This window comes from Centrocercus urophasianus, unplaced genomic scaffold (assembly GCF_019232065.1).
Source record: "Centrocercus urophasianus isolate 14NV4802_14NV808 unplaced genomic scaffold, USGS_Curo_1.0 seq_14, whole genome shotgun sequence".
NCBI lineage: Eukaryota > Metazoa > Chordata > Aves > Galliformes > Phasianidae > Centrocercus > Centrocercus urophasianus.
In genome coordinates, this window is record NW_024884586.1 from 28,888,182 (window position 1) to 28,960,270 (window position 72,089).

Sequence of the window (72,089 nt, forward strand, 5' to 3'; positions counted from 1 at the left end):
AAATGTAGTTATCAAACTTAATATATAAATTAGTTTTACAGATGGTCCATGCACAGATGACTCACTGTGATTATAACATGCCCAGGTACAGATTAACTGGCTTTTAAAGGAAAATATTTGTCCATGGCCCAAGTTGAGGTTACTTGACTGCAGCACATACATATGATAACATTTAAAAAAGAAAAGAAGAACCAAAATTGGAAAAAAGCACTACTGTGTGTGCTTCCTTGTTTCTAAATAGCCAAAGAGCACAGATGTGAAGAAAAGTTTGCATTTCTCATGAGCACTCTAAGTTTCTCCAGGTGAGATATACACATATGGTCATAGCTCCTAAGGCTGACTCAGACCATGAGGGTATTCTTTAATGGTGCAGAGATGTGTACATCCTAGAAGATGTCTACAGGCCTTACTAGACAGCAAAAGAGAGGGTTGTTTCTTGCAAAATAATTAAACAGAAATTGCAAGGGATCTGAAATCAGAGCACTGTATTGGATGCAACCAACAAGTTCAGTTCAAGCTCTGATAAAATCCCAGACAAATTTTGTGCAGTTTTAGAATCCTTCACCATAAACCCACACTTGTCCAACTAGAAATCAGGTCTAGAAGACAACATCTTTAAAAATTATAAGTGAAACTCAGACCCAGATGGCTGCAGTTTTTGGAGTGTTGTGGCTCTTCATTTGTTTCTGTGGGTTTTGTTTTTCAAAATGAGAGGTCTCTCTGTTGTTAATGACTCAAGCAGAAGTCTCTCCAAGCAACTTACTTGAAATTAATACAAAGTGTACTGCCCTGAATCCTCAGGCAGCTTCCCCATCAGGCCTACCTACTCCAACGTTTCCAGCTCTGTTTGGTATTAACATGTCTTCAGGAGTAACCATTCTGTAAAAGAAAACTGCCCCTTCCCCTCTCAAACACAAATGTACTGAAAGGGGGAGTACTTGGCCCTGATGAGTGGAAAAAAAAGAAATCTTTTATTTCCCAACAAAAGATATCTGGCTGTTTTGTAAAAGACGGGGTCTCCTGAAGCCTTTCATGACCCTTTCAAACACAGCATGATAATGGAGAGTATTCATTCTCATGAGTCCAGTGGACTAGAGTGTTTATCTCATCCGTATTCAAATTAGGTAAAAAAAATCTAAAATACAACTGAAAGAATTCAGGCAAGAAGAGTGACAGCTTCTCAGTGCTGTAGATGGGCTGCTTTCAATGGCCCTTAGATAATTTGGATCAATCGAGAATTTAATTCGCTGCCTGAATCTTTTTTTCTGTGTTTTTTTTCCTTGCCCTTCAAGAGAATATGAAAAGCCAGGCTAGCAACGTAACAAAATTGTTTAAACTGGTTTATTCATTCAGATTTATACACATATGACCTGCTTCTCCTCTCAATACTGGAGGAGAGTGGCAGAAATTCCACAGCAGTCAGAGTAGCTGTGTCTCTTCGAAGTGGTGAAGGTGAAGGAAAATGAGATGACTAAGAATCCTCATTAGTTAATAGTGCTACATTTTGATGCCTTCCCACTTGAGGAGAACACATAAGTGAAAGAACAAGAATCAGAGCATAATGGTCATAATGGGATTGTTCACTGACTCCTCTTCCTTCAGGTGAAACAGGGCTCTCGTGCTCACAGCTGTAAAGACAGTTCTTACCAACAGAGCAGATATAAAGGGCTCCTCATCCAAGGTGCCTTAGTATATGCTCAAGAAAAATTCAGGCCAGACAGATAGCACAGGCCTTTAGTGCCTTGAAAATCCCAGGTCAGAGAGATTAATGGTGATCAAAACTCCGCCAACACCATATTGCAAATAAACATGGCTCTACAGAAGAGAATGCCTCATTGGTAGGTAGAAATCTAGATTTGGGCTGTAATATTATATTCTTATTGCTAATGATTTGTTTCACTTTCCTTTTGCTTTAGAGGACAATGAGAACTCAAAGTCAGACGAGAAAGGAAACCAGTCAGAAAACAGCGAAGACCCTGAATCTGACAGGAAAAAGTCAGGAAATCAGTCAGATAATGAAATGAACTGTAATGATGATGGGAACAGCTCCAGCAACCAGGACAGCAGGGACAGTGATGACAGCTTTGAGAATTCGGACTTCGAGAATCAAAAAGCTCCTGAGGACAGTTTTGGCACTCTTGGTTCTATGCAGATCAAGGTGGAGCGTTTTGTTGAGAGTGAGTCAGACTTGCGGTTGCAGAACTGTGAATCACTGACCTCGGACAGTGCCAAGGACTCAGACAGTGCAGGGGAAGTAAATGCCCAGTCTTCTAGCAAACATCAAAAGAGGAAGAAGAGAAGAAAAAAGCAAAAGGGAGGCAGCATGACCAGGAGAAGGCTGTCAAGCACCTCAAGCCCAAACGGACTTGACTCAGCTTTGGTAGACCAGCCCCAGCTGCTCTCGTCGCCAAACAGTGCCTCAGTGCTCAAAATTAAAACAGAAATCTCAGAACCTATCAATTTTGATAATGATAGCAGTATTTGGAATTACCCCCCCAACAGGGAAATCTCAAGGAATGAATCACCCTACAGTATGACCAAGCCCCCCAGCTCCGAGCACTTCCCTTCCCCCCAAGCCAGCAGTAGTTTACATGTCTCCATTCCAGACTCTGTTCTCACCCCACCAGGGACTGAAAATACTGCCAGCCGCAAAACTCAGTTCAGCACCTCATCCAACTCAGCCTTGGCTCCTGTGTCCTCTGACCCTTTGTCACCCCCGCTTTCAGCATCTCCAAGGGATAAACACCCAGGTGGTCCCACAACTTCCAACTCTTTGTTGTACACTGGGGATCTGGAAGCCCTTCAGAGGTTGCAAGCAGGCAATGTGGTGCTTCCTTTGGTTCACAGGGTAACAGGAACCCTTGCCGCAACAAGCACTGCTGCTCAGAGGGTCTACACCACTGGCACTATTCGGTATGCTCCAGCTGAAGTTACTTTAGCCATGCAGGGCAACCTCCTCCCCAACACCCACGCTGTTAACTTTGTTGATGTTAACAGCCCCAGCTTTGGGCTGGATCCTAAAACACCGATGGAAATGCTCTACCACCACGTTCACCGACTCAATATGTCGGGACCATTTGGAAGTGCTGTGAGTGGGGCCAGTCTGACCCAAATGCCTGCAGGGAATGTGTTCACGACTGCCGAAGGACTTTTTTCCACTCTTCCATTTCCTGTGTACAGCAATGGCATTCATACTACACAGACTCTGGAACGGAAAGAGGATTGAAATATGACCACATACTGTGTTCAGTGTTAAGCTCTGAGGCATAGACTATGTTTTAATTTAGACCTTTAATTCTAGCACTTTGAATTCGAGCAGGTCAGTTTATTCTCTCAATATGACAGTCCCCATTTCATTCCCCTTCTCTTTAACTTGACTTATTCTTTAATGTAAAGATATTTTTTTATTTTTGCCTTCAGAGAGTTGAAGTACCAGTTGCCTGCCATTTTGTCTTCTTCTAAGATGTGTGTTTTTTCCTTTGCATCTTTATTAAGATGCCTTTAATGTGTATGCCTCTGCCATAGAATACTCAGTGTTGTGGTAAAGAGATTTTAAAGTGACAACCATTGGTTTTACTTCAAAATGATCTTGATATGATCAAGATTAAAAGAGACAAGCATAAACAATGTGCCCTGTTTGACTAAGTCAAATGAAAAGGGGTTTTTGTTCCTAATTCCTTTAAAATAGGGGATAGTATTTTAGAATTTTATGCAGAGTTTAATTCTCTTTTTATGATTAAGATTTTCTTACTTGCACATAAAATAATTTGGGTTCTTAAAAAGTTAATTTCTGGCCTGTGACTAGAATGTTGAAAAGTTGGACTAAATGTTAATTACTGAAACTTTAACTTAATTTCTAAAACCATGGTGCTATCATTTATTAATCTGTAATATCTTCATACAATTTGCAGCTTGTGGGCTGGGTTTTTTGAAAAGAATGTGTTCTGTACTGGTCAATAGTCGGGTGCTGCAGTCTCCTTGGTTAGTTAAGACAAAAGCCCTCATTAACATTTGCTGCAGGATTTAAATTTTTTACCTCCAAACTAACAAGCATAGCCTCACATTAAATTTAAATGGGTCAGGAAGCCTTTTTCAAAAAGCGCTTAAAAATAAAAAACTCAATTTAATTGATGCAAGGAGCAGTTTCTTAGGTGCATATTGTTTTGCTTTGGGGTTTTTTTTTTTGTTTGTTTGTTTTTCTCAGTGTAACTGAGGCTAATTCTACATCAAATAACACTTCAGAGTAAAAAAAAAAAAAGAAAAAAAGAAAAAAACCACAAAAAAAAAAAAAACCAGAAGAACTATTTAACATGTTTTGTTTTTCATTTAATATTATAGAGGGAAGGTTGTAAATTTCTTTTTGTTCTTTGATTTGGGTATTTTTTGTTGCTTTTTCCTTATTTCTAGTGTTGAAACCAATATGTTATAAAACTAAAGAATGGGTTAATAAGCTTGAAATAGATAACTACAACTGAAAACTGCACATTAAGTAAAAGAGAAGAAATCTCCTATTTTGTCTTCATTGCCAGAAATCACAGTGTAGTGTCAAACACTGCAAATGACTGTCAAATATAAATTCTTCTTCCACTCCATCTTTGGCAGCTGTTTGTTAAGGCATCTAATAACAGATGTGAGAACTGTAATGTGTACAATGTGTAAGTGTCCTTGGCTGTCAGTCCCATTGCAGTTTCAATGTGTGTTACTATATGCAGTATATACTAAGCTAATGTAGTTGTTTTGTCCTTTGTCTTCTCTGTGCTTTATCTCTAGTCTGGAGTGGTAAAGTCCCATTCCTGCAGTCCTAGTGAACCAGTGATTCTTGGGGGTTAGTGGTTTTTGTGTGGTGGCCTTCCTCTGTAATGTCACCTTATGCTGCTTCCACTGTCTGTATACCTTTTAATTTCTGCAGTTGCTTTGCTGTTGTGTATTCTCCAAACTCTCTCTCCCCCACCCCTCCCCTCCTCTCCACGATTCCCGTCTCTTTCTCTTCCTCTCTCGTTCTCTCTTCTTCACTCTCAGAGAAAAGACTCTTAACTAGCTCAAGGTTAATGGAGCCATTTTTCCCACAGAGGAATTCTGGGTGTGACTTACTCTTCCAGTGTACCACACAATGCACTACAGAGTAATGCTCAGATTTATTAAGCAAATTGATGCCATATAGCCTCAGTTGTTAGTTAACATTCCCAGAGTCCCTTGTGCTCTAACCGTAAGCAGAGGGTGCATTTCTTTGGTTTTCTCCCAGGTAGGCTGAGGGAGCAATACATACAGCAATCACCAGTGAGATAGGAAATCCTTTCAGAGATCAACCAATGTCATTTAAAAAGGAAACAGCTTAGAACTCTCCTATATATTTGCTTATGTGTGCAATGCTAATATATTAACTCAGCTGTCCTTTGAATTTTTGATCACTCACTGTGTTGAGTCAATTCCTCCAATAGCTTTGAATTTGAGATGTCGGTTCAAGCTGCTGTGGAACAATAATGAAAGGGAATTGGATGTCACAAATTTAATTAATGAGCTTTTAAAGGTTAAATTTGAAGGATTTAAGTAGGACTAAAAAAGGCAAGAAAGCTGATTGGGAAATTCAGAGTTTAATTTTGGATGCTCTACTTTAGCTATTGAACAATCAAAGGAGTGCACCTATCAGCTACAAAGAACAGCTAGACAGCTGTTGGTTTTTTGTTTTGTTCTGTTTTGTTTTTTATAAATGTTTCTGTGTTGTGTCAAAATGATTTCTGGTGATTTAAACTAACAGATAATCACAGCTGCTGTCTAAATCCATAGTGTTTAAAATTACAAAATGAAAAAAAACTTCATTACCTGTGAAGACTGTGTCTGTGTTTTTAACTATTTCTTGTACAAATATATGAAATCTTTTATGAGGAGACTGGTGCCAAGTAGCTGAATAACGGGGAAAGGGATTCTGTTCGTATAAATCTTAGCAGTGTTACCAACTCTACAATATAAAAAAAATTAAAACCTTAAAAAGTGACAGCTATGGTACATTTATTTTGTGTTAAGCTAACCGAATCTAACTTCTCGAGTGCCTGGCTTATTTGAAACATTTTTTTCATTGATCATTGATAATGCTGCAAATCAGAAATGTACATACTTCATTTACAACAGGGTTCTTTTTATACTTTTGTAGATTCTCATACATGTCATACATGGTTGTCTTTATGTAACTTAATTTTTTTTCATCCCGCAGGTGCCATTTTCATAATAAACTTCTCTTGGATTTGTTACTATCTGGCATCATTTCTTTCACATATAACCATCCTGACTAATGAATGCTGGTAGTATTTGTTTAAGCAGGTATTTTTAAATTGTTTTGTTTAAAAAAAAAAAAAAATTATATATATATAATATATATATATATATAACTAAAAATGAAAGAGGATACAGCTAGATTTTGATAACTCTTCCAAACTGAAGAAAAGAAGCTGTCAAGATGTAGGTTAAGAATGCTAATCCAAATACTACAACAAACTTGCCACCATCCTAAATTCTCAGCTACCCCAACTCATTGTCATATTGAGCATTTTTATGCACATTATCAAAGCTAAATAATGGACCTGCAACATTAACCACTATTGACACTGTGCATTTTTTCTTGATTAATGCACACTGGAAGAGGTCAGCTTTTGTACATTAATCATTTAAAATGCACTTTATATATATTTTTTTTTTTGTACTCTACAGTGTTACAGTGAAAATCTTCAATCACATTATATCCTCTCTCTCTAAACTGCTGATTCTTTTAAATGCGTATTTTCTTTTCCCAAACAGGCAACATGGAAGTTGTTGGTGTCCTGTGGCTAGGCTTTCTACCTTAAAAACTGAAGACAGAAACATTTACCAATGTAGAAAAAAAAGACACAACAAATTCAGAACAAAACTCAGGGCTGGGCAGGTTGGGGGAAAGTTAAATATACTTTAGGTTCAACCACTGTGTGTGGATCAAAAGAGTGAGCAGCAATGCACGGGACTGGATGAACAAAGTTTTTCCAGATTCTGTATTTTATTTTGTTATTTAAGAGTTCTCAATTTCTATTTTCATTAAGAACAAAAAATTTGGGTATATAAAATCAAGTTAGTGCTGCCCATAGCCAAAACCTACTGCAACATTGGTTTGTCCAAATCTTTTCTTACTTAAACCACTTTGAAAAGCATTGGGCTTGTCGTTCTGGACCAGATTTTGGTTGCCTTAACAAAATTGATTAAAACTGCCTATAATCTGTTACACTGTTTTCTGGTTTTCACAGCATAACAAATACTCAGCACAAGTAGGAACATCTGCTCACTCCAAAAAAAATGTATAAAACAGAGATGTATGAACAACTGTAGCTCAGTGAGCCAGCCCAATAACTTAATAGCCTCAAACCCAGCTCTTTGAGTTCCCAGGAAGCTCAGAATTCCACTTTCCGGGATCTCAGCATCAAGCTTGATATGCCTCCAACTTTGCAGGGAGTGGAGAGGAGCAGGGGTTAGCAGTGCTGCTCTCAGTTTTGTTCTTGCATGCCAGCTGGCAATGCAGCTTGTTTGTGAGGTAGCTAAGGGTACAGCCGCCAACAGAGGGGAAAATGGAATTTAAAAGGAGATTGGAAGAACGATGAGAATAAAGGTTAAGGAAAGAATAACATGCCTGTTCCAAATAAGTGTTAACCAACATTAACTGAAGCTACTAATCCCAAAGGGGGCTTGAGGGGTTTTTCTGAGCTGTTACAAAGGCTTTTTAAAACTCAGCTGTGCTGACCACACATTGTATGAGAGCAGAGTTGATGGTCTACATGAATGCACTGCTTGAGGATTCCTAGTTGAACAAGAAGGTTTTCATGTTAAAGAAAGTGACAGAATGACTGTTCAGTGATTTCATTCTTCTAGTAGTGCTCTTACATTGATATAACTCCAGGGAACAGGTTTGCAGCAACTTAAAGAAACAGAATGAACTATTTGAAAGGGTTGAACCCTTTGAAAAGGTATCTTTGCGGTTGACCTAGTAGTTGGTTTGTTTGTTTTTAATAATATTTGGAGAAATAACATGCTGGAAGTTGGATGAACTGAGTCCAAAAGAACCAAAAGAACACCAAAAGAACATTTTCAAAAGCAACTGATCACACTAACTGCTATTTATGAACCACTTGCTTTGCAAAGCGAGATGCCCAAGTACCTAGAAGCTACCTTAACTGTTGCAAGGAAGAAAAAAAAAAAAAAAAAGGGCTCCTTAGAAGCACTCTGACTCTAAAAAGTCAGCGATGGAAGTTTTGTCAGCCTTACTGAGATAGCCAGTTCTGACAGCCTGCACTGGCACTGCTGCAAGGTGGTCATGTCACTGGAGTAACTGCAATACTCCTGAAAAAAACATTTTTTTGTTATGATGCTCAAAACTGCATTAGCTTAAATGTGTCTACGCATCTGAGCTATTTGCATAGTATTTTTCCTTCTTGCCATTTTTATTTCTTTATTTTTTATTTTAGGGCTGGGGGAGGTGGGTGGAAAGGCTGTATGTGCACTGTCAGCTAACTTAATGAACTGTCCAGCAAGCTCACTATGGAGCCTACAGAAGTGTGAACAAATGGAACGTAACCAGAGCCACAGGTTCTCAGGTAAGATCAAACCATTTATAAAACATGCACGTGCATGCACACAGAGACACGATCCACTAACTCTGAAAGCCAGCTGGGCTTTCAAACTGGACACAGTAATACATATGCATAAGAAAGATCCTTTCTTCTTCTCTCACATCATCTGTTTATCAGAAAAGGTGACCAGTGGAAGCTGTTAACCTCCCTCTCAGCCCAAGTAGCATTTACAAAGTGTATGGCCAGCTATATTTACTGACTTAAATAAGACCCCACTGATTCCTTTGTCAGCTTTGAAATAATCAAATTGCTCTCAAGACCCATTTTTCATGATCCATCTTCATTCCCATACAACTCTTTGCTTCACTAGATCCATTGAGATCTTCCTGGAAGCAACAAAATGTGAGATAAGAACAGATTGCAGAGTTCTGCTTTTAAATGAACAAAATTAGGATTGGTATTCTCCACCACAGTTTTGTTTGGACTACTAAATTTAACAGGGAGAGAGTGGAAGTAAAAAAATTAATGACCCAGTCACACAATGGCAAAGTCACACAAATGAAGTCAATAATCGTGAGTTTGATTACACTGATAGGAAGTTAAAATCTTTTCCATCTTGAGGAGATTGTGCAACCTAGATGAAATGCTAAAAATAAGGGATTTTTTAATAGACATCAGTGCCCAGCAAAGGCTTACGGGAAATCAGTGGGAGAAAGTTTGCATTGCAGTTAGGAGACCTATGGCTCATTTCTTTATCTCTAATTACTTTTCACTGACTCCAGAGACAATGGAATGTATTGATATTACCTTTCCCATTACAAGCTTTCCTCAGGAAAAGGACCCCCCATCTTCGTTGTAATAAAAGGGAACATAATATTTTCTCGCAAAAGGAAGGGAATCAAGTTTTCCTCTTGTTTTAAAAGCATTCACAGATTTATAGCGGAAATGACAGGAACAGGATGTATTAACCGTATGACCCCAGCAGAATGAGTCTACAGCCTTGACTGATTTAAAAGTTTATTGGTGTCCTCTGGATAGACACAATGAGTCAAGCCTTGGTCTTGTTCAAATCAATAAGACCTCAACTAATGACTTTAATGGCTTTGCGAGAAGGACCAAGGCTTTGAGCCAGTACTCATAAGCAAATAACTATGCACAGCTTATAGCACAAACAATAGATAAATCAGTCTGACTAATTGGTACAATGCATCAGGTTTTCTTTCTAATCCTGTACCACACCATGCACATGCTAACAGGGCAGCTCTTTTTTGTTTAATTAAAAAGTGTTTCCAAGTCTTCCTGAACTGCATGGTCTGATCCTTCCAGAGGTTCCTGTCTAAAAAGAAGTGAGAAGCACAGGTGAAGTTGAAAGTCATTGCTTTCTTGCACTTGCTTTATGGAAATAGGTCTTCAATAAAAAAAGGAAAGGATTCTGGAGCGGAAACTCTGGTGGACATTAAAGCTTCTATTTTCTTGAACTACCAGCAGTGCAAACCCCAATGGCAAACCCCTTAGAGTATCATCCAAGATGATACTTCGTAAAGAGATGAGTATTCACTGAAACAAATTTCTGTTCAACACTGTGAATCTCTGAGGCCTCTTAGCACTCTGTTGACTCTTCTGTGCTTCGGTTAATATTTAATTTCTTTCTTCTAGCCAGTTCTCTGCTTTATTACAGCACGTAAGATAGCATCTTGCAAGACAGTGACAAAGGCTAATTTCAATGCAGGAAGTCAAGTCTCCTTAGATTAAAGAAAATTGAAAGAAATAGGATTCTCCAAAGATGTACTTGGAGATGAAAAATACACCCTAGATTCTGTGATATGTTCCCATAGCAAAGGTCCAAGGACTTCATACAGTAAGATCAGTTTCTGAAAATACACTTATTGCTCATTGGCACCATGAGCAAACTCACTTTTGTTCTCTTTCCTACCTATAGGGAAAGATCCCTGCTCGCTCTCTCTGCTTTTGCCTCTGCTGCAGGGCCTGCAGCCAGTAGGCCTGGCTTCTCCCCCTTTCAGTTCTTAGATAATTTTCTTAACAAAATGCTACTCAAAATTTCCAGCTACACATTGATGTGACTGTTTGCTTCCCATGAAGCTACAACCTCATGCTTTTAGGTTACCTGGATGGCATCATTTTTTCCTCTTTTTCCCCCCAGTACAATTGCTTTTGGTTTTGCCCATCCTTTGTTAGTTTCACTATGCCTTCAAGCACAAACCCCTCATTACATAGCACTTCCCTAGTGTGATCTATAACCATTACTGCCACTCCCTGGCCCTTGTTATCAAGCCAATTTTATATCCAATCAAGTATTGTACCATCAGTCCCATACTTGCTAACCTTATAAATGAATCTGTTATGTGGCACTGTATTGAGAGCCTTTTCAAGTCCAAGTAAATTATGTCTCCTTCTTCACCCCTGTCCACTCTCATTGTCACTTCCTCAGAGAAATGAATCAAGATTGTTAAGCACGACCTCCCTTTTGTAAATCCATGACGACTATCTCTAACCAAACTATATAAGGTTGGTATTAAATCAGGACACACACTCAAAGGGGACCTGCTATAAAGTGCAACCTAAAGATGCTTCATATGGAGATGAGACATGGGAATCACTGATAGACTAAAGGGTCTGATGGTACAGGTCTGATGGTTTGCCGATAACTTCTTAGTGATCAAATTTCTGCCTGGGGAAGCAACCAGAACTCCGCCAGAGAAGGGGGGGTGGGGGGGGGAAGCATTTACATTAGTCTAGCATGTTTCTGTCACAGAAGATCATTGAGGATAAAGAGAGAATGAACTGAGTTCTGCTTTTGTTCATCTATGATGGAGCCAGAACCAAAAGACATTAAAAGAAAACCTCATATTTTCTTGAACACTCTTCTACATGTGTAAAAGCCATGACCAGAAGTAGTTCAACTCCCTCATGAAACTCCCTCTGTCTTTTCAACAGTGCTTAATATTGAGCATATTCCTTTCCACTGATCAACAACAAGTCTAATACAATAAGAAAGGAAGAGAGGTATGGGTTCTTTCAGGAAATTTCTAATTTAAGAGCTTCACAGACAAAAGTGCCTGCACATCATGACTTTCACAGGGGAGAAGGATATTGTCCCACAGCTTCTGAGAAGTGCTATACCTGCATAACCTAGCTTACGTGTCAAAAGGCTACATGAGCATTTACTTCTTGCACAGGCACAGCAGAAGGACACGAAGACTTCTGCACTTCAAGGCACTAGAGAACACAGGTACTGCATCAAATGCATCAGTTTTCTTCCACTATTCTGTAAAGAAGAGTGAGAATTAGGTAAAGGAAGGTATAGAGGAAGAAAGAAAGGGAGGAACAGCTATTCTATTCAGTCCTGGTTCCTTAGGGAATGATCAGACAGACTGCCATTGAGACATTTGGGATCTTGCTTCTCTTGAAGGATGTGCCTGCTCCTCCTAAATGATGCTGCTGAACAACACCAGGGGAACAACTCTTTGCATGGAGATATACAATATGAGAGGTGGGCTGAGAAAGCACAAGGTGCAGCTGGGCAAGTTGTGCCCCACGTCCCCTTCTTGGCTGGCTGGGGTAGGGAAACAGCCTGCATAAGCACTATGCAAAAAGATTCTTCGCAGTTAATTCTGGAAGCATTTGAAGTATAACTCTGGAATAATTTACTGGCCTTTCTGCCTCTGTGACTGGAAATATCTCCCTCAATGCTGTAAGCATAATTGCTGCCTCTTTAGCTTGAGTAGGGGGAAAAAAAAAAAAAAAAAATCCCAACAGTCTGTCTTGAGCTTGTTTGACAATATACATACATCAAGCATGGTGAGATCCAGATGGGTCAAAGCCATCCCTTGGGAACCTAACCTTTGGCCTCCTGCCTCACAGCACTCCCCAGGTGCTGTGGAGGGAGCCCTCTTATCTACACCCTGTGGAGGATCATTGCTATTATATGTATGTACTTGGCTCCCTTGTGTCTTCAAATCAGAAATGCAGCAGTCAGTGTACAGTGGAGAGAGACTGCTGTGGGAGAGTTCAGCCCAGTCAGTGCTGCTGCAGGACATAGAGTTTCTGGCAAACATCCACTGAAACAAAGGAAAGAGGCCCCCAAATCAGTCTGGCTTGCTTTCAAGGCCTTGACCCTGTAACAGCCAGTACAGACATGCTCAGAAAAATAATGTGCAGAAACAGTAGGTCAATGCAGAGAAGCATAACTAAAAGATAAGGGTTAGAAGGGTATAAAGAAATAGTTGGAGCATGTCTTCTCTGTTCAGAAAAGATTGTTCACCCTCCTGAAGATGAATGAGAAGTTTTGAAGAGGAAGTTAAACTATTGTGTACTTCTCAGGCAAATAAAAAAAGCAGAAAAGAAAAAAATGATAATCAAAGCAGAGCTCAAGATGACAGAATTATCACATCACTAGTACTCACAGCTAGAATATTGTCATTGGCATAATGATACATTACTTCTACATACAGTCCCACAGGCAAAGAAATATGGCTTAGTATCAAGTGCATAACACAAAGTCATACGTATAATCTTAAGTATCAAACATCCTTAAAAGACCAGCTATTGGCTAGACATATGCTACAGAAAGTTCCATCAATTAGTGAGTTACACTCCATACCCTTCAGGCAGAAATTATTTTTCAGAATGAAGCATGGGTGATAGATTAGATGACAGTAACAGTCCTTCTGGCTACAAGACTTCATGAAACAGTGACCTTACTGATACTAGTAAGGAATCTGCTCCACACACGTGCAAATTATCTGTGGAGTTAAGGACTAGACAAACAAATCAGGAATAATAAAAAGTGAACAAAAACTGCTAAATAAGAACAGCAATAAAATTATCTGTCATGTCTGTAAGCTTCTGCGTATGCTTGCCATTGTATTTTTGCAAGCAAATAGTGATTTTTGTAAGGAATAGAAAGTATCTTCTCATTGTTATGTTAACTCTGTTTCCTGTAGCAGGTAAATTGTACCTGCAGGAATCACAGAGCTCTGCAGTCAAGACATCAGAAGGAGAAGAGAGGGATCAGACACCTGAGAAACAGACATCTGAGATAAGATAAAGCCTTACAATACAGGCAAGATATTTTTTCAAATTCTATGAAGTAGCTATAACACCCTAGGCCCTCAGTTAGAACACATACACAAGCTTTCTTTCCTCATTGCGAACCTGAGCCCTCATTGCAAATGGAAAGGTAACTGCCTGGAGTCCACATCCCACAGAAAAGTGGAAAATCCCAAGTTCCTCCTTTGGGAGATTCATGCCTCAACTTAAAAATCTTCCCTTCTGCTATTTTGGCTGAATCCAGAAGAAGCAGTAATTGTAGAGAGAGTAAAACAGATCTAAACAGATACATAAAACAGATCTAAAAAACAGGCCCCTCTAATTAGATAGATGTGTGTAGTGATGCTACATAGTAGTGATACTACAGCTATTAGCAGTAGAAGTTGTATTTGTACCAGTAGTGGTGGTGTACTATAGAAGAAGGAGCATTAGCATCAAATCTACTGTCCCATAGCAGTGATAGCTGTGGAGACTAACCAGTTGAGGTATTCTCAAGATTAGTTCAAAGTAATCTTGGATTCCACTGTGTTTATGGGATCACACTTAACTAAGAACATTTACTTTCCTTCCTTGCCCCCTACTTGCTCCTATCCTTTTCTTTGTTATTGATAGACTTCCCCCCTGCCCCCCTTCATTTCTACATAATATTATACACTTTCAGAGGTCAGAAAAGTAGGCAACTTGAAGGCTTTCATTTTGAAATATTATTTGTCTGTTAACCTTGTAATACAATCATTTGATGACTGCATATGATAGCAGTATTTAATATACTCTGGGCTGACAGATAAGATACAAGGCACAAATCAGAAAATATCCAAAGACTCAATCACCACAAAGACAGCCTGTCTCTTCAAGAAATGCCTAAAATAATATTTCCTTAAAAAAAAAAAAAAAAAAAAAAAAAAATCCGCACTAGCAATTAGGAGGGTTTCATCATCATAGGTCACTGGCTCTCAGACAGATTCCACATTTATAATTTGCCACAGTGGGAACTTGCAACCTTGAAAGAAGCATGCAAGAAGCTTTTCTTTACTTGTCTGAAATGCCTGGTAAATGGTGTACGGTTATACACCAGAAATAACACTTTCTTTGATGGCATAGGATACTTTGGGGGAGGCCTGCAAGGCAATTTCTGCTCCATACCATAAGAATATATTACAGGCAAGAACACCAAGAAATATCTAAGTCCTGATTACTGTCTCAAAGCAACTTAATAATAATAAAACAAACAAGCTTATTTGTAAGTATTAGATGGAATTGAAATCTGATTACACTTTCATGCGATTTCCATTCGTATACTGTACAACCCCATGCAGAAAAATATAGGTAAGTGGCATGTGCTTTTTGTGAAGCTGACCCACACAATGAAATGGTTTATGAGAAGTGACAATATATGATGAGAATACAAAACTTTGATAATAGGCGCATTTATTGATTGAAAATAAAATTCATGAACTGCAAAGCAGAGAACTGCACCAGTGGGAACTGTTCCAAGAGGACATTAGGAAGTGAGAGAGTGACAGAGAGTATGCATGCGTATTACACATAAACTAAGTTAAAGGTTGCCTAAACGCTTCTGATTCCACAAGCAGAGCCTCTGAGGATAGGATCTGAAAGACTTTAATGCTGGTAAGGTTTTCTCAGTATGATATTTGCATATTTTGCCTAAAAACCCACAATGCTGTATTAATTCATTTTTATTTACCTTTCTGCAGCTTCCAAAAGAAACCTCGCAGGAAGCCATTAATGACACAGCTTCATAAGAGATAATTTTCAGAGAGGCTTTGTGGGTAGTGACTGAAGGGGAAAAAAAAAAGTGTGTGTCAAATTTAGGTTATTAACAACATAATCCTTAAACAGACGGTATCTCAAAGACTAATTCATCTTCAAATTTGACTGTAAAAACCGCATGATCCTTCACTCTGTGTGCATGCAAATTTATATCATACCTTTTTTTTTTTTTCCTTCATGTTTATTAGGGGAATATGACTAGAAAAGGAAGGATGAGAGTTCTGAAGCACAATGCTGGAGGCTGGAAAACAATTTCACCTTCACTACCACTATCACTCTCATTCAGATTCGGGTCCCATTCCTGGTCTTGCAGTTCACCAGCAAAACCACTGCGCACAAAGCTTCCCCTACAGCACATGGATAAAGCTGTGCGCCTTTCCCTAGAGCACTGCCTGGACACGCTGGTCTGATGGGCAGCTCTCTGCAGGGCACTCCCAGCAAGTCACAGCCCAAGCACTTTACTCACCTGGGTTGCATGCAGGGAGGGGTTTGCCTTCCCTGGCACCACACCGAGGGAAGCTGATTTCCATGACAACTCTAAACAAAATCACACTGGAATCTATTTCATCTTGGTTTCTCTATACAGAATGGGATCTGGCGTCCCTCCTTTGTTCCCATTTCACAGTGGTAGGTATTTGGAACAAGGATGTTTTATTAACTGAAATAATTCTTTGCATTTCGTTGAGTGCCAGGTTCTCAGTGGACGAGCAAGCTGAATGAGAAGCAATTGCTCTGAAAACTGTGACAGCAAGAAGGCATGAGTCCCATTTAATACAATTTTAACAGCATGACTTGTTAATCACAATACAAAAAAGCAGTTGTGGACTATTTGAGCCTCAGCCTTTTCCCTGCACAAGGATGATATACCACAACTTTTGCATCTTCCCACACCGAGAGAAGAAAGGCCCTTCTCACATGAGTTTGTAATATTCAGTATAAGCTTCTTTTAAATTTTCCTGTTGTTCCTGTTCCCTGGCTTTCTTCCTCCCTCTACTGGGATCCTTTAAAGATCTGTAATTTATTAGAGGCTTCCTCTTTCTTCCGGTACTTTTCTGCTCTGGATGCTCTATTTATAGTTTTTTGTAGCATCCAAATTTTACCCATTCAATTTCTGCTGAAAGGCAAATAGTTGCTGTTATAGTTTTCAGTTGGTGTTTTGTTACCCTGTTTTTTTTCCCCTCCTCATAAATGGAGGAAGCGTTGCACATGGAAAATCCCAACACCAGCCGGGCTGACAGCTATTGTTCCAGACCAATACATTGCTCTGCAACACATTAAGTCAGGCCTCTTCCAAAGCTGCCTAGCAGCAAACCTCAAAGGCCATCACTAATTGTGACATAGGAAGATAGAGGGGAAAGAACAGAAGATGTCCGAGTAGGTATCTTCAAGCTGTGCCATTTCATGAAGCAGTTAATAGAGTGGAAAACAAAGTTGGGTAGTTGAGATCTTGTCTATAGGATCACAGCCTGAGGAAGGCCTGGGCACTGCATGCTACCATGGCCTTATGTTCAGGACCAGAAATTGTTTCTGCTTGCAGCTCCTCACAGGCATTGTGAAATTTTAATCCCTCTCTGCTTGCTTTAGAGGCCTGCAAATAACATTCAGTGACACAGCTGGGCTCGGGGAAAAAAAAAGTGTTAATGGACACAGTTTTAGTTGAAGCCACAGAAAGTTCTCTAGTGACAACTCATAGTCCTCTATGCTTGTTTCATTTTAACTTTTTTTTAAATGGCAATTTCTGTTTACGTTAATAACTCTTTAACAGGGAGAGAGAAAAATGCATAGATTCTGCTTACAAATGTAGGTAATAGGTTTACAGATGCACACCAGCTATAATTGTATACAGCCAGCTGTCATAAAAATTTTGCTTTTTCCATCCGCAAAAACACACCTCAATTTGCTATAACAACTTCCGAAACAATTACTTCATCTGCTTGTGAATTCATTATATTATATAGTCTATTTGATTTATCTGTGTTAATTACATTTAAAGGACTAGTAGTAATAATAATAATAATAACAACAATTTAAAAAAAAAGAGTGGATGAATCATCTGCAAATGTGATGTCTAAAAAGCAGTCATATTAGAAACATATTAGCTATTCATAAATGGTCAAGTTAAATATACTCTTTATTATAGAGTGAAACAAGCCATTTCAGCCAAGTTCTGCTGATCTGGATAAGACATTTTAGAGATGTGATATCCTAATTACAGTATTTTCCCTGTGCAACAATGCTAGCTGTTATTTAGGTTGACATCTCAGTTTATTTTCTTGCACTTTTTAACAGGGAAAGATAAAACTGAAATATATTCACAATTGCACTTATAAAAGCTTGGAAGGCATCTTTTTAGAGACTTTTTCTACCATTATATTTCGCTAACACATACATTCGCCGATTCCCTTCCACTCTTTCCTCTCAGCTGCATTAAATTTAACTCCTGTTCTGTGATCTGTAGTTAGCAGAGACTAGTGCTGAGATAAAAGGGCCTTGGTGACTGCTTCTGCTTTTTGCCATCATTTGCTTGGTCTGATGATAACGGTGGCAACATTAAAATAAATAAAGAGTATTTCAGGCTTTCATTCTAAGAAATGAAAGGCAATTATCCAAAGACAGAAAGGGAGAGGTTGGTGGAAGAAAGCTAAGAAGTGATGTCTGCTGAGAAAGTGTCAGTTCTGAAAAAAAGCATCTTTTTGACCTAATTCCCTCCTGCTTGGCTCTTATTCCCACCACACAACTTATCAATAAGGCCAACCCTGTACCATGCTTTGACCACAACAACTTTCAGCTCTCTAAGCACCTGCATGCTGGATCAGCACCTTTCCAGTGACAAAATGACAGTTCCCATGCTGCTGCTCAGCTTTGGCTTTTGCTGGTGCTGGCAGAGTCTAAGGGGCATGGGATCTACAGAGCCCACACATCCACACCAGGTGGTAGGAATTTCAGCATGCCTGCCTGGAGACAAGACTGCATGCCTATACATACATGAGCAAGTGCACAATCAAGCTTTTGCCTGTTTGCTTTTAACCTTCTTTAAAAAAAAAAAAAAAAAAAAAAAAAAAAAAAAGAGGGGGGGAGGGGAAGAGCAGCCCCTAGTAATCCCCCCGGTTCTCTTGTGTTGCAAAATTCTTCTTTTGACTTTTTTTTAAACCTAGGTTTTTTAAATGGCAGACAAAGGGCATTATTCAGCTCCAGCAGAGTAAAGAAACCTGTGGCTGAAGTACAGCACGCTTAGTAATTTAGCTGAAAAACGAAACACTTCAGCACTCACATCATTGCCATTAAAAACTATATAAATATGGAAATTATTTCCAAGTGTTCCAAGTCACTCAGGAGTGGCTGCATTGGACAGTAAAGGGACAGGCTAGGACAGTGCTTGGTTAGTCTCCAGGCCAAGGTGCACAGTCCCCGTCCAGGACTGCTCTTTTCACTCACACTCAAGGTTAAGGAAGAAGGAATATGCTGCACCCAATGAGACAGAACTGCATCAAGGATAGTCTGAACAGTCCTGTATCCTGGGGACCTTTCACATTTGCTCCTCCACTGCCTGCAGCTCCACCCAGTGCAGGAAGAGGTGGCCAATGCACCCCATGACTGCACTGGGGTGCTAGTACGATCATTTACCACTGTGAGAATTAAAACGTATCAGAAAAGAAAAATTAAGCAAAGGAAAAAGAAAAAAAAGAAAGAAAAATCTTATTTTATAAATTCATCAGAGCATCTCAGATTCATCACTGTGATCTAGAAGAGACATTGCCTAACACAGCTTGTACCACTTGGTGGCAACACTTCCATGTTTGATTTATTGAACCTTCTCATCATCACTCTACTGATATTTGAAAGAACAAATTAAGCACTGATCTGCGCAATTAACTACTGCTGAGAACAAAGTTTCAAATGACTTTCCTACTATTCTCTGTCCAGGAGTCATACTAAATAGATTACAAGAGTATGTTGCTTTAGGTCCTGAAATATTTCTAATAAGAAACTTTCACACATCACAGAAGCATTGCTGCACAGCCACGTAAAGCAAGCTCTTCTTCAATACCAACAGAAAATAATTTCAACCAGAGCAATGAAAAAAAGAGCTGACCAATGGCTTGCAGGGCATTAGGTGCTCTGGGAAGATGGGGTGGGATAGCAACAAAGTTCTCCATTTCAAGTGTGTTTCAAGATCGCAAGTACATATCCAAATGTCATTCAAGCTGTCAGTACGAAAAAGCTGCAATCTTGCATGTTGCACACACAAAAGCCATGTCACAGTCCTCTCCTGCACTTTAGTTTTTATTTGCAAGACTCATTTTTCAAGCAAAGGTCATCCAGTGCCTGCTCATCTTTGGACCTCTTTTGCTAAACCTGATGTAATGTCAATAACTGCCAGAATCGTTGGATGTGAAGAAGAGAACTCCTGTTTGCTACAAGGGAGAAAGTCAGCAAACTGAAGGGCACTGGGCCCGCACATGCAGTTTGATGGTGACTGTTCTGCTTCTGGTCAAGACTGCAATGTGCCACCCCAAGGCTACTGAGTGACAGGCAAAATATCTCTGTGAACAGCAGTGCAAAGGCACACAGGAGCCCAGTGTAACAACAGAGGGGATGGCAGCATGTTTCCATCCCACCCAAAAAGCAGAGCCTGCCTGTAGAGGATACACCATCTGTTGAGACAGGAGAAGCCCCCACATCCTCCAAAATGGCCCCATCTACATCTTCTGACTGCAATTTGCTGACAAGGGGAATGGAAGGAAGCTGAGACTCCAACAATTTTCTTGTGTTCCCTGGGCACGTTCACAGAGACTAAGCAAAGGAAATACATTAACAATAAGGGGGGAAACATTTGGCTTATGATATTAATGTATTTATAGCAGCCAGAAAACTATAGGTCCCAACCTTATATAAAATTTTGACAGACTGCCAGTTCTAAAAGTCAAAGCAAGTCTGCAAGAGTAAACCATAGTATTTAATACGAGTTATGAGCACACCTAGGCTCAACTGCTAGTATCCCAACTGCTTGCATTTACAGTCATGTTAGTTAACACATTTCCATTCACACGCGCTGAAAGGATTAATGACTCAAGTGAGAATTTACTTGCAATATACTTGCAAATCAACACAGCTTTGCATAGGGAAGTAAAACATTCAACAGAAATAGCAAATGCTGACTTCCATGTGGATATGCCTCTTTCTTTTTAGCCAGGACATGAAGTGGGGGGAGAGAAAGCAGCTTCCCCCTTCAAGATCTCATATGTTCTCAAAGGATAACTTCAGATAACCCAGTGTATATTTCCTCCTTGTTCCCTTTTACCCCCTAATATTATATCCATTTGTGAAGAATAATTGAAAGAGACCTAAAAGTCAACTTCTCACAGAAAACAGAGAGCCCAATCAGCTGCACAGATGCGCTGAGCAGGAGTGAAAACAGGATGTAACCCTGGTCTATATCTGTTCTTGGCTCTACCCTGAGGTCCAAAAGGGGCACCAGGATCTGAATTCTAGCTCCTCAATTTTAGGCAGGAAGAGGAGGAAGACAATCCATAGCCTTAGGCACTATTTCAGAAGATTTAGGCATCAAATAATAGGGTAAGTGTAACTTGCCTGAACTGAACAGGACCCCTCTCCCACCATGGCCATGAGTGATGTCATCCTCTTACGCAGCATGAGAAGGCACAACCAGCCCCTGGGTACAAAAGCAACAGGGACCTTATTGCTGCAGAAACTGCTCCCAGAAAAAGAGAAAGGAAAAAAAAAAATAATAATCCCTTCCACCTGCGTCACTCCTGATAGAAGTTTCTGCAGCCACACCTCTGATGGTGGTATCGCCATAGCCCTTTTAGGTGCACAGTGCTTCGGCACTGTGCTTTAAAGCTTTAAGAAAGCTTTTCCTAGTGGCTAACCAGCAACTTCCTTACTGTGATTTTATCCCATTACTGTTGTCATCTGACACAAGTATGAAGAACAAACTATTTCCTTATTCTTTGTAGTAATTCTTTTCTGCATTTTAAGACTAATTGTGCTTTCACTTCATCCTTCTCCCCACTCTCTTTATCCCTAGAAGAAACAATCACTGTTTTAAGGTGTCCCAGAGGGTCATGTTCTGCAGGTCTCTGATCTTCTCCCCGCCCCCTTCCCCCCCAACTGACTAATAGGAGAGCAATTTTTTCTCACAACTTTCTTGAGGAATGCTGAACTGCAATTTTCCAGTTCAGATAAATTTACTCTTGAATCAACAAAAATCCATTTACTCCCTAGGAAATGGAGAAACCACAGTGGGTTAACCACGAAGGCTATGATCCCTCATCAAAAGGACACACACTGTAAAGCTGAGTACTTGGGATCTTCTGGTGTGTGAATGAAGCCAGCCTCCTTGGGCAAGCCTGGTGTCGGAACACTGGCGTCTTGCTTCACGGCATGAGCAACTAAGAACAGAGAGACAGCTCCACTTTCCTCTACCATGCTTCATAGAGGGCCCAGGAAGCTCTGCACTTATATCTCAGTCATGAGGTATGACATACACTTGGGCACTCTGAGCCACATGTGTGTTGATTGTTACGTTAACAGGGTCTGCATCAGCTGAGCTGGAAACAATGGTGGCTCAGAGCTTGCCACAGCAGATTCAGCTCCACAATATCCATGCACAGGGACAACAGCACAAGGAGCTGAAAATAAAGCATTCAGTGTCTCTCAAACCAAAGCAAGATACCTGCAGGTGAGGGCCAACACTAGGAGTGCAAGCAAAAATAAACATTTTAAGATAGAAATCAAAATAACTTTTGTGTTGACATTTGTTTTAAAACTAAAGACATAATTATCCCGTTGTGAGCCTTGGCTACAGAGAAAAACATCTTGTTGGGAACTAATTAAAGAATTAGCCAGTGTTTAGCTTCTTATAGATAAAGGAGCATAAGCTTTGAAACAGAAGTGTTTGCAGTGAGCTTTTGAAAATTCTCTGAAGACAGCTGAGCTTAAGTCTGCTAAGCCTCTTCCCTTGCTCACTACATGTCTGTTCAGATGTCTTATTTCTTTTCCTTCCTTTCACACAAGAGAAGCCACTGGTACATCTTAACAACAGATACTACCTCTCCTGATCAGAGCTGTGCTATACAAGGAGCAATGTTGTACATCACAGCAATGATGCATCCAGTGAACTACTGTAAAAGTAGTAAATGTGTCAAAGTTACATTAACTACAGCATTTAGTAAATAAAGAAAATCCCACTGTGGCTGCATTCCACAACACCCCTCTAAGTTCATAGCCTAACCAGACCTAGTGGCCTTCTGCAGCCACTCTTGCTCCACCAGTCACAGACCAGGACCTGCAACACACAGCACAGCCCCAGCACCACACCCACAAATCCTATGAATTACCATGACAGCCCGCACACCAGGCTTTAAATACAGAAAGGCAAACAGCAAGGATATGACTGTTTTATCCCCTCTGTATACTGCATATAATTATTTTGTACAACAACTTACTGTTCTGGGAACAGATCAGCCACTTAGCGCTTAACCACAACGTGGGAGCTCCAATTCTCCTCTTGCTTGAAGAAGCCTGTTTTTCCTCCCTGCCTGAAAAACTGCACTAAATTGTTTTTTCTTACTTTTCTGGAAATGCTTTCACTTCATGTTCAAAAAGGAAATCAAATCTTGATTGCTTTCTCTCTTAGGTCCCTTGAATACAACACACGTTAAAACAAAGACATTTTTTCCAACTTAATGTGAGTTGCATTCTCTGTTTTGGGATTTAAAAAGCATCAATCATCATCAGTAACTTGCACATAATTGGAAATTGCACAACTAATTACCCAATATGAAAAAAAAAATAAATATATAATTACCTTATAGGTTGAATACTGAAGTTATGTAGTCCTCCTGAATATCAGAAGCCTTTCAGCTTCACTGCAGCTTTACACATTGTTGGCCCTCTCCCATCAGTGCCTGAGATCAGGCCCAAAACCTAACACAGGGCTCCTAGGTAGGACAGATGCACACCGCACAACCACACAAAGACACACAGCTATGCCTTACTCCTTCTGAACAGTCTATACAGCCACCAAAAAAGCACTAACTTCCTTGGGAAGAGGCTCCAGAAATATGTTTTCCAGAACCTGCTGTAAACCACCCCAGGGCAGTGCTTTGCCCCAGAGAAACACATGATGAGACATGACCTGCAGCTGAGCTAAATCCAAACCACACCCCTTTTCTCCCTTCTTCATGGGGGTCTCAGGTGTAGGCAATAATGCTGTGCTGTAGCACAGCTAGCACAGAGCTAGGCAGGAGAATGGCGCACATGGGCCCATGGAACCACAGCTGTGTCTGACTACAGCACATCAGCCTGGCCCCTCCTGAGATTGGCTCTAGGAAAGCTTAGTAAATCTGCATCCCTGGTAGGTGATGTACTTCTGCATCTGTCTAATTCTCCTCTCCTCCAATTTACCTAAGTTTTTTTTTGTTTTGTTTTGTTTTTTTTTTAAAAAAAAAAACACAACTGACTTCAAAGATGTGCCTTTCTGGAGTAGTAAATGCTTTTAGCTATAGATCAGCCTATAGATCATAGCTCCTATGTCAGCCCTGGTAGAGGGAATTAATCCCTTCTGTGCACTGGAAACCTAGCATGTTTTTCCTCTCGTAGCTAGGAAAAGAACCTGGAACGTTATCTGAGCCATAACAAAGGCTTGATGGAAAAATTGCTGCTGTCTAAACTATTCTCCTCTCAAAACATGTGCTATGTCGTTTTACTTTGCAGTCTTTTTAGGAAAAAATAACTGTTTTATAATATCAACATTAGTTGCTACTAGGAGTGCGACTGAGTTTTCTCAAATTAACTCCCTTTGGAAATGACACTTCCCTCTGGCTGTGCAGAGAAACAAACAGTCACTCACAGCTCTCTGGGACTGGAGGAGCCCAGGATGCTTTCATCTCCAAACTTCCCACAAGCAGCAGCTGCTGAGTCTGTTACAGCACCATGGAGATGCAGCTGGTTCCTTGTACTGGTGCTAGAGCAAGCAAGAGGGAATGATGTCAGTAATGTCATCTTTTATCAGCTATAAGAACTCAGCATCCTCTGTTGAGGAACAATCTGTGAGCTCTCTGGCAGGACAGTTTGGGTACCTAGGGTACACGTAAGGGAGGGGCACTGCTGAGTGTCACACCAGCCTACCTGTTACAGGCTGCCTGTGACACTGAAGCTGGGGGAAAGCCACCTCTTTGCATAGCTCCAGCCCAATCTGCAGTACTGGGACAGATGTTTCCCCAAAATAGAGATTCACCTCTTCTCAGGCCAGGGTCTTTTTGCTGTGCTGCTAGCTCATCCTATGCAAATCTCCTACACCCACTTGCATAATGCTTTGAAAGAGACCTCTGGTTGGGGGGTGCCTCCAGCCCAGCATCTTGGCAGGAGCTGGGAATTAATTAACTCTCTGTGCCAGCAGCAAGGGAGGTCGTTGCTACACACTGTAAGCCCAAACAGACACTTGGGCTCCCACTCTCAGGTTTGTAGGTGGGCTTCCCCAGCTGCCCCAAGCTCTCCTGCAGCTCCAGGATAACATGATAGTGCCCACTATTTCCAGACTGCTAGAGAACCTTCTCCCTCACCCCAGGAGCCTGCAGCACTGCCCTACAGTTAACTCCTGTGCCAAGCCCATACTTGCTCTCCCCTCTTGCTGGTATGCACCCTGCTAGCAGAGGAACAACCAAAGTGGCCTTCCTCAATGACACCAATAGCACCACAGGGCAAAGGGGGCTGAGATAGCTTTTCCCAACACTTCTGAACAGTGCTGTCCCTTCAGCCACTTATTTGCTAGCTGGAGAATTTGGCTGATAGTTTTCCAGTTGAGATTTTGCAGGACTGCACACGGCACGACGGTGTTTGAAAGATCGTGCTGCAGCAATTCTTCATAGATCATGGGGCATAAGGGATTGGGAAACTGCCTCAACTTCATGTTTCTGGAATTTATTAATAGCAATAGTGACATCAGAGGGGCAAAGCTTGCAAGGGGACACAGTGATTTTTATTAATCAAACTGACACAGTTGGGAAAAAAAGGGACACATCCAGGCGCAGAAGCCTGTCGGTTTAAATGCACTGGCTCCATTGTTTGGTGATCTTCTTTCCTCATCCCCAGTGCTCTAGTTGAAGCTCCATTCTGATCTTGTTACTTTGACATATTATAGCACAAGGGTCTCATCAGGTATAAGCTGAGAAACTGTCAAAATTAAAGGAACTAATATGCTCCTACCTGCCTCCCCTCCTGGTCTGTTAGCCTCTGGAATACTGGCCTAGATCAGACACCACTAACTGCCTCCTCTCCCACTGCAGCAAGTTCTTCCCCGCTGCTTGGTCAGCAAATGAACACAGCAGCATGCTGCCACTGCCTGGGTGTCCCCACACCAGAATTGATTTTGGGACTGTAGTTCATCTATGTGACCTACTGCCATTTATTTACTAGCCCCAGCACTACTGAGATAAGGACATACAGATGAAATTATCCTTTTTTGATAGGCAGGAAAAAAACGTTTCTACGCTTTGTGAAAGTGAATGGGAGTTTTTCTAACTCCCTGAAGTGGACATATTCCACAGAAACGAAATTGTGTGGGAAAGGGAAATCCATTTTTACTACTCTCTTCCACTGTCATGCTGCTTTGTAATTTCCACACTGCAGTCTCTGATACAAGATGCATTATCTGGAGTCATGGGAATGCTGAGTGCAAATATATTTAGCCATATCCCTTTGGGTAGGTGGGGGAGTAAAGGGGACCCCTAAATAGCTGTAAGATAGAAATTTAATATAAGCATATTTGCTTTGGAGAAGGTTTAGTCCAAACTGAGAGAAAAGACAGCAAGGTTCTTGGCAGCTGGATGGCCAACAGCCAGTTTCATCCAGAGTTCTCCCTATAAACCTCCCTTAGTAATGAGTAAGCTCAGAAGAAACTCCCCTGCTTCCCAGGGTCTTCTCCATGTGCTCTGAGCCCCCCTTCACAGAACTAGCATGTTTAAAGGAAATTAAAATGATAAGTCACCCAGAATTGTTCCCCACCACCCAAAAACTGAGAGTCAAATCCAAACCCTCCACAATAGACAGACTGTTTCACTTGGGTAGATCTTACCATTCACAACATTGCAAAAGCATCAGAATAGTTCACAGCTCATTGTAAGATATTATTCTGTTACAACAGCTAAGTGAAAATATCCTGGCTTTAATTCAACTTCCTTATAGAAATTTATAGAAACCTCCCCCACAGCTGCAGGAGAAAACTCTGGGATTCAGTCTGAAGGAGTAGCAGAGGTATAAATGGATGTTGTTAAAAATAAAGCTATCAGAAGACAATTGACTCGTGAGAACATTATCTGGTTCAACAGAAACGTGAGAGCATATAAGCATTTCAAGAAGAGGGTAGAAATGTACATAACTTCAGAATAGCAGGAAGTGACCAAGGGAACGTGCCAATCTGATGGCAGCAAACAGAGCTCTGCCCTGGCCGCTGGGACAGAGGCAGCTGCTGCTGACAGTGTCACCTCTGTGCAGTACTTTATCCAGCCAAATGCCACTGTGTGTGCCCACTGCAACTCTAGCCCCAGGAAGACACGAGACCAAAAAGATTTGCACAGGACCACGTTTAACATGACCCAGTGTTTATTGACTCCTGCCATACTTTTTCTTTAGAAAGAATAACAGGAACACAAAATGTGATGCATGATAAAATACTACTACAGGTTTCCATATCAATCCAATGCAAAGTGCCAGCATTGTTGACCAGCATACAACCTGACAAGAGAAGATGTAGTCATAACTCACTCTCAGATATCTGCTGGGAGTACATAACAGTCAAAGTAGAACTAGTTATTTGCCTGCAAATAGATACATTTTCTTCTAGATGCAAGTGGTGTTAGAGCCAGCTGTTTTGCAACAGCAGTATGTATATATATATATACCAACAACTTTAAAAAACTCAGAAGGAAAGGACTAAAACTGCTTAAAGAGAAAAAAAGAAAAGGAAAAAAAAAAAACCAAAACAAAGTGGGCCTCTAAGCATTTCTTTGTTGAGGCCATTTGTCATAGAACCAGAAGTAATCAAGAGAAAATGAGACTTATTAGAGGCTACTGTGCCCAAATAGTCTGCAAGTTTTGCTACAGGTTCATTACAAATAGCCTCTAGACTACTTAACTGTCTCCTGGCCTTTTTCCTTCCGGCATAACAAACCTCATCTATCAAAAACTGTGGCCTGGTGGCTCTGCATATTTCCTAGCACACCCTGATTTGAATGAAATTGCATTTGGAAAGGCAAATAGATTTCCTAAAGAGCCACGATAAACTGCAGGACATGTACATGTGGCATGTAGCATCTCTACAAATATGAATGAAGAAGGCACATTACCTAAAATTGAAAAGCTTTTGAGCACTAGAAGTTAAATGCCTTTTCACAACTGGATGAGAAGTGCTCTTTGGCCATTAATGTTTCAGCCACTTTACCATGAAGACAAAACCCAAAGAAAGGAAGGAATCTCCTTGAAATGCCCTCTGCTGCCCCTAGAATTCTTATACAATTACATTCCCACAGAACAGTTTGCCACTATGGGAAATCTACATAGAAAACATTAGACTGGATTCCTACATGACCATCAATCACCCCACCACCACCCAATTAAATTACAACATCTTTGAGGAGACCACTCCACTGACCTGGAAAGGGAAAGTTCTGGAACAGAAGACAGGAATCGGTTTCAATATTTGTTGTTGTTGTTGTTTTTGTTTTTTTTGTTTGGTTTTTTTTTTGTATTTCACTACAGTGTTAACAAAGAAGAAGGCAATGTTCTCTGCCACAGGATAATTGTTTTCTCTCCTCTATCTAGACCAGGAAAATATAAGCTAAAAATGAAAAGTATGTACTTTATTTACAATAAGTGCATCTATACTGTTCCAACCTCCATTTACCACGTGCTGCTACCCACTGCTGAAGGTAGATGGTAGCTCGTAGTAACCAAAGTACCTTTTTTTCCCAAACTTTATGCAAGTCCTTTCCCTTCCACCCTACCATTTTTCCACTGTTCTAGGCTCCAGTGAGATTTGTACTAATATCTTCCTACTGCACTGTTTTAATGCAAACAAGACTTGATCTGCTCTACTTTAGCTGTCATTGCCTCACTTAAAAGTACACAGAAGTTTAAAACTCATGCTCCGTTCCCAGTTTTGCATAGCAATACAACAAGATGAGATTTTTTCCTCCCATCTTTTATATATCAATCCTCAGTTTGACCCTTTCAGAGAATTTGACACCTACCATCTTCCAAAGGGTTACCTCTCACACTTGGGGAAGAGACCTAACTTTCTCCACACACAAACATTGAAGAATGAGAATTTCAAGTCATCATTAAGTTTCTTTCAAGTCTATGTTGCGTTATTTAGATGCAAGTGAAGCAGAATAATGTTTTTCCTAAGATTAAAGGACATCAATCAAATTAACTGTGTTTTCGTAGTTTTGAGTTATGAGAGTGTTTGTGACATGTTCCCTCATATTCCTCCCTTAAGGTGCACAACCAGGCTGAATAAAGTCCAGTCCACACAGCCAAAGCTAGATCTCTGGGAGAAGACAGAGAGGATGAGGGGTTCCATAGCACTACTGTATTTACATTCAAAATTCAAGAGCAGGCTGAAGGATGCCCAGCTTTTTCTAACACAAAACTGTTTAAGAAATACTCCATTTCTATTATTATTGTTTAGCATAAGGGAATTTATATCTTTTTTATCCTTTGTAGCTGTTACCCTTTTGTCATTGTAGCTTAACAGCAGCCACTGCATGCTTCCTGTTCATCCTTTAGCTGAGGTGCAACAGACCCAGGCCCACTGACAGCACAACAGCCTGGCATGGTGTGGCAGACTGGTCCGGGTACTGGCAGCACAGGAAGACCACCTTGGCTACTGTGGACAGGTGGCACAGAAAAAGCTCTCAGCTCCATTAAGAGCTATTCCAAACTGCATAGTAAGTGCTGGTTATAGGCTGTAGCTTAAACAGATTGGACATAACTCAGCAGTTACTCATCTAACTTTTTAGAAAATAATGGAGAAAAAACAAAGTGCTCTGCCAATTGAATAATCTGTTGTATATCTCACGGCTTGAACATAACAGAAGTAGTTACCTGGCAGAATAGAATTGAAACAGAATCACTGTTTCATTCAAATTTCATACACATGCAAACAAAGCTAAACAAGTGTCTTAACTAGGGATAAGCAGCACAGAAATCAACTTCATGTCAACAGTCATTACCATACATTTGTCAGACTGCCAGACATGTATTTCATTTCAGATTCACATCTGTATCATACAAAATATGCCTGCTGGAGAAGAGTCATTAAAAAGACATTCAACTCTACATAACTGTTGGCCTTTAGAGCCAGTGCTTTCTGCGCCATCAGCCTTCAAAGTTTACTGAACTTCTGGGAGGAAACAGCTGCTTTAACAAACAGTTAAAATAGAAAACAAAACCAATCCAGCTCAGAACAGAAAGGGAATGCTTTTACAAACGTGTGGACTGATGCATAACCACTTCCCTCTCCAGCCTGGGACAGAAAGAGAAGTGCAATGGCACAGCTCTAACAAAAAACAATTGAACTCCAAGAAATGTGATGAAGACAGAAGTCTGTTTGGAAACTCCTGCTACAGAAGAGCTGAGCCAGTGTTCCATATAGGAAAGCTGATGAGCGGTCCACGAACAAGCTCATGTGGGACACACAATAGGAGACCCTAAAAAAAAATCCAGTTTAATATCACATTTCCAATATCTTTCCTTACCCATCAGCAGTCTGCCGCAGACTTTAAACTTGCAAAGCTCCTTTATATTGAGCTAGATTTATATTTTTTCCTCAGTAAAGTGCAAATAAGACTCAGGTTTTTCCCACTAGTTCCAATGATTGTTACCTTGGTTACAAAAGTGATCAAAAGCCAGTTGGTCGAGCCACCACCACTAGGCTTTTTTTTTTTTCTTTTCCCTTTTACTTATTTATTTTTAAATTAAAACCCTGGTTACTTTTTCCAGCAAAAGGCAAATAGAAAACAACAGTTCCTTCTGCCAGATGCAGGCATGACAGGAGGCTGCCTTAAGTACCATCAATACAAGATGCACATGCTAGACAGAGACACAACCAGTGCGTTCTTGTGCATAACAAAAATGTGCCATGGTTCATTGGAAATAGAAGTCATCTTTGGGATCCTATTTCTTCACAAAGTTCAGAAATAGTTGATTAGTTTTCATTAAGAGCTGCTTCTCTCTTCCTTGCATCTAGATAAAAATAACCGAGAAAAGCCATAGTTAAGTCAGAGAGTTCCAGTAGCATACATTCAAAACCAGAAACAGAATAAAGATAGTTCGTTTTCAATGGATAGCACTTCCACTTGAGACTCTCGATATGAATTCATCATGTAGACTTAACTGCTACATGAACCCACAACATGTTAGCAAGACAGTCCTACTAAGGTTTTGTTTTGTTACCATGCTGATCCTGAATATAAGTTATACATCATTTAAGTAGCCCAGTAATCTTTCAGAGACTCCAGATCTGTGGTAATTTTTTCCCAACTCTTGGCTCCTTGCTCATAATCCCAGCTAAGAACGAAGTCTGTATTTGTTCTGCCTGCCAGCTACAGAAATGACAGCAGTCTATTCTGAAAACCATTTGACTAATTATGATTTTGATGGTCTCCAGCTGAGTAGCACACACTTGAAAAAGAAAGAATACTCTTGATACTGCATTCTGAGGAACTGCCTGAGGCAGTCCCTAAAGACCAGAAATGAAACTGATCCAAAAAACACTTTGAGCATGAGCATAGGGCATGAGAGCACATCTGGATACTCAGTCCCCTACTTGTATGCTAGTACTACAATACCAGGTGCTGCAGACAGGAAGGCTGGAGTCAGGTCATCCTGGGGTTCCACATAAATGTCTCTGGGATGATTTCAGGCCATCTGTGAAACTAGCTGAAAGCAGGCAGTGCATGGAAAGCACCATTATCACAGCTACTCTAGCAAACTGTCTGCCAAAAGGTGTGCTTGTATGTGTTTATAAACTTTGTTTCTTTCTAACTTCGATAGTCTATACATTCCAAGGTCATTGTGAATGTGTCCACCAAGAGGTTAATCCTAAAGTAAAATTAACATCTCAGCCATAGTTTTAGAAGAAAAATCAAAAATCACCTCTTCCATACTCCCCATCAAGGTTATTGAGGCCAGGCCTTAATTTTCTATTTTCATAACTGTCCTAATTCATCTCAAATCACTAGTCCTAAAAACTAAGGCCTTACTCTTCTAACTACAATATTTTTTAAAAGTCATACCAGTTAAGTTCCTGAACTTTTTTTTTGCTTCTGCTCTTTCTTCAGCATCAAAATACCACACGGTCATGGCATATCTATAAAAGAAAGAAATCTTGTGTTTGGTTCAAATTTTGTTAATAAGTTCAATTCTTTTAAGAAATCAAACAATAAAACAATTGAATTCATAAATCAAAAAAGGACACAAATGGCACATATTTGAAGACAAATACAGATAGCACTTTATATGTGTATTCAAACAAGTAAGATAGAAATATAGGTGAGAATTTCTGCTTGAAAGCATAAAAGAGTGCACAGCCCCTGGTAACAGAGGGCAAAATAAGTCACAGACTTCTGCATGCTTTTCTGTTCTGGGATGCCTTTAGGCAGCTTGGAGCTGCCTATGTCACTTCAGCTTTTCATAGCCTGGTGACAGACAGTAGCCCCAAGAATCCCTGTAGTGTTATAAGGGCAAAAGTGTGACCCAACATTTCCCAGCTAAACAGCTATGACCAGTTTGGAAGACTTCTGTCACTGGCAAAGGACTTTTTTCCATCACACAAAGAATTTATCTTTCAAACTTGCTATTCCTCATTTGATGAAATTCTAGTAACTGAAAAATATGAAATCTATTCAAAATCTGGCTATCTACTTTTTATGCACATATGTCTTAAAACAAATACTCAATAGCCCTAATTTTAGATACAAATGATGTGTATTGGTAGAAGCCATGCTTTGCTTTTTCCTTGAAAACTTCAGCATCAAATGTACCTGGTTGCATAAGAAGGCTGGACTTCATGAGGGTTCCTTCGATCTGACCAGAAAAAAAGCAACCTGTCAAAAATCGGCTCAACATCTGCTACATAGGACTTCCCTTCTGGGAATATTCGAAGAATTCCACCATGGAGCTGGAAGAAAAGGAGAAGTTATTTGTTACACACATAAACAGCCACATATTGATGCAAGTAACAACTTATTTTCACCTCCACACCATCCAAACATAGTAAACATTTAATAATAACTAAGGCAGCTATATGACAACACTGGAACTGTACACTGTGTTTCCTGGCCACCTCAACTTTCAAACAGTTTGTAATGTTTTAGCATAGATATCTGGGTAAAGTAAATGATCCAAGAAAGAAAACAGTGACCCTGTCATAAATGCCCAGAAACTTTTGAGTTTCCAGCTACACCTCTGGAAGCAGTGGATGCTGCAGGGCAGGTAAGGATGTTCTACTTCAGTGTAAGATCACAGTCTCCTCTCAGCAACTGCAAGAAAACTGCTTATGGTATTTCAGAGCCTGTATTTTGTAGAATCACAGAATCCTTAGAATTCTAAGAAGGGATCTTTAACGTTCATCTAGCCCAGTTTCCCTGTAATGAACAGAGACATCCACAGCTAGATCATTTTTCTCAGGGCCTGATCCATCCTCACCTTGAAAGTCTCCAGAGACAGGGCATCAACCACAACTCTAGGCAACCTGTTCCAGTGCCTCATCACTCTCACTGTAAAATATTTTTTTCTTATATTTAACCTAAATGCACCCTCTTTAAGCTTGAAGCCATTTTCCCTTGTTCTATTGCCACAAATCTTGCCAAACAGTCTGTCCCCTTCTCTCCTGTAGCTCCCCTTCAGATTTTGAAAGGCTGCTATTTCACAGAATCACAATTTGATTGTTTAGAAGTGTAAAAAAACATCTTGTTTATAAACCCTTATTTTGTTTCCAAACTAAAAGTATGGTAAATTCCAGGCTTGACTTGTTTTTAGTAATACAGGCAGAAGCAAGAGTACTACCCTGACCCACTGGTGATTGAAGATGCAGAGAACAAGCTAAGCCACGTGCCTGTTCCATCTTCTTGAATCATAGATTATGCTGAGCTCAGAGGGATCCACCAGGATCACCAGGCCTAGCTCCACACAGGACCACTCAATTCCAAACCCTATACCTGAGAGCATTGTCCAGGTACCTCTTCAACTCCAGCAGGCTTGGAGCCAAGCTCCCTGGGGAGTCCATTCTAGGGCCTGACCACTCTCCATCATAAGGAAGAAAACCACAATTGCAATTGCCTTAAAAACTCCTGTAAGTCTAAATGCTAGATTTGGGCTGTTTCTTTACTCTGCTCACAGAACCCACTTATTCCTCAAGGGATTATGATTCTTTCTAGAGTTTCATTGCTCTTTTTCTCTAAACAAAACTAAGTGCAAAAGCCCAGTGCTTACAAGAGTTATTCTGTAACAACAAAACAATATGTGTGTGGGATGGGAGACAGAATGATAAGGAAACAGTTCAGATTCTTACTTCCAAGAGGTTGCTATAAACACCAACAAATATATGTAAAGCAATGAAGAATGGACCATCTGTTCAAAAGTTTATCACAGTTCACAGAAGCAGCTGACTTCTCCAAAGCTCTGTTTCTGAAGTAGTTTTTCTTCATGCTCTGCCTCAGCCTTGTGGCTCACTCACCTTGGAGTCCCAGTTCTTATTCAGGTAATAAATACAGGTGATGCAGCGCCCATCACCATTTGGATTGTCCACATGACGCACATACCCAGTTCCATTTCCAGGATAACAAGCAACCATAGCCTGAAAAAAAGATAAAGATTGTAGAAAATTATTTCTTCAAGATGCCAACATTCATTTGTTCTTCCCTGAGCATCCTCCCATCACCCGTTTTGCTCAGCATTTTTCAGATTATATGTACAAAAGCTGCACCAGGAGGAATTTTCACACAAAACCCTTTTTCCACTGGGTAGATCAGCAATGTGAAATTCCAAACAGGAAATAGATAACCTTCATATTTCACAGTATATGCACCAAGACGAAAAAACAAAAACAACAGCAAAAAAAAAAAACAACTGGTATTTATGATGCAATGTTTTTGTTCTCTACAAGCTACGTGACTTTGAAGCTGTTCGAGATAAAGTTTGCTTGAGTTTCTAAAGCTGAGCAGTCATTGCAAAACTGAATTGCCAGTCATAATGAATGTAGAAAGTGGTCTCAGGACATTATGCCTTACTACCTCCATCTTCTATTCAGATTTTCTGATCTCTGTCATATACATCCCGTTGATCCAACACAAAGTGAGGTTCCCCAGGAAGGGTGGGTGGAAGTCCACAGAGCAAAGTCTAACTCTTTTGTGCTGTGTTTGCACAGGGCAGCACATGTTTGCTTTCATAGACTGAGCCACAGAACTAACCAAACAGTTTTCAGAAGCTTTGATCATTTGTATAGCTGCTGAAACAATTATTTCATTCACCATGGAAATTTCACCTTGAATGATGAGATAATCTCAGTATGAATTATTCCAAACCACATGACTGAAATCAAGACGAAGGATCTTAAGAGGGTTTTTAACTTTTTCAAGCAGTTAACTTGAGTTAACATCATTAGCACCTAAAGAAGGGAAAAGCAGGAGAGACTACTGGTTGGATACAAGATTTTTGTCCCAGAGTCATTCCTTCACTACTGGAACCACTTGGTAGTGATACCAGTCACCTTCTATGGGGTTTGCTCTAAAAACAAGGCAATAGAAGTCCTGCTCCCACCCCCTCCAACATCTCCTTTCATTGCCAGTATTAGCAGCAAGAGTGATGGCAGATGACAGGATATATTCATATATCCAGATCCAGACTCAATATTTAGAAGTAGTCTCTCAGGGCTGAGTAGAGAGGGTGATCATACTCCAGCTCTGTGGCTATGCCACTGCCTGGATGCTGCTGTGCAGGGGCACACCACAGGCTCCCTTTCAGCTTGCTGCTTATCGAGATCCCCAGAGTCTTCAGGTTTCCTTGGGGAGCAGAGCAGCCCCCCAGGAGCTCTTCCTTCACAAAGGCAGGATTTCACATTTGTTCATGTTGAATTTTATGAGAATGTTGCTGGACTGTTTCTCTGATATCCTAACTTTTTTATCCAAGGTCTTGTACATGCTTAATCCACAGGAAGATTATATGATTTTGCACCATTGGCATGACCTGCCCTTAATAATTTGCCAAGCACGGTCAGCAACAGCATTGAAGATGCAGTATAAGCTTTACAAAGAAAAACTGAAATTTACACCTAGGAATACCAGGGTTCTTGAATTTTGCTTCCTGGCACATGTAAAGCCAGGCTGTTCATGGTACTGGGATTGGGGTAGAAGTCACTGTCAGCCAGCACAATGGATCCCTTGGACTCTCATCTACCAGGAGCAGCATTTGGGTAGTTAGGATGTACACACACACTTACAGCTGTAAAAATACAGCTCTGCACTTCAAGTGATGTGTAAACTGGCTCTGCTTCTTCCCCATGAGGACCAGCAGAGTAGTACCTGCAGATAGCAGTAAGTCACAACTCACTCTGTACCCAGACACGTCAGGCAACCGCTGCTTTGAGGCTGGTGCCTCATAGGGGCAGGAGATCATATTGAACAACTGCAAAAACTTATAATTCTCAGCCCTCTCTTATCACACCTGGCACTTAGTGAGTTGCCTTGCCATCTGTACTGTCTGCTCTGTTGTCATTCTGGTCTACAAATGGCTTCATAGCTAAGCTTACACTTCACTATCAGCTTAAAGCAAAGCACTGAAAATGTGTTCATAATAGGCTGTAGGGATGCTCTGATGGAGCCATACCCACACTGAGGGGGACAGTCCTCTTGCACACTCCCCATTCCAGCACAGCAACTCACAGAGGTGAGCTCTTAACCCATTGCATGACAAGTGAGCTGCATGAAGCCTAACAATTTAAATAACTCTTCTCTAAACCTGGTCCCTGCATGTCTGGAACATGACCCCAGCAGCTGAGAGGGCAGGAAAGGGGGCAGAGGCTTCCGGTAGCCAGGCAGCAGGCCAAGAGTGGGATGCAGGCCTTTATCACAGACAGCACAGCTGCCACCAGGGAGATGCAGCCTATGCGACAAGATTACTGAAGTGCCCCCAGAACTACCCAGTGCTACAGCTATTAAACATCATAATAAAAAAGGTGCTGGAGAATAACATATTTCAGGCTAGATCCTTAAAGGGATTTAGGTGCTTTGCTTACCACTGAAATCTGGGCATAATGCCAGAGTTTTCCCTCACACGGTATGTTCTGTTAGCAAAACTTGTGCTTCAACTTGGAGACAATGATGCATTATTTACCACAGGCACCTTTTGCAACCACAACACACAAAGCCCCTAGGGATCAACCAGCAGAACAATTCCCACAGAATCCAAGAGCTCTGGCCTTGCTATAACTTAACTTAAGAAATTTTGCTAGTAGCAGCAAAGGGAGAAAAGCAAAAGTTCCTGGCATGGAGAATATTTGAACAAAACCTTAAACAATGAAGGGAAATCATTCTGGTCCTCCTAAAACTACATCAGGCTTTATCAGAGAACTGGCTGGAGCAGCTCCAGAGCAGATCAAGCTCACTTCAAGAGGGACTCCAGCTGTTAGCACTACTTTTGAATTCATTCAAAGCAAGCAAGAAATAGCAGATGAGCTGCATAACCCAGAATTAATTTAAGTAATTGGTAAACACTGGTATTTGCCAGTTAAGTGGAGGGACTGCAACAAAAGCTGGAGGGTGGATCATGGTAATTAAGCCATTCACCCCTCAGGTGAGGGAGCATCAATTAAAACTTTCTTTTACTGTTGTGCCCACAAGAGTGCACTGCTTTTTGGGGAGCACCTCTTTTCATCAGCCAATTTCAATCCTAAACTAACTCCAGCAGATAGCAGGAAGCAGAAACATACCTAACTTCTTTTATTTGGCAATACAATCCATGGGCTTAACTTCCCACAGTAAGCACCAGAGGAAATTTCTTCAGCTACTCATCTTATTTCGAGTTAAAATAGATGGATTTGCCTTATCAACAGCTGAAATTTAAGATCCAATATGTACGTGCATACACTTGCAATCACATATACACACTGTATTTTGAAGACCAATACTCCAGTGGGTCATAAATTAAAGCCTACAAAAATTGGACAATAAAAAGCAAATTATCAACACTTCAGTTTCTGCACTGTCATTATCAGAGATGTTAGGTATCCCAAGAGGGTGCAAAGCAACCACCTGTTAAACAAGCAGTAATCAGCAGCTTTAGTAAGGAGCCAGGAATCATCAGGAAGCTCCACGCTGCATAGAACTTGTGAAAGTAAGTTATTCACCCTTCATTTTTAAGTATTATACTCAGGTCAACCAGAAAAATCTGCAAGTCAAATAGCAAGACATCAAATAGCAAAATTTAGAGATGGATAAAAAAACCAACAGTTCCACAGAGAGATTTTTTCCCTGCTTTCCAATGCTTCTAGTAAGGAAAAAAAAACATGTTCTCTTAGCTGATAGCAAGGACCATGCTGTGAGACATCATTCTGGTACATTTCAGAAAACAAGCAGCACTGGAGTGGACTGATACTTGGAACAAAACACTTCGGAAAACACCTCAGCTAGAAGATGCACAAAGCTGAACAGGAGACCACAATGGCAGCGAGTAAGGAGGAGATGCTCTCCTCGCCTACTGCTCAGCCACAGCCCCCTCATGCTCCTAGGGTCGTTTGCACAGGCGCTGCTGCAACCCACACTGATCTCAGCCTTTCCTTTCAGAGTTAGTAATCTGCAACTACAGAGAAGTGACTTGTGTATCTCCACCCTGCCAACAAACATGACCCATTAACTAAAAACTTTAAAATTTGTTTTTTCCATTTGCTGCACCAGAGTCTTGGATACTGTTGAACAATTACCACTTTTAATCCCTAGTGTAGATGACCTCTGCATACAGCTCATGCATCAAACAGTTAAATTAAGAACTCACTTGTAAATTCTGTCAGATGAAATGAACAACTGTACATACAGAAAGCAATGCTGACCCAAAATACTGCTATAGTGGCTGTCTGGAAAACCAAGCTACTAAAAAGAATTAAACGATGTTACAACCAGTGCAGCTTTCAGATACATTTTTATTTGGCTGCACGCTTCCAAATTTCCAGAATTTTAGTTCAATATGAGGTTGCTAACCTTCAACTCAAGTGACAAGAAAAATCACTTTATCAAAATTTATGAAATGAGGATTACTGGGGTTCACTTGATTGACTTAGGTCTGAGTGCATATTGTACTCAAACCGCTTTTAGTTTGCCGACAGTCTGTACAGCCAGAAAGCATAAGGCACACAGCATGCTCCACATTAAAAGAACATGAGTAGTCTGACATTTGATGATCAAAGATGAGAGATTCTCAGTTGAGGCTTGTCTGACACAGGCACAACAGGATGTTTATTAAGTACTCACTTGTTGCACCCAATTGTGCTCAAGTGTTTGTTGTTTTTTTTAAACTGTGTAACACATAACAGTTTAGTATAAAAAAAATTCATGAACATTATTAAATGCTAGTTTATTTGAATTTATGAAAGTTAAAACACTCAACAACTATGAACTATGAAAATCGGTCTAATTTATTACCCTGTAGAGATGGTTGGGAACAAAGAGAAGGAAATTACATTAAAATAAAACTAACAGAGACATTTGCCTCACGCCTAGTGGAAACAGAATCATCAGTTCCAAGGGGCAAAAGCCTGCTCACTTCATTCACAGAAATCACAAAATGGGCTTCAGCAGCAGCATTGCATGAGAAACCATGACCTCAACTCCTAACCCATAACTTGATTCTCAGCCTGAAGTTGACCAGCCATTGGATTTACAGAGCTATGCCTCACCTTCTGCTTGGTCAGCTTCTTGTTCTGGGGTGTAAGCAAGAGGGGAGAAGGTTATGAGGAAGAATTACATAATATAATATATAATTAAGAAACACTGGAAAAAGGGCTTGAATTTTGCAGGGGAAGTCACCTATATCTTTTCACTTCAACTATCATCTTCATACTGAGGCCTAAAGCCAAGCAGCATAGAAAACATCTAAAAAAGTAAAAAAGCTGATAGTGATAATAAAAACCCTGGGGCTACCACCTTTTTCCATTAAGAACAAGGCAGATCAAACTCCATGAATTCACCTTCAAGAATTGTTTGCCTGAAACTTCCTTCATTAGCTTGTAGAAGTAGCCCTAAGCACAAAGGTGCCTGGGAAGCAAGTGAGAAGAGTCTTCTGAAGGGCCAAATGAGATATGAATGGCTGATAAGGACCCTATACCGGGAGACTCCTTCTCTATGAAAGTCTAGAGCAGTGCATATTGGACATACATCTTCATTTCTGCTGCAAGAACTTGTAACTGTACGAAAATTCTGGTTTTTATGGACAGGATTTTAGCCAGTTGATCTGCTATTTGCTTCTCCTTGAATGGGCATGAGCTTGACTGTCCAACTGAGATCTTCGAAGACCAAAAAATTAACCTTTCTCATTCCATTTTGGTCTTTCACATGCACCACTATAGCTCAATTATCATTTGCAAGGTTCACAGAGACATATTTTGGAGAAATTTTGAGTGGCTGCCTGAGAGTGGGAACTGGGGAGAATATCGCTGAAAAAGATGATAAATTTTCTAGCAAATGATTCAAAAGTACTGTGGTTATTTTTGCTTATTATTTTTATGGAAGTAAGACAGAAGATTGCTTCTACTCTTAGCTCCAGAAGAGGTTCAGTAAGCAGAAATAAAAAATTACACATGGAAGTTCTGTTTATGAATTATCATCATACCATGCAGATGTTGATGACTGGCTTGAGTGGCAGTTCAAGGGGTCCCCAGTAAGCGTTCAAATCTTATGGAATTTGTATGTAAGGCAGCTAGACCATGGATTGATATTGATTTTTAAAATGAACTATTAAATTAATCTGTAACAAGGCTCATGAAGTTTTTCTAATGATGGACAACAAAATTTAGCTCTTCGTGGCTTAAAGAGTTCTATTATGGAGAAGGACAGCTTCAGAATAAGACTCTTTTTCTTCTTTTCTTAGCAGAACATCCACTTTGAGATAAGTGTGGATGCTCTCCAGTTTCCAGTTGGCTGTCAGGGCATTGCCACTATACAGCGAGAAGGCAAAGGGCAATCATGCAACAGACATGACCTGAGCTGGCAGTAACAACTTGCAGTTGCCAAGGGAGCATTTGTGAACTGAGCATGGAGACAACAGTGAGTTTCATCAAGATCTCCCCGTTGCTGGATGCTTCTTGGGGTCCCAGAGTTGGAGAGGCTATTCAGAAAACTGCAAAGGACCTGATGGAGGGGGAAGGTCTTCCTGTTTCTAAGGAGAAGAATCTGATTTTTTATTTCATGGATGAAAGAGTTACATTTACCTTCTTCCATATACTGTCTGGATTGTTATTTTATTTGACTTAACAAAACATCTCCTGTTGTCAGGCTACCACTCAGACACAGTCTTCAGTCTCTTGGCAAGACCAGGAGAAAAGAGAAGACTAAGGTTTAAGGAAATAAATCTAAAATTGCCGTAGGATCCCAGCTGTACTTGCAGTGAGCACCTTTGTCTCTTCTAATTGAGAAAAAGTTTAATCTTCTGTCTTGTATGTTTAATAATCCACATATTCCTGCACATATGTCGATTAACACTTTTCTCCAGTTCCTAGAGCTCATGTCTGACATTCTGCAATGGGAAAATCAGGTTAAGACTTATTTTACATCACCTTCTGACCTAAAACTAGTTTTTAGGCTGAAACATTACCCAGCCATTGCTCCTTGCCAGCAGGCAGAGACAATACAGCTACAACAGAGATTAAAGTGCTGTGAAGAGCAGACATGCCATCGTGGCAGGACCTGAAATTTAAACAGCTATTGCCAGTGAGTTAGTTCAGTCAAAGATACTCAGTTTAAGCCCCCAATTAGCAGCTGTAAACATGCGCAGTGCCCCAGTGTATCAATAAAGGCTGCTTCAGTTCAGAAGGACCGCCCACCCTCAGCTGCCGGGCCCTGGCTGCTGGCCAGCAAGATGATGGTTTAATGACAGTGCTACGTGCAGAGCGTGAGGCTATCAGCAATCAAACGCAAACTTTCCTCCAGAGTACACTTCATAGAGAAGCTGTGGAGGGAAGAGGAAAAAAAAAATATATGTTTGCAGCACGCACCAGCAGGGTGCTTCTCTTTGCTGGGTCTCACTGGTCTCCCACACCTGCATGCCTCTTACAGATAGGCTAAAACACCTATGCTTCAAAAAAAGTGCCCTGTGATGTTGCACTTTTGGATTACTTTTGCCTGTACCTAAAGGTCTCTTTAATCACCCAGAAAACTACTTTGCTATCCCTCTCCCCCAAGAAGCAAACTAGGATGACCAGCACTAATGAGAAAGCTCCATATGCATCTAATGTGGGTGCACATCCCAGCATGGGTACAAATCCAGTGCAGGTGCACATCCAGCACAGATGTAGTAAGCTCTGTAACAAGCCCCAGGGGGCAGGGAGAAGGCCACCCCCGTGGAAAGGGGCTTCGTCAGTGCAGGCTCATTAAGGAAATATGTAAGGATGTCCCTGAGTAGTCAGGCTCCCAGTGGGGAATAAAGGCATGGCAACCAGCAAATACATCCTCCACGGGATATTCCCACCTATGTTGTAAGAAGATAAGGTCATAGCTCCTTTACTATTCCATTCTTGCATCCGTTGTCAGGAATTAAGACCTTTTCAGTTCTGTACTTACCAATCACCCAGAAGATTACACCACGTTTTTCACTGCAACATTTCAAGACTTCTGTGTATTTCAAAGCTCTTACAGGTGCATTAAAAAAAGGCCAAGAAAGACAGCCACCACAGCAAGCTCTTGCAGGTTTCTTGCTGCTATCAGAGCTGCATGAGCTGGCTAAAGCTCTTTTTCTTTGTTACCTGTCATTCACTTTTAAACCTGTGGGCCCAGGGTGAGTGAACAGTGCTGCCCACAAGGCTTTATCACCTAACACCTGCTAGGTGGCACCTGTTATGCATTCCTCAAACATCTCACACCAAAGGTGGCTGTGAACCACCACCAACTTGAAGACAACCTCACAGGGGACAGACGTTCCCCTTCACCCCTGTCTCAGCAGCATGTGTCCCTCCTTGATACCAAAGGTGGCAGGGTCCAGACTAAACTGTGACATAGAGTATCCTAAAAGCGCCTCAAGGTTGCTCACAAAGCTGTTAAAGCCATTCAGGCTTCAAAGGCTGCCCAAACATTACTGCACTAAAACTGAGGTGAATGGTTTTCAAGTGTTTGTTATCACAGCAGTATTGCCAAATTAAGGCTAATTGATGCAACCAGTTATCTCCTACCTTAACTTTGCAATGAAGCTATCTCACTCGCCTCCTGCTGCCCCCACCTTTGTGAAGGACATTGCCTAGCTAACAGCACACTTACCCTGCACAGGACTTTGTGTAAATTAATATTTATGGGTAAACTCATTAAAGCTACCTATAATAAATTACCATCAGAAGTAATATTGCTGTGCCTAAACAACATAAGCAGTCTTTATCTCTAAGGCTTTACCTGCTTTGGCTACCCTTGTACCTCACACCAATGCAATCTGTTGAGTCTGGGTGCAATAAAAGGGGGTGAACGTGTTCGTAGTGACACAGCACTTTTCCCCACAGAAAAAGAGAGAAGCTGTTCAAATTCAAGGCCATTTATGATGATACAACTATACACCTGTTCTAAGGTTAGGCAATAAAAACATATTAGTAAATAAATAAATCTATCTATTCATTTAAGTGTGGTTGTGTCCCCACCCCACCATCCACAGTTGATGCTCATAATAGCAAGATGTGTGTCAACAGGAACTAGGCAACTCTGAGCAAAGAAAGCATGCATAGATACACATATGAATGCACACGGCAAATGGAGCTCCATCTATTTTCATACCCTTGTAGTTGCACATTACCTTTTAGAAAAGCCCTCGACCCACAGTTGAGGAGGTCTTAAAACCCAGCTGCCAGGCAGCACCAGAGCCCAGATGTGAACTCAGTCTGCTAAAATCCTACTTCTTTTTTTTTTCTACTGGTCAAGACTCTTCCACTCTTCCAGATTTATGCTGCCACCACCTGACAAAAAAATCCAGCCCTACAGGCTGACATTATGGCAGTATGGCCACTCACAGAGACACTACCCAGGTGGTGGCCCTGTGCAGGACATGGCCATGGCTGCAAGTTTCCCAGCCCCCTTCACTCTGCTTCTCTGCTGATTCCTGCATCCTTACCCAGTAACTCCCACAGCAACAGACTTCAGAAGGTCTCAAGACAGAATCTGGGACCAGGACTTAAAGTAATAGTGTTTCTCAGAATGCAAAGTAGTTTTTGCAGGAAGCACTGCAAGCGCTGAGCAGGAGGTGTGGTCTGTAGTGTGGGCTCAGGATGTTTCCTGAGGATGCAGAAAGCCTGGAGAGGTCTTTCTGGCTCTGTTCCCTTCATTTTCCTCTTCCTCTCCAAAAGCTTTCCTCTCTGGCATCCAGCATGATGGGAGCAGTGTGTCCCCTGAGCCACTGCAGGTGTGGCTGACAGGGCTGGGTGGGAGCTGCTCTCTGGGGTACTTGCTGGGCAGCCAGGGCCAGCAGCCCTGTCCCTACCCCTGCTGCTTATTGGGATGGAGACAAGAGGGCAGGGGGTAGGAAGCCCCCTAACAAGGTGGGGGATACAGACAAAGGGGGGCCAGTCAGAGAAAGAGGGGTATAGAAGCATCAGTAGGCATGGGACACAATTTCTACTTCTAGTCACCAGCAGCATAACTTGCTGTTTTTCCTAACTGCAGCCAAATTATCACGCTTAGCTGAAGTTTGTTCTGTGGATTGTAAGCAGACAGGCTTTTAACCGAGACCTAGCAGAAGACAACTGTAACACAAAGAACAAGAAATAGGAAGTATTTCTATCACTTGCAGGCATATTAATTAAAAAAAAAAAAAAAAAACAAAAAAAAAAAAACAAAACCCACACCAATATACAGGTCAACAACATTTTCACTATTGCCAAGAAATTATCTCTGTCAGGCAGGCACTGAACCTCTAAGTCACTAGTTAGGTGCCAATTTGTGTATTTGGAAATAAGTGAAATGTAAAACCTTGACACGTCAGCCTTTGACAACTATCATATGTTAAATTACAGTACATTTGTCAGCAAGGACTTGCATTTGCAAATTCTCTCATTGCTCCTCTGCAAAGAGGAAGCATGTAAAATACTTAACCAGGCAGTGACCCTTCCTGTTGGCCAGCTCCAGAGACACCGTGCACATGCTGCACAGCCAGAGAAAAGCAGAACTCATGTTAACTTAGGAAAATGGAAGCAATGGTAAATACTGTAAAGAATGAAGTTATCAGTACATCTGGGGGACCCTGTTCTCTTCATGCATGGCTAGTCAGATACCATAATTTGAATACCTCAATGGAAGGACATGCTACAGCACTTACAGTGAAGCTCCTCCCTTTTCCGCCTTCAAACTACTTCTACCAGATTCCGGATAGGAAACTAGAAGGGAAAGGTGCAGTTACACTTCACATAGTCTACAGCAGCAAACACTACAAGCACAACTTAACCTAGGAATGGGAAAGTTGAGAACTGAGATTTAAAGTACTACTAAAAAAAAAAAAAAAAAAAAAAAAAAAACACACTCCTACCAAATTTCTCAAGTTTTGGATGTTTTTCCACCAGCACCCACTGCCTGGAGCACACCTGCCAAACACTGCTGTGCATCCCAGGCTCTCCCTGCTCAGGCAGCATTCCCCAGTCCTGCACTGGGCAGCATATACGTCCCCATATGCGCTGCTGGGATAACTCTCCTGGTATGAGCAGGTTTGCTGCGAGACAAACAGTTACAAAAGTCAGAAACAAATCCTAACTGCCATCTACAGTGTGAACAGCGTGCATACTTAGCCTTTCATCAAAAAAGGCTCCTTACTCCCTCCCAAGCAGCAAAAAAAATCTATTCCAAACCAAGACAAAACAGAGGAAGAATTAGGGCAGAACAAGAAATCACAACTTTTCCTGAAGTAGTCTAAATACTGTAGCACAGTCCAAGACAAGCACAAAAGGATGTGCTACAGACCCATTGATTTCAAATGGACTTTAAAAAAAAAAAAAAAAGCTTCAGTTCCTGATGTGGAGTCAAACCTTCAGAAACATTTACCTTGTCTTATCAAATTGTAATTTAAAAAGTGACAGTGCAAGAAATAAGGTCTATGCAAAGATTATTATGACTTACAGAAGTGAAAAAATGCAAATGTTTTTTTTTGGCCAGTCAGATCTGAAAAGAAAGTAAAGAGTATCCTGATGAAAAGGATGTGAACTATATATCTATATATATAGATAGATATATATATATACATATATATGTGTGTGTATATATACACACACACACTTCATATTCACATGTATTTTTTTAATATATATATTTTAAAAAGTTATTCCTTGCTACAAAGTAGGTTGCAATTCCTTGGTGTATGCCAAAAGATGTGGTTACTCTGCCATTTCCATTTGACAAAGCTTTGGGCAAACTGTTTCCAGACTATGTAGACAGCGTGCTCTATACACTCCTCTAATCTACACTGTTCATTTGTGCCATGGGTGGCTGGTGGCACAAATGTTTGCTGAGCTTTCATGGAATCATTATGTTCAGTAAAATCTCTTGCACTATTTTACTTGTGCAAAATTAGAGCAACAAGCTGCTTCTGTAACCAAATGTTTTCCATTAAGTGTTTTGTGATGGCACTGATTTTCTTCGTCTGTGCATCTTATTGAAAAACAATGATGACAAAAAAAATGACTGTGGGGAAGAGCTCCTCCGTCACTGAGGGACAGAAGATGTAGATGCAAGTGACAGGGGAAATGGGGTTTACAGCTCTCCAGACCATTGCAGGAGCAGTATGAATGGCATGCCTGTGAATACTCAAGCAGCAGGAGACAGACTATTTGGCAGAAGCTTCCTTCATTATTTTTCTTCCTCCTCCTCGCTGTCTAAACATCTAGAGAGATCTTCTTGCTTTCCTGACCAACTCCCTGTCGTCTCTTTTCAAAGCAATAAAAGATCTGAAACAAATTGCTACCTAATGTAAAGCGTAAATCAAAACCTTTTGCAAAGCCACCCTGCAGTAGTTATTCATAACCCTGAGCCCACCAAGGGGATATCAGCTGCCCTTGTACAGGTACCAGGAGCAGTTCCAAAAGCATCTCAGCCCTACATCTCCCCTGTTAATCCAATAAAGCCTTTCCAGACCTTAGGCAGCCTTATGCTGCTGGCAGCCTTCTAACAATGCTTTCAGTTCTCAGCACTGAAACAGAAGGATTACAGTCATGATAAATCCAATGAAGGGCTCCCAATTCCCTCAAGTTACCATGTGCATATCCTCCTCCATAAGCCTAAAACCAGCAACACTTATTCACCAGCTTCCCTTCCTGACCTCCTAACTCTCACAAGCCATCCACTGCAAAGTGGACAAGCACTTTGCAACCTGCTGGTGCCAAAGGACAACTTACCTTTTACCTACAACATAATGAGGGAAAGACAATCCTTAAAACAGAAGTAGGAGAAAACTTCTTAGAAAAGTAAGTATTTAATAAGTACTTTGTAAGAGTCATCTTGAAATATTTGGTGTTAATTTCTAAGTGTGCCCAGTCCACTGAGCAAGCATCAATTTTTCATCTATTAAAAATGCATCCATGTTCGGGTCACTGTGATTTTACCTCCTCTCTGATTCTATCTTCCCTCTGCCCCAACCCTTCCACATGTGGGAAGGAATCATAGAATTATTAATGTTGGAAAAGACTAATGAGATCATCCAGCCCAATCACCAGCCCATCCTCACCAAAACATGTCATGCAGTGCCACATCTACATGGTTCTTCAACACTTCCATGGAGGGTAACTGCATCACCTCCCTGGGCAGCCTGCTAAGCCCCATCACCATCATCACTGCTGAGAGGAAGGAGAAAAAAAAAAAAAAAAAAAAAAAGTTGTGTTTAGAAGATGAAAAGGTGTAGCAGAAGAGAAAAGGGAGGGAGAAAAGGCTTCCGGGATTAATCTAAGACAATTTCTCAGGAGGCAACATCCAGGATAAGGCTGCGCAAATCAAGTAAGTCTGGAAGTTGATGAAACAAGAGTTTACTTTGATATCAAGTAAGGACATCAGGGTCAGCACAGGCAGCTGGAATTCTTAATGGAAAGGAAAAAGTTCACTTTATTGTGTACACGTTGTCCTGCATCAGTGTTACCAGCATCAATGCATCTTCATTTAAACATAAGCTGTTATTAGCACTGAGCTGTAATGAACTCAATTGTTCATTAATAATCACCTTGGAAAAAGGCTGTCAGCTCATCCCTCCTTACCAGGCAAAGGGGCAGTGGGGGGCACTGCCCTCTGAATCCCGCATGTGCTGCTGGGAATTGACTGATTTCAAATGTTGTGTGACATTACTTTATTCCAAGGTGTGGAGGTACGAAGTGGGATCAAAGTAAGGGAGAGAAGATGTTAGCTGACTTAAATCTTACTTCTGCAGTTAGATTTTAGTAGTTAGAGTTGCCCTAGCAACTCTCCCAAGGACACCGTGCCTGACAGTGCCACACACACCCACCTAGTCCAAAGGACAAGCACACCATTACCCAAGTGGCACTCATGCCATCTGCTTACCACATTCCTCCCCACACAGCTGGGTAAGGCTTACATCAACAGCTAACAAGCAATGAACCCTTATACAAAAACAAACTGAGAGGCACCTATTTACTTAGGACTTGTGAGTAATAGGGACATTGGCATGCACATCAGTATGGCTTCACCTGCAAGTCTCTGGCTTTACAAGCTAACATAGCAGCACTGGAATGGATTGGTACCAAAACAGCTGTTGCAATGGATAGGCAGGTACTGAGGAAGATGTGCTACCAGTATGTGGAAGACTGTAGAAAAACCTCACTGCTCTGCCATCATTATACAGCTCAGGAGTCTAGTCTCATCAAGCACTGCCTGACTGCAAAACTACAGACATGAAAAATATTGAATAAACCACCCTGACACTTCAAATGCGTGCACAAACAGTGTGCCCTCCATGCCATCTATCCTCCACTCATTTCCCCCATCTTGCAGGAATAGCCATCTTCTGTCCTCCTCTGCATCCTGACTGCATAGTGCAGGGACAGTCTCCTCAAGGAGACCAGTGGGTGATTTCAGACTTCTCAGCAAGGGCTGGGCAGGATAGCCAACAGCAGCCATTGGCTGGCAGAGGCTCTGGTGCCACACTCACTGAGGATGGTGCAGTTTCTCCATTTCTGCCATGAAGTAAGACTATCATCAGTGCACTGAACTCGGGTTCTTAGGAGCAATGACATGAAAGGGGTATTAAGCTTAGGTTTGAAGTGAAGTGGCTTATAAGCAGCTTAAGTACAAGCTCCATTAACATTCTACCAAGGCCACCCATGCTCCTGAGCTCACTTGTGGGCACATGCACCACTGTCTGTAAAATGTTGATCCTCTTTGCTAATACTCTATCCCTGCTGATAGATTGCAGAAAATAAACATATTTTGAAACTTTCAAAAAGTCACTGAGAATAATTTGATGAAAAATAAAAGCAAGCCAATATACCCAGGTTTATATTCATTTATTGCTCTGACTGTCAAGTAAAAATTATACATTCATGTGTATAATTAACCAAGCTAACTAATCCTGCTTGACAAACACATATAAACATCAGTTTTGACATGGAGCCAAAGCAACCACTCCAGGATCCCTGCCAATGCTGAATTCCTCAGTCTGATATCATAAAATGACTTGTCTGCTGTATTTACAGTTCCAGTGCCTCTGGACTCTGCCGGCAGCCAGCCAGAAGAACAGATTTGAACCTACCTACCCACTATGCCAGAACATGTGCATTTGATTAGGAAAAAAAGAAAGAAAAATTATGCATATTTCTTCTGGATGGCAGTATGCATCAGACCTCCCATTGTCAACTAATTGCAAGGCATGCTGCTACGCAAGTATCAAAAAATCCTTTGTGAAGAACAATGAACCAGTATATTTCTATAGGCAGATCTTCAGCTCTGCTATCCAGCTCCTCACATCTGCACCTCAAATCAGAAAAAGCAGTGTCTCTTCCCATTTTAATTGCAATGGACAGAAATTGAATTCTTATGAGCATAGAATAGAATTTTTCTTTTTCTCATAAATAAATGCAAAACTGTTTTGTCTCATTATCTGATCTGATGAATTTGGAAGAAGAAAAAAAAACCTGATCTGTGCCATCTTATGTATTTCTTAAATCCTCGGGAACAGAAATCTTGGTAACAACCTGCTAGACAGGCCAGGTTTCAAAACCTATCTACAAACACACACAAGGACCTGCATCATTTTTCAGCTGTCACTCATGAGCCATGCAGTGCCACCACCACACTGTGCCTGCTTCTCCTGTGACCTTCAAAGAGAGCCCACCAGGGTCTGGGTGACTGGGAGGTATGCATCATGAGGATGCAGAAAGCATTTCAGAAGAAGAGTGAAAAGCCCACAGTAAGCTTTTGAAGCACGGTTTTCAAAAGAGTTCACATCCCACAGGGACTTCTAAGCAAACGACGCTCATATTGAAAACATTTTTTAACTTCAGGCCATATACTTGATATTGAACAGTATGACTTGGATTCTGAGCTTAAAATGTCAGCCTCAGGCTTTCTTCAATATATGTCAGCTCTTAGGACTAGGGCTTCTTACCTCATTTTGTAGCCAGTTGGCTCACCAGCTCAAGGTACCCCACAAGTTACCCTCACATAGATTTCAACTCACAGCAGCACCAGAAGGGTATCAGTGACATGCAGCAGGCTGTGCCACTGCCAGGACCAGGGTACAGAGTCCACATCAAGCTCTACCAAGCCACCTTGTCAGGCCATCACATCTGGGGACTAGTGCACACTGGGCCTCAGTGCTGACCTGGCACAAGTGGCCCAGAGCAGCAGATGCTGGCAGAAGACATCACTCAGGCACCCTGCCTGACTGCAGGGAATGCCACTCTTCTTCAGAAAAGTGTGAACAGGGGAACAGCCACATCCCCTCAGGGACAGGCAAGGTCCCCTGCCTCCCACTGCACACACCCAGGGCTCCTTCAGCTCTGAAGTACCACTCAGGCTGCTGAAAGGGCAAGTACCCTGAACTCCCCAGCAACTAGCACACCTGCAGCTTCCAACCTAGAAATCACATTTCTTGTATCTGTAAGCAAATATTACCCTATTTTTATTTAAAAAAAAAAAAAAAAACAACTACTGTTGCCTTGGATTCTTTACTTATAACACACAAGGATTTTTCACAAGACATCTCATCTATAGAACTTCACTCTTGCCCCTGGATCATTCCATAACACGTGGCAGGCCCGTGTCACCTCCACACCTTACATGCAGGTGGGCTCATGCTTTTCACAGATGGGAAGACTTCCAGCACCAAGAGCCCCTGCAGAACCCAACTATCACCAAGGGAGACTTTGGGACAGAAGGAGCTAGATGCTGCAGCACTTCATGGGCAGCCCCTGAGGTGCCACTGGTTTCAGAACACTCCAGATGATTGGCCTCACAGAGTATGCTACTGCCTTGCTCATCAGCTCTGGCCAGCAGCCAGCCGCTCCCTGCTCAGTACCAGAGTTCCTGCAGCATGCAGATAGGTCATCAGAATATGGTATCTGTCCTTGGGCCAGAGAGTCACTCTGTGCAAGGATGTCAATGTCCTCATACCAAGACGACTGAATCCAGCTCAAATACATCTTGGCGAGATCCTCAGACATTATCCACTGCAAAAAGAGAACAACTGAATTACTTCACTACCAAATAGAAACTCTACTTTAAGAGGATGCAGAAACCAACTAACACTACGTGGGGTCTGCAATAGAAGAGCACTCTAAAAGGATGTTATCTGGTTATTTTTATCTTTTAACCATGTCAGCTAATATTTTTAAATATGACTTGTTCCAAAGATAAATTTGGATCACTGCTTTGCAAGGATGAAAGGTTACATTTCATTATCAGCCCTCAAATACCAACCAACAGCTCTTAAACGTATCCGGTACCCTTGTAAAAGTTTAACTTCCATCCATTCTCTTCGATGCAATCTCAACTTTCTTGCAATGGTGTTGAAAGTCATATGGAAACAACAAAATCCTACTCTGACTCATTTCTCATATGTAGCTGCAAGGAAAGCTTCCTTTGTTGTACAAGAGTCTTTCTTGTCTTCTGACATTTGTTTAGCTATGAAAAAATGAAACCCATGAAGCACATTACAATAAGCAGACATTTAGCTCATAAAAGTTCATTTATTAAGAAAACTCCTACTTTTTCAATACTTAGTCTGCAGATTAAAGACATACTATTATTTAAAAACCTTAAACATATAAATAGTGATGAGGCCAGTTCACTTCCACAACAAGGAGTTACCATGTAGCCAAAGGCTTACACTTTCAACAGATTGCTATGGAACTCTTAGCCCTATCTGTCAAATATTTATTTCCCAAACCAATAAATAGCACATCCCTATCTAAGAAGTGTTGGCCCAGTTGTTTAGAAACATCTCCCTCTGAGAGGTTCTCTGAGCATCCACTTCTGTGCACAGTTGATAAAACAAAAATACACACAAACAAAAAAAAGAAAATCATATTTTTAAATTCAGCGTATGTGTTCACAAGTCTTCAGAAAACAAGAAAAAAGGGCTGGTTTAATGGTGGAAAGAGAATGCCCATAGGTGACATGGGAGCCTGCATGCACTGCAGGAGTCACTTGATGAGTCATGGGAATAATCTTCCTGGCAAAGGTGTCCCACATGCCAGCTACACATGACAGCTGCTACTCCCATATCTATGGCATTTATATTATTATCATTAAGGGATTTGTTACTCTTAATTTCAGATGGATATTTCTCTGCATTTAGTTTTGCAAACTATATTGAGCCCCTTTCAATCTCATGTTGTTGTGCAGCATTTTCACATACTACTTGGAGGCTGATACTTCCCTGGTGAATCACAAGGGCCAAAAGACTCGATAGCAAGCAGCTTGGTACTTATTTATAAAACAAGTTCTATCATGTGTTACCACTGTTGGCACAAAATTGTGGCAAGACCACAACTCCATTTCAAAGACTCTACATCCCAAGAGACCTTTCTCCCCAGCCAGCACCAGCAGCCCTCCCACATCTAGCTGAGTTTTCCCCAGACACCTTGCTAACATACAGCATTGTGCCTTCAGAAGCTAGGCAATCAGAAGGCACCCAGAGAAGGATCTGAGATGCCTTTAGATGCATGACCAAGCAGACTGAGTATTTATACTTCCCTACACCACAGATAAGTGAACAGTGATCCACTCATTTTTAACTAAATCTACCCAAGCTTTAACCAGATCGATGGGCAGTTCAGTGGGGCTGCACAACAGAGCTGTGCTCCAGCCTTGTGTTTTTCCCATCACTGTGTGGAAGTGTGTGAGGGCCTTCCAACACACAGGTTCTAAGAGGTTCCCAAGTAGCTGGTAAATATGGCATGTAAGTTCCTTCATTTTTCTGTAGAGAAAAAAAAAGAATCTCATCACGAATCACACATCCCTTTAGTTCGTTGCAAGTTAGGACCCAACCAAATACTTAACCTTTCATTTGTCTTTTAATTAAAAAAAAAAAAAAAAAACCCACACAAAATTTTTATTTTTTGCACTTCCGAAAAAAAAATGATTGTTTTTTAATTTTTATAAAAATTATATATTATAAAATTCAAAAAAAAAAATAAAAAAAAAAAAAAAAAAAAAGAAACAAGGACACTTTCAACATTCAAGACAAAGAAATAAAGTTGGTGCCAAACCAGCCTGCTTCACCACAGCAAGACAGAATAGCGAAGTTAGGCCAGACTTAATTACCAAAAAAAGGACAAATTTCATTGGGAAAGAAATCTACAACGGTAATACACAGGGGTCCTCTCCATTCCCAAACAAGGGAGCTTCGGAACAAAATATAGACTCTCTCCTACCAAAACAAAAAGTTTGCCACACTAAGACAGAGAATCTCTTACTTTGTGCCAAATCCCAGCGGGTGCAGTGATAGCCTCTTCAGCTATAGGACACTGGCACGAACACTGAAACTAGCTAGGACTACCCTGCCGTACGGCCGCGAGTAGCCCAGCAGCCCGATCCAGCCGCGTACGGAAGGGCTCTCCGTCAACCTGAACCAAGTCCCTGAAGAACAGTCAAGCTCACAGCAAGGCTGTTCTGGCAGGGTACTCCCAGCACGGCAGTGACGGTCCCCGCAGCTGGGAAGTGAAGTGCCGACGGGACACAGCACAACGCCATCAACGGACGAGGGAGCGGTACCAGGGACGAGGCACGGGGCAGCCCCCCGAGGGGCCCCTCTCCGGGAAGCCGTCCGTGCTCCCCTCCCGCCGCGGGTGTCACCAGGACAGCGTTCCCGGTGCCGCCCGGAGCGGCGCCGCGGGATCAGCCCGACGGAGCGTCCCCGGGCCGGGAGCAGGGAACCTCTCGCAGCCGCGAGCAGCTCCACTTACCTTAGAGCGCTCCTTTACGTAGTACTTGCCGAGCCGGCTGCCGCAGTACATCACCAGGCGGTCGATCAGCGTGAGAAGGAAGTTGATAGCCTCGCAGCCTTCCTCCGTGCCCCCGATCCACTTGATCTGGTCGCCGCGGAGATGCCTCTTAGCGACACCGCGGCTGGGGCCAGCCAGCTGCCCGTCGGCCAGCTCACCGTCACGGTGCATGCGCTTCACCCGCTCCAGCACGCAGTCGCCCACCACCTCCCCCAGGAAGTTGTCCAGGTAGCAGAAGCCGATGTCGTGCAGACAAGGCACGACGTACTCCAGGGCGAGCCTCTCCAGGTCCAGCCGCATGATGTGCCCCAGCGGCATGGTGCGGCGGGGACGGGCGCGCCGCTGCCCTGCAGGCACCCGCCTTGATAGGTGATGCCCGCCGGCTCCAGGCCGGGACGGGACTCCGGAACGGGACCAAACTTTGCAGACGCCCGGACAGGGTGCGCACAGCTGTGCGCCTCTGCTCAGCCCCGCACCTCAGGGACGACGCTGCTATCGGAGCCCTGCGCTGATATCGCTGTTACCGCACAACACCGAACCGCACTCTCACGACGCCCGCAACCCCCAGCGCTTTAAGGAGCAGGCGGCAGATGGCCCCGCGCTGATTAATACGCGGGCTACGTGCGGGATGTGTGCTCGCAGTCCGCCCGCTCCCGCCGCGCCGCCGCACGTGGGTGGAGCCCGCCCGGCACGGAGAGCCACGCCTCCACCGCGCCCCCTGCATCCACTGCAGCCAATAGGCGCTCGGGGGCGGGGCCTGCCCGAGGGGAACAAGCAGCGAGCATTTCCACACGTGCGAGCGGGCGGGCGTGGCCTGCGGGCAGCCGGCACAGCCCCTGCGAGGAGGGGGCGGGGCCAGCGCCATTGAGGAATTCTCCGCCGGCATGTCGGCGGCGCGGCTCGGCTGCGAGCGAATCCGGCATGTCCACGGGCCTTCTGCTGCTGCCGCTTCGATTCCTCTCCCGAAGCCGCTGCAAGGGCAGTCTCAACAACGCACGAAAAAATTTCATGGGGCATCAGGGCAGCTTCTCAGGGCAAAGAACACAACATTTCGTGACATTTATATAATAAAACAGCTCTTCCCCTAATTATTCACCCCCCAGGGCTTGTTGCATTGCTGGCGCTGTTGACAAAGACAGCCCCTGGGCTGGGCTGCCAGCACCCCGCTGTACCGCCAGAGCCACACGAGGCAGCCCGTCGCTGCTGAGCTTCACGTTCCGTTCAGTCAGAGCAAAAAGCAGGCGGCGGCCGGGCTGCGCTCTCGGTACACCGGGGTCAATTAAGTGCGGCCGCTCAGAGCCGCGTTGCTCTCCCCTCAACTACGCAAGGCCATCAGCACCCCACTCGGAGTCCCACAGAGCCATCTTCCCAGTGAGACGCCTGTGGCCGTGGCTGTGACCGTGACTGTGTCTGTGTGTGGTACTATCACGGGGATCAGCTTCACTTCTGCTGCCCTCCAGAAGCCAGAACCTGTCCAGTTTCACCCCAAAAGCCACATCTAGGCAGGGCATTCTTCCCTCACCATCAGGTCTGGGATCATAGAACCACAGAATTTTTTGAGTTGGTAGGGACCTTTAAAGGTATGTTTGGTCCTGCTATGAACAGAAACAGCTAAAGCTAGATCAAGTTGCTTAGAGCCCAGTCCAGACTGACCCTGAATGCCTCCAGGGACCACATGTTCACCACATCTCTGGGCAATCTGTTCCCAGTACTGCACCACCGTTATCATAAAAAATTTCTTCCTTATATGCAATCTAAATATCTCCTCTTTTAGTTTGAATCCATTTCCCCTTGTCCGATCATAACAGACCCCACTAGAGAGTTTGTCCCCTTCCTTCTTATGACTCCCCTTTAGATACTGGAAGGCTGCTCTCAGGTCTCCCTGGAGCCTTGTCTTCTCCAGGCTGAACAGCCCCAGCTCTCTCAGCCTGCCCTTGTAGGAAAGGTGTTCCATCCTTTGGATCATTTTTGTGGCCCTCTTCTGGACATGCTCCAACAGGTCCATGTCTCCCCAGAACTGAGGACTCTACATCTGGATGCAGTACTCCAGGTGAAGTCTCACCAGAGCAGAGCACCTGCTGCTGATGCTTCCTTTGATGTAGCCCAGGACACCGTTGGCATCCTGGGCCACAAGTGCACAATGCTGGCTCATGTCCAGTTTGCCATCTACCAGCCTCCTTGAGTCTTTTTTGGCAGGGCTGCACTCTATCCTTTCACCCCCCAGCTTGTAGTGATAGTGGGGATTACTGTGACTGAGGTGCAAGACTGCCTGCTGGGACCACAGACAGCCTGTGCCTGAGGCTTGAGCAGGTGGGTGTATCCCATGCCTGCCCTCCTTGCATCCTCATGCCTAACACCAAGAACACCTCTGTTCCACTGGCGATATTCCCTGACACTTCTGCCTAGGACCAATGCAAGGTATTACTATCAGATATAATCACATGCAATGAGCTGTGGGTTATCCAAGGACTTGGCTCGATTTAGGTACCCATGTTAAAGTGTGGTTATAATTAGTATGATAAAACTCTGATTCTCTAAATGTTTATCTGAAAAATCAGCCAGGCATGATAAGCAACACACAGCTATGGCAATCAGCAAGTGCTGCAAGATTAATTCAGCTACAAAATGCCAATTTGGACATGTAGAAAACATTCTTGTTGCATTGTTGCATTCATACTTTTTTGTCACGTCAAACTTGTGATGAGAAAATCTGTGTTTTTTCACCAGCATTGCGTTTCTGGTGGGCAGCATGCTTATGTTCTTGAAGAATGGCTTGATTCTTCCTACACCCTAAAGCCTGAAATAGCACTCAAAGCACAGTGACAGCCAAGCCATTAATTTTCCACATGAAGATAAACCACAGGGAGAAACAAGTGACAAGAACACTGGAAAGATGCTGGACTATGACTGCAGTAGCTCCTAAGCTAAGCCAGGGGCTTGCCAAGGCAGGAAGCAAAGAAGTCCCCACTATTCTCTCCCTGACAAGAGGAACAGCAGAGCCAGAGTGAGACCAGGCAGTGACCTTCCTGAGCACTTTTAGATCTGCTCCACAGTCCCCAGACAAAGGTGGGGTAAGGCACAGCATATTCTGTAACAATGCTGCACAGGTCATCAATAAAAGCATGAATCAGGTGTGTACTTAGGCACCTCATGGTGTCACCTGCACCTGTGGACAAATACAAGGGTTGTTTGCAGTGCATGTATCACAGGCATGTGGGCATCACCACATTTTAATTAAATACCATACATCTTTCAATTATATATGAGCTATCCCTCTGCCATGTAATATTTTATTCACTCCTATGCTGTGGAAACTTGTATTTTCCCCTCCAAAATTATCTCTGTGTTTACTTAGATTCTGTTCTAGAAGCTTATTTCCAAAACCCCTCTGCACCTCTGCAATGTGTGCCTCCACCCCCTGCACCTGCCTCCAGATTATATACTGAGGGAGGGCACAGACAGAAGGAGGGCAGCACCACACAGGCAGGGTGATTCTGGGGAGATGTGTTTTAAAGGACAGGAACAATTGGTAAATGTCAGTGAAGCCTGGACACCTTGTTACACAGTGATATATTTATTGCCGGGAGTTTATGGATGCATATTTCTTTAGAGCAGAGAGTTTTAAAGATGATGTTTTCAGATTCTTCCTCTCTGGAAGCCAAACTGTTTCAGTACCAAGAGCTGAATTGCCGAAGCCTCGGTGGGAGAAAGGAGAATAGTATTCTTAATGTCAGTTAGAAACTGAAAAATGAGATTTTCATACCTCACCACACGGGGCTTTGTTCTGCCCTGCAGCAGCTAAAGCATTGCACCCACACCTGTCTTCTGTCACCAGTGACTTCTGGCGGAAGGCATGGCAGCTTGGTGTGTTGCAATGTCTCCCTCAACTACTACTCCAAGATCTGCTCAAGCTCCTTTGTCAGCACCATTATATTATGTCATCCTCAAAGCAGATGTAAGGGCAAAGGTACATGTCACAGCTTGAGCTGATCCAGCAACTTGTTCTGTCTGTTCCCCCACCCCTTTCCTGCACTTGCTTTGGCACACCTCAGGTTTATCCACAACCAGTGCTGCTTGCCAAGGTGGCAGAAAAGCACTCCTAAACAAAACAATTCAGAAAGAGTAATTTTCTGCCAGGTCCCTGAGTTGAGTTGTCTCAGGTCAAACCTTGTGAGAACCACGCTAAGAATGGGATAGAGACATGGGAAAACCAGACTCTTTGGGAAGGCATGGGCAGTTCAGCAGCTTTCCTGCAAGGCCACTCTTCTCTATCTGTGTGTCAGCTTTGGATGGATCCTGAATTCAGGATTCAGGTAGAACCTGTGTTCCAGATTCACAGTTTGGATAAAGTTGAAGCTGGCCTTTTACCCTAGCAGCTTTACAGCTGCTGAAGAGTACCTCATTTGTGGGAGGCTGTCGATGGCTGTTAATGGATGATCCAGTGAGGACCTTCTAAATCCTCTTCTTGGGAAAAACATCTAAATAACAAGCCTTTAATGAAGTTGGCACTAACAAAGCTCAGCTAGCATCAGGGAAAATGTCTCGAAGCAGTAAACATTGCTAATACAGGATTTTTGTAAAACACAAACACAGTGATTCTTAAATACCAACTCCTTTTTAGGAATCTGACTGTGCCAAAATCCATATATATATTTTCATGCTTTAGAAAGATTTATCTTACCTTTGTGATTCAGAATGATAAGAGCTACGTACAGCACTTATATTTAAAAGGAAATACAAAATACCTAAATAACGTTGTTTGTCTTTGAAAAGATTCATTTTTAAAGCAGATATTTCTCTGCAGAAACCATATCTTTTGTTACCACAGATAGCAAAGTTTTTCCAGGATTAAACAGTAAATCCCAACTACGGAGAAGTAAGTCTGTCTCAGTGCACCATAATAAAACACAATCTGTCCAAGACAATATCAACCCACCAGCCAGAAGACTAAAGCTGTAGCTGAGCTGGGTGTATTGCTTGGGATTGCAAGTCAGACAGCCCTTAGGAAGAGTTTGCCACACCAAAAAGTTCTTAGTATTAAAAGGATTTTTACTAAAATGATTAAAATATTTACTTAGTTTTTAATTTCTCATAGACATCACGCTCTCATTTAACATTAGCATAGGTGATGATAAAGAAGAAAGCCAGAGGTGAAGTGTTCAAAACAGTCTTTATCCTCTCCATCTTCACTGCTGGTTTGCAGTTGCTGAGTTTTCACACTTCTTCTTCTTCCAAGGAAAATAAGAATTGAGTGTGATATTTGAAAAAAAAAAAAAAAAAAACCAAAAAAAAACTTAAGAAGAAGAAGACTCCTAATATCTAGTCTAAATCTACCCTCCTCCAGCTTAAAGCCATTTCCCTTCATCTTGTTGCTATGTGCCCTTGTGAAAAGTCCCTCCCCAGCTTTCCTGTAGGCCTCCTTCAGGTACTGGACGGCCACTATAAGGTCCCCCAGGAGCCTTCTCTTCTGTAGGCTGAAGATCCTCAGCTGTCTCAGCCTATCCTCGTAGAGGATGTGCTCCAGTCCTATGATAATCTTTGTGTCCCTCCTTTGGACCCACTCCAACAGCTCAATGTCCTCTTGTGTTGGGGGCCCCAGAATCAGATGCAGCTCTCCAGGTTGGGTCTAACGAGAGCAGAGTAGAGGGTCAGAATCACCTCTCTTGACCTGCTGGTCACACTGCTCTTGATGCAACCCAAAATATGGTTGACTTTCTGCGCTGCAAATGCACTTTGCAGGCTCACATTGAATCTTGCATCAACCAACTCTCCCAAATCCTTCCACTTTATCTTATTTTACCTCCATTCCTACCAACCAAAAATGTGGAGGGGCTCAATGAAAGTGCATTTTAACTGTCCTGCCTTATTTGAAGAATTATGGTGCTCTGCTTTCTTTGTCCTTGTATTACTGCACAATTCAAGCTAAATCCATGCTAACAAACAAACCCAAGATTTTTAAAACTGCCTGAGTGAGAAGTCACAGTGTCTTCCATTGAATTATTTAAGATAATTAAAACAGCATATTTCTGCCCTTTTCCTTCTATCTCACAGTCATTGGTGCATTTACATACGTAATATAATCTTGATTTCTTTGAACTAGAAGGAGAATATTCTATCAAATATAAGGCACATTAAAATTGCTACAATTACATCCACTCCAGTAGTTGTATCAATATAATTATTTTATCAAAAATATATACATTAATTGATTATAAAATCGTGCACAGCCAGGTCATGAATATTATGCTACCTCTGCATACCTAAATGCTTATGTGTATCACAAAAATTTCCTCAGTTTTGTTAAAGCACATACAGCATCTACTTTGCTATTTATTAATTTATTACTAAATAAAAAATAAAGATCACAGTAAAAAGTTCTAGATTTGGTTTGTGGGGAGATAAAAAGTAAATATAAATGTAATCTTTTTCTTTTTTCTGAGTTTGATGATTATGAACAGATGTTCATGATCTTGAACATGTTATTGTACATGTATTTACCAAAGCTGTCCTAATCACAGCATGCAGAACTGATCATTTACCACATCTAGTTAAAGCTATTTCTCCTCCTGATACAGAACCGTGAAAGCACTGTTCCCAGATTTTCTTCTAAATGGCTTGACAATAAAGCATCAAATATTTGTTTTCTTTTCTTAAAATAATATGTTTCTAATAAAATTCTTCACAAAATTAAAGTAGTATTTGGCATCAGTTTTATAAGATGTTTGCCAGATGTTATTCTGGGCAAGTACTGTCTCAGTATTACTTTGGCTGCTTAAAATGTAAAATACATGTTCATAACAAGTTATAAAATTAACAGTTCACACAATTTACACAAACAGTTGCAGACTCACTTGTAAGAGTAAACTGCAATTGGTCTGTCCTAGGCACAGTTCCAGACATTCTCATGGCAGGACAAATGCTTTATTCTATTTAAAATTTGAATTTCTTTTTTGTGAGTAAGTTTTAATTAAGATGCACTTCTGAGGATCTTGTTCGTACATTTGATCCTCTGATAGGCAGTTGGTCTTATTCTTTAAATTTTTTCCTGCCTCAAGTGCTGAGAGCAAGCTTCCCAGCTTCATGGTAGCAACAAAAATTGATGGTATTAAGTAATAATCATGTTAAAAGTTTTACAGTCAGAATCCAGACCAGTTTCCACACTTGCACTCAGCTCACACTGAGATGCACCATTCCTCTTAAATTCCAAGCTCCTGTCCTGCTGTCTGAACAGGGTGGAGGCAGTTTCGCACTCTTTGACACATGGCTGCCACTCTCTTGGCTGGTAAAATGATGGCAACCTTCAGCACAGCACAAACTACTTGCAGCTCAGCAAAAAAAAAAAACCAAACACCACCACCATCAAGTATTATTAAAAACTGCCTTTTCATATGTGCTTTGTTGTTTCCTCACAGCCAGCAGTAGTTTCCCCCAGTGAACCTTTCAAAAAGGAGTGCAGAAAGGAAAACCCGAGACTGCACATAGTGAATGTCTATCTTAAGATAGGCTCTTAAGAAGATTTTTCTAATGTTGTGGAAAAAATGATACTGTCAATACTTTCTTAAGTGCTAGAATTATTTTTATTGTGACTTACAGAGTCCTTTGGAAAAAGTGAAAAGGAGTCGGAGTGCTTCACAATGTGGTGACTTTACTGCTAGATAAGGGGCTTTAATGGAGAAAGACTTTGTGGAACAACAGTGTTGTCAATTACCTTAAAAACAGAATAAATGCAAAATATTACTATCAGTGGAAGCCAGCGATTAAGATGCTGATTTTAATTATGATTTAATTCATATATTTTTAAAGCATTAATTAGGTAGACAAGCCAGTGTTCCCACAACTAACAGCGTGGCCTAAGCAAGTTCCCAAATTGTTCTCAAAGTGGATTAATTGTCCTTTATTCATGTTTTCCATTATCTCTCCATAAAGATAGCTGTTAAATAATTGTGTTGAGTTTCGTCTTTTTTTTTTTTTCACTGTCTGCTTGACAATGAAGTGTTAGCATGTCAGGATGCTGCAGTGGGACCAAATAAAGCCATTAGACATGCTGACCATGATCTGCACCTTTCCTGCACAAAAAAATCCTAATTAGGCTTAGTTCATAGGATCATAGAATGACTTAGGTTGGAAGGGATATTTAAGATCATCTAGTTATTTTTACTTAATAAACAGATCAATCCTACTTCACAGTTATTTCACTGCCTTTCTTGTCAAGTCAGAGGGTTAGTAGCTATTTATTGACTAAGCCCAGTGGAAAGTCAGTAGCAACTTCAAGGAAGCTGAAGCCTGGACAGCATACAGCAACACCACATTTGGGGATCTGGGTGCCCAAAGCAGATGATGGTGTTCAGTAAAGGCTTCCCTAGATTTGAGATAGTGTAAGCAGATACCAGGTAATCGTGGAGATGGAAAAAGCCAGGCACATGCTCAAATGTGTAGGACTATGTTAAGTGAGCCACTATGAGATTCATTCTATAGCAATTTTTTAATTATTAAATAATTTTTTTTAATAGCAATTGAGAGAAAATATCTATTTTATCTGGGTGTATGGAAAGAAGAGAAAAACACTGGGAGAGTACTCATGACTAAGTTTGTCTACCCTTGTATTGATGTATGGAAACTTCATCTGAGCTCTTATCTGTCCTGCTGTGCTCTGAACTGTCTGATGTTATGGCCTGGATAAGAAAAAACCTCTTAAAATTGTTCCTTTTCTCTCTTTCCTAAGGAGGAAAAACTTGTTTATGTTTTGCGAACAAAGATTTTAGCAGATGACCGCACCCTAACTTAACCAGAAATTATTACGTGACTATGCCTTCTGGCTTGATGAGGAATCAGAGAGATCCGTGCCACATTGCACTGTAATTTGAGATGTTGATTGTACTTCTTTCTTTCAGCTCGCTCTAGGTACGAGTCTATCCTGGGGCCCCAGGAGTCTGTCCTCAACACCGTGGTATATTCTAGGAGTTACTCTGCTCTGTTAGAGAAAACTGCCTGATAAAAAGTCCATTGGAGTGTTGCATGTAACCTCAATAAAGCCTCCATGAGGAAAAGCATGCGTATTTCTTCTGGAAGAGTTATTGATTTTCCTAGAGGCCAGAATCACAGTAGATTATGAGGGCTGCTCTGAAAGTATTGTCTCCTATTTTATTATGATGGCCCATGATGTCAGAGGCAGATGTTGGTGGTATGGCTGAAGAGGCTGAGCTTTCCTATCAATGCTTTTCCCATCAATTACATTTTGATGCCATGCAACAGATAGCAGCAGAGGGGCAGTTGGACAAAATGGAGTCTGACATAGAAGTGTGTATGAAGCAAAGGTGTATCATTTAATTCCTCCATGCAGAACAAATTGCACCCTCTGACATTCATTGACACTTGCTGAGTTCAAACAGTTTTGGTCTTTTCTGGAGTGGGTGTGAGCACAATGAGACAGTTGGGTGTGCATTTCAGCAGTGATGACAGTGGGGTGTTGGTGTGCTCTTGGTATCTGCTGTAGGTTCCATAGAAATAAATAGGAAGGATTATTTTTAGAGTTACCTACATATATTGTTTACAGAATGGATCAGTTGATGTTATTTTTTTTCCTTAGAGTTTCTGCTAAAAATTCCCATTCCTTTCTCCGTGGAAGGAAGAAAAGATAAATAAACATTTAAAATATCATCTTACAGAGTAAGTTGCTAAGATATCTGAATGTATGTGCATTGCAGATGTGACTGGGAGCAGTTACTGCATCAATAACAAAGGTGGGCTGATTTTGCAGAGTCCAGCTTGGGATATTCTATGATTCCCTGAAAAGTGGATCATCCTGCTAACCTGCCTCATTCGAACAACACATTTTTGTGCATACAAAAGTAAATTCATGCACAGAACATAGAAATTTGTGTGTGCGTGTATTTTAATGCATAAATGTTATGCTACATATTATTTTGTGTTTCAAAACATATATACCCCAGTGATTTTCAAAAGATCTTAGTGGTAAGGCCACAAAGGTTAGGGAACATAAGTCTTCTTTGCAGGATCACAGCTGAGAAAGCTGTTGGTCTAAGCACAGGAATTACGCTACAAGAATTCACTTTGCTCTACTAGAGACATACACTGTGCTCTCTACCTGACAGTGTTAACTCAGCATACTGCTTTCTGGTAGTAGTGCAAATCCTTCCCAGTGAGCCACATCAGGGCACTAGAAATGGAGACTTGCACAGATACAAAGCCTTCTCACACTCAACAGCCACATGCCTGGTAACCTTCTGAAACACTGCTATCCATGCAAAGCTCTGGATATTAAAAGATTTGCTATTCTCCCGCATCTATTCCCTGTCAAACAAGAGCTGATCGTTGATGAGGAAGGTTTGTCTTGGCCAGAGAGGCAAAGAATGTGTACAATGAATTGTCTGAAAATCTAGCATTGGTCCAGGTCCAGTCCTAATACAGAGACAGAATTCAAAATCTCCTTCAAATGCCTCACTTTTTATTACTTTGCAAGACAAGAAACTCAGCTAAACATTTGACATGCACACTAATCCCTATCAAATTCCTGAGTAAAAAAAAAAAAAACTCTTGAATTCAAAACTAATGTTTACTTCATTAAATTTTATATGAATATTTCTGGTCCCTATTTTCCCAGCAGATGAAAGTCATTATGAGTGAAAATGCAGGGGTCCTGTCTTTCTCCTAGCTCATTAGCATGCTTCCAAAACATCTTCCATTTCTCTCTGGAAAGATTTTTTTTCTGTTTCGCTACCTAAAAAAGTAGTTTCCTGAACCTGGATCACAAGGTTCCTCAAACTCACTGAAATCCTCTTTTACACATCAGTAAGATCCAGCAAGTGTCCTCATCTATCCTCACATAACTCAAGTAAGCACCTTTAATATTGCCAAAGGGTTATGCTGAAGCAAGGGCAAAAGACTGCACTTGAGGACGGCAGCATTTTCATTTTAGTGATGTAGCACATGATACTACATTGATTTTTGTAAAGCACACAATTAAATTCAATTAATGAAACATATTAAACCAATTTGAAATGTATTATGCAGTGTTTGTAACACAGTCAGTATGACAAAGCTAATTTACTGTAATGCCAGAATATAGAAAAGTAGAAGAGTAAATTATATGACAAGAACACACAAAACATACTTATTTGCTCATGAATGAATGTATGCTATGAAATGTGATGCACACATGTAGTAAATAAATGAAAAGGAGGCATCCAGGATAGCTTACAGAAATAATTAAATTATCTTATTTTACAGCTAATACCTATGGTTTTTAACTAGAGCAGGATTATTTACTAATTTATTTGGCTGTCACAGACTCAGCCACAGATACATAGACTTATCATATGCATGTATGAGAGAATCACCTTTTAGTTCAGACGCAGTACTAGATTGTGCCCTGCACATATCTGGTTAACGCTCAGTCTGTCTTGCTACATATTACAGCAGTATTTATTTAGAAAATGGGAAACAGAAGCAAACAGGTAGCTTGGCAGAGGCCTGTAAAAATTCACAGGAAGTAGCCATGCTCCATCCCATGGAGCTTACAATGGCTTACAACAGCTGAAGACTTTTATCACTCATATATTTAAAGGCAGTACTTTGCAGGCTGCTTAACACTTTGCTCATATAACAGAGAGGGAAAAATACTCAATGTGCCAAGAAAATAAAGCACTCCTTTATTATTTCACCAGCACTTCTCAGTGGGATATAAAAGATATTGGCTGCATATTTTCCCAGTCCCACCACTTAGAAATTCTTCTTGAAAGATATTCCCTCAATGATTCAGTCTGGAATAGCTTAACTTCCTTCACTAAATGCTTCCTCTGCTTTCCCTTTTCTATCTCTTTACTTCAGTATTCCCAAGAGAAGTTTAACAAGATGCTGATCTTGCATAGCAAGAAGAAAAAATACTCAGCACCCAAGGCCTTAAATGTAGCATTGGCTTCAAGACATTAATTAAGTTTTAAATATATGTTGTTAAGTGGGAAAAGGACTAGGAACAATTATCTGTTCTCTGCTTTTCTCAACTCATTTATGACCTCAAGGAGCTAATTTCTGCAATATCTTTCCACATCCTTGCAAAATTTCTTGTGGGTGTTTAGTCAGTGTATATTTTGTAGGTTTTATCTCCAGAGGCCAACAGAACACCAATAGAAGTGGAAAAAATCTTATGGTGTCAACTGCAGAAAGTTAGGATGGTGTACCTGGGAAAGGATCTCTCCAGATGTGTCCTGTTATTGTACTTTCCCTGTATTTTCCCAAAACATCTACTGCTACCACAAGGATGCTGAGGAACTGAGCTGGATAGTCATCCTCATAGGAATGGCAGAGTACCAAAAGAGAAGAAAAAGGGTAGAGACGTGCAGCTGGAAGCAATCCAGACAATGAAACACAAGTCAGAACTACTGGAAACAATAGTAGAGAATACAGAAAACGCTGGCAACTACAGGAAATATAGCCTCTGAGTTACAAAGCTGAAGGAATGCAAGCTATTGCCACCACCCAACACCTGCATCTCACTCCACTGAGTTTCTTTTTTCTCCTGTGGAGCTCTAGTTGGCTTCTTCATCTCACAATCCCTCTTTAATAAATTTCAATTTTGTAAATCAATGTCCTTTTAGTGTAAGTGATAACCATAATAATAGACAGGAGATGAATAATAGAGACAGTACAGATAGATACCGGGGAATGGCTTTGCAATCACTGAGTCAAGGAAATATGATGTCTCAGAATTAGTTAGCGCTGCACTCCCCATCTCCATCTGAAATGACGCATCTACCTACGCAGAGTGAACAGACAGTTTCTTCAGGACACCTTGTGGGTTTAACAAATTTTTTGTACCAAAAAACAGGTAGAAGTGATAGTCTAGTAATTTTTTTTGTTGAGCTCAAACCCCATGGTGAGATGCTCCTACAGAGAAGCTCCACTCCCTCTGTGACTACTTGTCACTTGTTGATGCTGAGCAGGAAGAGAGCCCTGCATTTCACTAGTCTGAAAAGGACAGGACATGCAAGGACAGCCAGTATCTTGATTAACATAATGAATGTCAACAAGGTGATCAGAGATGGGAGGAGTCCTTACAACTTTGCCAAATGTTTTCTGAGTGTCTGAATGCTATGCTGCCAGGCACTTCCTCAGCTCAGGCTGAGAGCACAGAGGCATCTCTAGTGTCCTGTTGCTACATGTAACATATCTTTCAGTTATCTTCCCAGAAAGTAAGTGAGGATGACACAAAAATTAGCACTCACAATCATTTAGGAATTTGGAATTAATTCAAATGGGGACTATGGTCTCTGTGTCCGTTCTTGCTATAATTTTGCATCTCCAAGAATATGACGTTCCCTGAGAATTTATTCTTCTCACCGGCCAATATAACCACCAGATTAACCTAATCATGTGTCTGTACCACAAACATGGCACTCACCACCAAGACACTGCTTCCTCTATCCCTGTTCTCTGCCCTTGGGCACAGATACCAGTATCCTTCCCACTACATCGAAGTAGCCTCTGATGTTACCAGGGGAAAGGGCTCAGCTACTCATCTCTATGCGTAAGGAGAGTTTAGGAATGAGACAGGTAAATAAATTAATGGATTAAATGAAGCAGAAGTTGGTGTTTGAACCTCAAGCTCCCACTGGTGATGAGGGTCAATGTGCTGCCAGGGCCTCCAGAGCATTCTCACTCGCAGGAGTCTGGCTGTGGGACTCAGGCAGAGTCTGACACCTATGGGAGCTTCTTTAAGTTGAATCTCTAACATTTGCCACCTGCCTGAGTTGTCAACCAACCCATGGTTATGTCTGAGCCTGTTTTTCCTTCTCAGACCTAATTCTGATCCCAAGGACAGGCCCTGTGCCCGTACAAAGGTGCTGCTCAATGCAGGCAGTGGGATAGACCTTGCTGGGAGGCTCTGCCCTGTTTGCCCACTGATTGTGACACCAGGCAGCCCCATAGCTCCCTGACTTACATCACAGCTATACCACTGGTGTTTCTAGCAAGGCATGACAGCATCAAGATGCAGGACACTGGGTATCCACACAGGGGGCACATTCCAGGCATGCCACATACTGCCACATAGAGAAAAGAGCTGAGACACAAAATGGGATGTGGACTCAGAATCAACTGTTCTATGAACAGTATTTCTGGGGACTGAGAAAAATCAATAACCTTCTGACTCATTGTCTGCATCTTTAGTTAACTTCTGGGTAGAAGTAGATAGAAGCATTAGCATCTGGCATGTGTTAACAGAGGTACCTTTGAAGCTACCATTCGCAGCAGTATACAAGGCTTGGATGGAACAGTACAATCCAGTATTCACAATTTTAAAAGTAAATGTAAAAAAAAAAAAGGAAAGGTTTCTAAAGAGAATGAAGGGAATGACAGAAAACCTGCTTTACAGGGCGTCTGATGAGAATGCATTATTTCACAGTGAGAAAAGTCTTCGATTTGGTATACAGATACAAAACAATCCAATGTTAAGAAGCCAAATTGTCCTTTTCAGGTTAGCAATAAGTGGAATAGCAAAGAGAATTACTTATCAAATGAAGAAACAGATTTTTCCACTTGAAGTATATAAATGTGAATTAGAAACTTTCCAGATAGTGTCCTCTGACTTGACTCAAGCTAAGGGCTAAGCCATGAAGCTTGAGGGATTTGAGGGCTTCTGCTATACCTGCGAGCATAGCAGAAGAAACTCCCAGTAGGCTGCACCAGCAGTATACAGCTATTAAATAAAATTATTCCAGAATTTTGATAAGAAAAGGTTATTTTATTCTTTTACAAGTATAAATATCTCTAACTAAATCGCAGCTGAGACACTGGAAAGTACATACAATGGCCTTCACAGAATCACAGAATGTCAGGGATTAGAAGGGACCTTGAAAGATTATCTAGTCCAATCCCCCTGCAAGAGCAGGAACACCTAGATTAGGTCACACAGGAATGCATCCAGGTTAGTTTTGAATGTCTCCAGAGGAGACGCCACAACCTCTCTGGGCAGCCTGTTTCAGTATTCTGTTACCCTCATTGTTAAGAAGTTTTTTCTCATATTTATGTGGGACCTCCTATGTTCCAGTTTACACCCATTGATCATTGCCTTGATCCTAGTCTGAGGGGAAAAAAAAACAGAAGAGAAAGGCAACAGAGAGCAGACAAGAATGAGTGGGTCATTACACAGCAAAGCAAACTTGCTGCCATCAGTACTTGCAAATACTTATAAAAATTGTACCATGTGATTATTTTGTACCTGTATCACAGACTGAACTTTCACCCTAATTTGTAGGCTTTGCTCTAAGTTATATCAGTGGGGTCAGAACTCTGATCACTCTAAAGTACCCATGATCTGGTGTCCTTCAGCTACTTAAAGACTCATCTTTTGCTATGTGTTGTGGTTTAAACCAGCACATGGCCCAGCACTACATGGTCGTTTGCTCACTCACCCCATTCCCAGTGGAATGGGGGGAGAGAATCAGGGAAAAAGAAAGAATCACAGAATAACAGAATGGACAGGGTTGAAAGGGACCTCAAGGATCATGAATCTCCAACCCCCCTACCACATGCACAGCCATCAACCTCCACATTTAATATTACACCAGGCTGCCCAGGACGCCATCCAATCTGGCCTTCAACACCTCTAGAGAAGGGGCATCCACAACCTCTCTGGGCAGCCTGTTCCAGCATTTCACCACTCTCGTAGTAAAGAACTCCCTGCTGACATCCAACCCAAATCTTCCCTCCCTCAACTTAAAACCATTTCCCCTTATCCTGCTGTTATCTACCCTTTCAAAGAGTTGATTCCTCCCTTTAGGTATTAGTTTATTTAGTAGGCTCCCTTTAGGTATTGAAAAGCTGCAATGAGGTCACCCCGCAGCCTTCTTTTCTCTGGGCTGAACAAGCCCAGCTCCCTCAGCCTGTCTTCTTAAAAACAGAAGTAGAAGTTTGAAGTAAAACTATTTACTAAGAAAGAGAAAATGAAAAGGATAATAGTTATGACTACATTCATATATGTATATGAATGTATATAACAAGTGATGCACAAGCAATTGCTTGCCACCCACTGACAAATGTCCAGCTAGTCCCTGAGCAGCTGTGAATAACCTTGGCTCTGAACAGTACTGCTTAGCAGCAACTATAAACACTGGTGTTATCAACAGTGTTTTTCTCCTAGAACCAGAACGTAATATCATACCAGACGCTCTGAAGAAAAACAATTCAATCCCAGCTGAAACTAAGACAGTATGGTAGCATTTGGCTATGAGGAGAAGAAGAAATTGAGCCTTTTGGAAATCAGACTCTTTTCAGAAAAAAATAGTAACACCTTTAAGTGGATGAAAACATTCAATATGAAACATCGGATTCCATCCTAACACTGGAAGGATTAAGACATCTGTAATGTTAAGAAAAGTGTGTTACTATTTTCACCTTGCTTGCCAGTGTGGTTACTTCTGCAGTAACATCTGTGAAACCACAGAATTTTTCAAGACCTAATTAGGGATGTTGAAGGAGAATGTTAACTCACCAAGCAGTTTGAGGAGAAACATAATTTTTATATATGTGTGTGTGTGTGCGTTCAGCATCTTGGATCTTCCTCAGATCACCATGAAACTTGTGTGGCAGCAGCCCTGGAATGCAAAAGTCATCTAGAGAATTCTTCATTGCTAAGTTTAGTGCTAAAGAGCTAATGGCTTTGGTATGTTGTATTGTTTAGATGTGAGCTTAAATTTGGAGATCAAACTCAGTCTCTTTCTGGCGTATCAGTCTAAGTACAGTTAGGATATGCCAGTCTCACTATTGACTGCCCTGCATTGGAACCTGGAGGCAGGGCCCTGAGGAGAAAAATGTTGTAAAACAACTGAGAGACTGAGGGAACTCGGATTGTTTAGTCAGAAGAAGAGGAGGCTCAGGGGAGACTTTATCACTTTCCACTGTTTCCTGAAAGGAGTCTGGGGCAAGGTGGCGGTTGGTCTCTTCTGCCAGGTAACAGCAATTGAATGAGAGGTAATGCTTTTAAGTTGTTCCACGGGAGGTTCAGGTTGCTTACTAGGAAAAATTTCTTCTCAGAAACAGTGGTGATGCATTGGAAAGGGCTGCTGAGGAATGTGGTGGAGTCACAGTCTGTGGAGGTTTTCAAGAAAAGGATAGACATGGCACTGGGGGACATGGTTTAGTGAGCATTATAATTATGAGTTGACAGTTGGACTAGATTATGTCATGACTAGATGGTCTTTTCCAACCTGAATGATTCTATGATTCTATTTTATATGCCTGCTGAGGCTGGTGCAGATCATGTATTCACAGTGTAACCTTTGAGAAGAAGTGAGGGGTCATCATCTGCCTTGAGATGACTCCAGCACAGAGCATTAGCACACATGGTAGCTGACCTCATTCTACTGTCACAACTGGAAGCAATCTGTACACGTCTTTCAGATGTGCATGTCATAAATGCTTTGTAATAGAAACATTTAGGCAGCCTTTGGGATTCCCATACATTACTTGTGATTTTGCTTTTATGAATTGTTCAACATTATTTTGGGTGATGGGAAGCATGCTCTTTGTGCACCTGCTCCTTCCCTATCCTCAGTTTTTGCCATAGCCCCTGCAGGCAAAGATAGCTAGGTTCATCATCAACTTGGACTGAGATTTCGCTCCCATATCCCAAGTCTCATACTGAGCATGCAAGGCTAAGAATTGCCATAATAACTGCAGATTTTATTTTTGGCCCCGTGCTAAACCACAGGAGCTATGTGGTAGAGAGAATTTTCATGATAATGTAGTAGCATATTGTAAGCTTTACACAAACTAGAAGTCCTGTGTTTTTGAAGCTGGCTTTATGTTTGTAAAAATCATATAACATAGATTTAAGATAATGCATAGAACTGAAAAAAACAAACAAACAACAATATATATGAGAAATATAAGTTTTCCTAATGCAGGTAGGAAAGTAGCTGTTTAATTTTTGCTGAGTAGTTACA

The 72,089-nt window shown here is 41.6% G+C and overlaps 2 protein-coding genes across 3 annotated transcripts in view; one reads left to right on the forward strand and one right to left on the reverse strand.

The window, feature by feature from the left end:
* Positions 1 to 4,295, forward strand: part of NPAS3 (neuronal PAS domain protein 3) — a 579,942-nt gene extending 575,647 nt beyond the window's left edge. The window contains exon 16 of the mRNA XM_042813282.1: positions 1,917 to 4,295. Coding sequence (XP_042669216.1) covers positions 1,917 to 3,226 — 1,310 coding nt within the window. The 3' untranslated portion in view covers positions 3,227 to 4,295. The remainder of the gene's footprint in view (positions 1 to 1,916) is intronic.
* Positions 4,296 to 27,050: 22,755 nt separating this feature from the next.
* Positions 27,051 to 54,800, reverse strand: EGLN3 (egl-9 family hypoxia inducible factor 3). 2 transcript variants are annotated; one of them, XM_042813543.1, is made up of 5 exons: positions 54,091 to 54,796; positions 34,204 to 34,323; positions 32,510 to 32,646; positions 31,763 to 31,836; positions 27,051 to 30,710 (listed from the first exon to the last, which is right to left on the reverse strand). In XM_042813543.1, the coding sequence occupies exons 1-5, from the start codon at positions 54,445 to 54,447 to the stop codon at positions 30,673 to 30,675; spliced, it is 726 nt and encodes a 241-aa protein (XP_042669477.1). In that variant the 5' UTR covers positions 54,448 to 54,796; the 3' UTR covers positions 27,051 to 30,672. The 2 variants fall into 2 exon arrangements, with proteins under 2 accessions (XP_042669477.1, XP_042669478.1); XM_042813544.1 differs by lacking the exons at positions 27,051 to 30,710; positions 31,763 to 31,836; positions 32,510 to 32,646; positions 34,204 to 34,323 and adding an exon at positions 50,815 to 51,351 and having other exon boundaries at positions 54,091 to 54,800.
* Positions 54,801 to 72,089: the final 17,289 nt, after the last annotated feature.

Excerpts from the sequence above, each read along its gene's own strand:
- EGLN3 (XM_042813543.1), bottom strand. The coding sequence starts at position 54,447 with ATGCCGCTGGGGCACATCATGCGGCTGGACCTGGAGAGGCTCGCCCTG. Across the intron at positions 32,647-34,203 it reads ATAAGAACTGGGACTCCAAG|CTCCATGGTGGAATTCTTCG; the intron begins GTGAGTGAGCCA and ends CTTTTCTTCCAG. Across the intron at positions 30,711-31,762 it reads AAAGTTCAGGAACTTAACTG|ATGCAAGGAAGAGAGAAGCA; the intron begins GTATGACTTTTA and ends ATTTTTATCTAG.